This window comes from Homarus americanus, unplaced genomic scaffold, assembly GCF_018991925.1.
Source record: "Homarus americanus isolate GMGI-L3 unplaced genomic scaffold, GMGI_Hamer_2.0 scaffold59578, whole genome shotgun sequence".
Lineage (NCBI taxonomy): Eukaryota > Metazoa > Arthropoda > Malacostraca > Decapoda > Nephropidae > Homarus > Homarus americanus.
The window spans coordinates 2154320-2219333 of NW_024712913.1; the positions used below are offsets into that span (position 1 = coordinate 2154320).

At 41.9% G+C, this 65014-nt stretch overlaps 1 protein-coding gene across 1 annotated transcript; it reads left to right on the forward strand.

Moving 5' to 3' along the window:
- Positions 1–50315: 50315 nt before the first annotated feature.
- Positions 50316–60687, forward strand: LOC121864955 (knirps-related protein-like). Its single transcript, XM_042364177.1, has 3 exons — positions 50316–50525; positions 56684–56835; positions 59013–60687. The coding sequence occupies exons 1-3, from the start codon at positions 50448–50450 to the stop codon at positions 60004–60006; spliced, it is 1224 nt and encodes a 407-aa protein (XP_042220111.1). The 5' UTR covers positions 50316–50447; the 3' UTR covers positions 60007–60687.
- Positions 60688–65014: the final 4327 nt, after the last annotated feature.

The window sequence follows — 65014 nt, forward strand, 5'->3', positions numbered from 1 at the left end:
CAGTGCAGTTATATTACACAAGGAAACAAAATGGCCGACACTGCACTCGGCTTCCATCACTTCTTAAACTGAAGTCAGATATTCATTTACAACTAGGTCGAGTAGAGGTGCCCCAGGCGCGAACCACCGACCCTTAGGACGGGAGGTGAGCGGTGTATCTACTCAGCCACACACAAACTGGTTTATTTTGGTACCGGAGGTGAAAAAATGGTTTATGAGGTTTTAGTGTTTTGACTGTGTTGGTATACAACTGTTTAATCACGGACTCACTAAAATCTGATTCCTATCTTTCGTTTTAATTATCTTCTCGTATACATAATTGACAATAAGTTTCCTTATCAGTAAAACAAAAACGAAACTATCATGACCTCTGACCTCTGGCAGTCAACACAAATTTCATCTTGTATGGAACCTGTGTCTGGACCTTCAATAAACATCAAAATCAGGTCTAAACCACGACGACTACCCAATAACCACGACGACTACCCAATAACCACGATGACTACCTGTCCAGTAGCCTCGTCACCAACGCTTCACTCAGCTCGTTTTAACTATCATACTCTTCTGCGTCAGATGGTCAGTTGGTTTATGACCCCTCGATGACAACGTGCAATTACATCATCGTGATTTTTCTGTGACTTGCGATTACTTTAATGTGTAAATTGAACTTAAGAGTCAATATGCTTTTGTAATCCTTATTATTATTATTATTACTATTATTATTATTATTATTGTTGTAGTTATTATTATTTTTATTATTATTATTATTATTATTATTATTATTATTATTATTATTATTATTATTATATTTATTATTATTATTATTATTAATGTTATTGTTTTTGTTCTTCTTCTTATTATTATTAAACAGAACACTAAAATTACCATTCAAATCAGCAAATTATAACTTTCATTCCAATCACTGTAAAATATATCAGCCAATCTAATCAACAACACTAATAACCCACGTTCCAATCACAAAACTACAACTATTATCCCAATCAAAACACAACTTAAAAACAAAATCAATCAGAAACATAAAAAAAAAACAACAACCTTACAATACAATAATGAGATAAAACAAACACCGTAATTACGACACCAAAGGAAAAGATAGACACTGAGAAGAAAAAAAAAACACGATAGAGAGAAGAACAAAAAACACCAAAAATATTCTCAAACATCTCACAGGAAAAACACACGTAAGGTTAAGACCCTCAGAAGCTCATACAGTACACTACCACATTTCCTCTTTTAACTTATTTGCCGTAACGAGTGATGAGAAAATGTTACTTACTGGTGCTCAGAAGACGGAAGAGATATATAATCGAACAAAATGAGGTTGAAATTGCTCCCCATCTCACCTCTCTCTCTCCCTCCCTCCCTCCCTCCCTCTCCCTTCACTCTCTCCCCCTCTCTTGTACGTCGAAGGTAATTAGTCTCACTCTCTCGTTCACAATTAAGGATAAGTTTGAGAATGTGGAAGATCTTGAAAACGTGGGAAGATGTGCAGAGAGAAAGGAGGAGGAGGGAGAAGAGAAGAGGGGGAGAGGGCGTAGAAGGAGGAGGAGGAGGAGGAGTAGTAGTAGTAGAAGGAGAGAGAAACAGGAGGATGGTTCAATGACCAAAATACTGTCAAATTACCTTCTTGAGACATTACGGTAATTAGCTGTGATTTTTTTCTCTTCTCGTTCACATTTGAGGAGGATTTTTCAACTGTTATGTTTGTGAGAATCTTGGAGGAGGAGGAGGAGGAGGAGGAGGAGGAGGAGGAGGAGGAGGAGGAGGAGGAGGAGGAGGAGGTACCAATGGGACGATAATCTCCGTCGTGGCTAAACACTCAAGACGTGGGAACTGTACACACACACACACACACACACACACACTAATGAGTTGTGCGTCTCGTTACTTGCGCATGTTCTTCATAACTCTTCACCTGCCATTACTACCAAGCGCTAGCGAGGCCACACAGTGCAGGGCGCCGCTGGTCATGTCTCATCCAGCCTCTTTCTCATCTCACTACTGTACCGGGGCTGGCCTTCGTGTGTGGACAATGATTAATGTTGGAAGATTATTACTAGAAAAGGGAATTGATTTTATCTTACGTGTTTGGATAATGAAATCGACTTTAGTTACCATAGAATATTATTAATAGAAAAGGGAATTAATTTTGTCCGTCCTGTTTGTATAGTGAATTACATTTTAATTACCATAGTAGATAATCACTAAAAAAAAAGGAAATAACTTTGTATAATGAAATAAATTTTAGTGCAAAGTTAATAATCATAACTAGATTTATTTTGTTGTGATAATATGCATAAGTTACTGTTTTTTTAAGCAGTAGATAAAACAACATTAAACCATGATTACAATTAGGAAAAAAATATACAGGTTTATAATTACCATAATGTAATTGCTTTTAGGAACTACTCGTGGGATAATGATACCCGAAGGTGGTGCATCATTAGTGTGTTAATGGTGGTTAGAGAGTGCATGTGTCTATAATTACACTAACAGCTAATGAGGTGGTTTAAGACAATACATTTGTTATTCTTGTAAGAGTGTGTTGTTATTTACCTCACGTTTGTATGAATACGTCTCTTCCAGATCATTATAACGTTGTACTAATCTGGTAAACAGCAAACCGGTTATATTGTTTTTACTTAATTTATATTTACGTTGATATCATGAGATAATTTTATAGATTGATAACACGAAACAATAACAATAATCACAATAACAATAACAACAATAACAATAATAACAATAACAACAATAAAAATAATAACAATAACAACAATAACAACAATAACAACAATAACAACAATACCAAAAGTAATAATAATAATAAATAATAATAATAATAATAATAATAATATTAGATAATAAAGTATAAATAATAAATACGGTTACTAGATAAAAAAAAAAAAAATTACTGATGTCACTATTCACAAAAAAAGGTTAGGTTTGGTTAGGTTAGGTTAGGTATTTAAGCCTGGATATGATCACTTAAACCCCAAGTACGATAAATTAATCCTGAGTACAATAATGGAATCCAGAGTACAATTAATTAACCTGTTAAATACAACGTCACATTACTTAAGAAATTAGGTGACGTCAATCAAAGGGTTAAGGCATCGTACTCATACGGTTAACATCGTACTCATACGGTTAACATCGTACTCAGGAGTTAACATCGTACTCAGGGGGGTTAACATCGTACTCAGGGGGTTAACATTACTCAAAGAAGTTAAAAGATGAAATTACTACTAGTTTTTCATGCTAATCTGTATTGAAGGAATTACTCAGCATAATTACAGGTAGTCTATTATGTGCTACCTTGATGCTGTACTGTTTACTACCCTGAGGTACACACACACACAAGTGGATCTCGCTGATGATGGACCACCTCCCCCCACACATACACACGTAGGACGCGAGGGAGGGAGGGAGGGAGGGAGGTAGGTAGGTAAGGAGGGAGGGAGGAAAGGAGAGTGAGAGGGAGGGAGGGAAACAGGTTGGGTCATAATGAAGATGATCCACCGGCCACACTTTCACTATGGCCAGGCCTATAATCCTGTGCCGTCCGCGCTGCTGCCTGTATTGTTGTGTGACGGTGAAGGAGTATCCCCCTTCCCTCTCCTCTCTTCCCTCCACCCCCCTTCCCCTGACGGACGCTTTCACGATGTGTGTGTGTGTGTGTGTGTGTGTTTGTGTGTGTGTGGCTGTACGTGTGGATGTACCAATGTTGGAACATGAATTACGAGCATCACACACACACACACACACACACACACACAAATAATAATAATAATAAATACATAAAATAAAATATAAAACCTACTAACCGAAACCGTAAAGTGTGTGATAGGATCAAAATTACCAGTTATCGAATTTATCAGATGACTAGATTATTGTACACTAAGACGCTCGGATGTGAAGATAATCCCTTTAAAATATTTATTAGACAACAAGGTCACAAGTATCAAGTCTTATCGGATAATAATAACTTCGTATGTCAAGTTTAAGTCTTCAAGTTCCTGCCCGACCTTTATGGCTCAGGTTGTAAGCGCTCATCCCATATCAACAACATGGATGGGATTTTTTGCCTCCAGATGGTTCCATATCACGACCAGTTGTAAAAAGTTTCACCTTGCCTCAGCGCCGCCCAGTAATCTACCACACATCAACATTCTCAGTAACAACTAAAAAAAAAAAGAACCTTATTTGTCCTTCATACCAAGCAGACAACATCAGGAAAAACACAAAGAAGATATATTTCCTATTTCAATGTTTCTCCATACCACTGAGAGCATCACCGAGACTTTCTCACATAACCCAACACACTCAGTTTATATCCATCATGTAACAATGGCTATAGGACTCGTCACGTGACAATCGTAGTGGCCAAAGGTTAAGTCATTAAGGAACACGTTTCTTGACATAAATTTAATCTCTAAGTGGCATCAATGACTTAAAGATTTGTCAGAGAAAAACTTCTACCAAGACTGGCACATCTGACGCCTCATTACAGACACGTCTAAGCAATTTCTCCACAATAACATAATACTCAGAAACTCAACTAAGTGTCGTCCACCTGCAACAGCGAGACGCGAGGTCATTCCAATCCTCTTAAATTGCACCATTAAGATATCCAAACCCTGGTATTGTCGTCTGATCCCCCTCTCTGATTCCTCTGTACCAGTTTCTTGTACGAAGCAACTCGTCCATACCCTCCATTATGCCTCTGTCACACCATAAGGTTGCCAGTTCATCGTTATTACATCACCTGAGTACCTTACTGTCTGGCCAGGTCCGACTCTTTCAACACCCGTCACTGTTATAAACCCAGAAGTAGAGAGTCATCCTCCCAGACACTAATGTATGCAAAGCCACTTAAGAGTCGAACGTTTATACGGGACGAAACAAAAGGAACAATAATTGAAGGTGACCAGCGAGCAGTGGAGAACAAGGCCATCTGTGAGGGGCGACAAGAGCTACACGGGTCGCTTACTACACGTGGGGAGTACACTTCCTGCAGGGCGTCACCTCATGTTTGTAAACACCGGCCGCTCACGAAGCTATTGTTTACCAACTCAGATCATGACGGGAAATACTCACTACATTGTTTACCTTTATTTCTACCCTGTTAGGAAGGAGAGAGAGAGAGAGAGAGAGAGAGAGAGAGAGAGAGAGAGAGAGAGAGAGAGACCAGTGATGATCATGTACAGAACTAGAGCAATAAGTAATTACTACTATACTTGTGACCACTTAATGTCTGGCCAGTATGTACAACAGACTTTTATGAAGTTATCAAGTAATTTAACGATGTATAACAATGTGTAACGTTGCCCTTGTAAGGTATCACTTGATTTCATGAACAATAAATTTTGACGGTAATTTCCTAAACTACGAGAAGTTTGGCTGGGTAAAAATCACAACGAGAATATTAAAACGTAATTTCAGTGCGGAAAAATGCAAGTTTTTGTTGAGGCAGTGAACCGTGAGCTAATATTACACGTCGTTACTCGAGATCATTTATCATTTTAAATCAAAAGTAATAAGTTCTTGTTTTAATGCCTCGTATAAAAAAAATACTTTTTTTTGTAACAGTAACTAACGAGGAGAGAGAAAAGATATCTACATGTTATCACTTTTTATCGAACCTAATTTTTGTTTTGTTTCACGTTATTTTTAGATTTTTGTTAAGGAAATTATTTAATACTCAAGTAAGAAGAAATATTATGACGTGGCTAATCACAGGAGTCGGAGAGACACAGGTACGCCACTTTCTCACAGTTATTACCTGGTCGTCAGTAACAACACTCATCAGAAAAAGTGATCGTCAGCTAAAAGTTTCTCAGCTAAAAGGTTCTCAGCTAAAAGGTCCTCAATTAAAAGTTCCTCAGCTAAAGCGTTTATAACAAAATTGATTAAAAATAGTACACTACGTCCTAAGAATTCCCGTCATTAAAGGTAAGTCAGTAAGTGTTCGTCAGTAAAAGTTCACGCTAGTAAAAGTGGTCGCCAGTAAAAGTGTTGGTTGATCAGCTTCACGACTGTAAACATCTCCACACCCTTGTCTCATCCCATTCTGGTGTCAACAATGGAAGGATCGTCTGCTGGGGTTGTCTCTACCCTCATCTGCTCACTGAATAAAAAAAAACCCACCGTTGTCATGTTCGAGTTGACCATCACGATCATTTGTGTTTCGTTTTTTTTCACAAGAGGACGAGGGATGACTGTCATGGAAGGGGAGGGGGAGAAGGGAGGGGGAGAAGGGAGGGGGAGAAGGGAGGGGGGAGTGGTAAACTAACCGTGTGTCTTCGCTTATCATTGTACTCAGAGGTGAAGCCATAATGTAAAGAAAAGGTAAAATTATCATCTACAAATATATTAAAATAAGAATGTTATCGTATCTTGAAAATCGGATATTCCATCTTATTTTAAAGCCATTCCCACCCATTCCCATTAATTCCCACTCATTCCCACAATCTTGCCTTAAAGATGATTTTATCGTATCTAAAAGGAACTCCTAATGGAATTTCTCAAAGAATCACACATTAATCCAGAGCTTTTATATTAGTAGCGACTCGGTATAACTTCCACGTCTACACCAGCTGTTGTTGTATCTGTACCCCAGCGTGAGAAAATCGAGCAGCTGGAGAACTTGCATCTTCAGGTAAACTATATAAAATTACGTATCCTTGAGAATTCTGACCCAGGTGTTGATTTTTTAAAAGTGTCTTAAATTTTTAGGCGAAATTTTTCCACCAAAGTTTTTAATGGTCTGTTTCACATGAGGTAAGAATATTTCGTTGGGGATTTTTCAGAGATGAATTGTGTGTACTGTATTATGAAGCTTGGTGGGAACGGGAGGGAAGAGGGTGTTGAGGCAGTGTGTGTGTGGGGGGGAAGGGGGGGAAGGGAGAGAGGTAAGGAGGGGGTGGAGTGTTCTGTTAGGATGATGGGGTTTATAAGGGAAGGGGAGGGAAGGGAAGGGAAGGGGAGGGAAGGGTTAGTTATCAAGGTAAGCAAATAATAACGATTACACACAAACACACATACACACACATGGAGAGCCGTGAAGAACCAACAGATAATGATCACATTTACAAATTTCCACTAACTACCAGACACGAGTGAGAGTCAGGAATAAAAACAACTCATAAAACAGAGGTTAATGAAGCTCTTCCTCATTCCTGACAATCTAGATCACTCTGGTTGGCCCTCGACCTGGCAGTGTTGGAGGACGAGTAAAAAAGGTAACTACTCGACCCAAGTCATTTAGTTGTGGGGTTCCATTGGAGTGTGAGGGGGTGGAGGGGGAGGTGGTGGTTGTGGAAGATGGTAGTGGAAGGTTTTGGTGGTGGAAGATGATGATGATGGTGGTGGTGGGGGTTGGATGATGGTGACTGGCGGAATGATGGTGGTGGTGGAAGTAACTAGAGGGTTGGTGATGGTGATGGTAGTGATTGGTAAAGTGACGGGACTGGTGCTGGTGATGTTAGTGATGGTAAGGAGTTTCAGCTGTCTTAGTGGTGATGGTGGTGGTGAGTGGTGATGGTGGATGGGTGGTTGTGAGTGGTGATGGTGGAGGGGGGGTGGTGGTGATGATGGAAGGATAAATGGATACGTAACTTTGGAATCAGGGAAGTGAAGGAGGTTGAGTAGTGACGGTCATATTGCTTACTACCCAGTGTGTTATATTCTCAGTACCCCTAGCAGACAGTTTAGGCCTTAGGGACCTACTCGAGACTAAATCATAGTTCATCTCGTAGCTGGCGTTCAGAGTAATAGTTTAAATTCGCTTTTATATAATAATTTCATCCACAACTCAATCACAGCTCAGGTTCAGTGGCAATATGAAATAGAGTTCAGTTTCTGTCTCATAGATGGCGTTCACAGAGAATCAAAGTTCAGGTTCCGTCTCACAGATGGCGCTGATACGTCTGGGGAGTAAGAAGTTCTTCAGGTCTCTGGCTATGGTAGTCTGTGGCAGGAGTTAGCAACCATTAGCAGCCGGGATCTGGAGTTATTGTACATCACGCCTTAACGAGCAATACGATAATTCAACTTCGCCTTACTAACACCGGATTGTATTTCAGGGCGGCTTGGTCATTATCCCCGACACAACCAACACTTTCAGATTTAGGGGCGGGGTGGATGGCGTTACACGGTAGTGGGAGGGGGAGAGGGAATTAAGGGGAAGTGGATAAGGGTGTAAGAGCGTATGGATGGTTGATAAAGGGAGGGTGTGGATAGTTAGGGGATGGTTTATGGGAGGAAAGAAGTCAAGGTGTTTTTTTTTTCAGTTTTTATCGAGGGAAGAGAATATATTTTTAGCTCTTTGATATTAGGATTGACAACACTCCTGAAGCACAACGCAGTCGTGGCACAGAACAGCAACCGCTCCTGAAGCACAACACCAGTCAGTAACAGAGCAGCAACAACACTCCTGAGCACAACACCAGTCAGTAGCACCAGAACAGCAGCAGCTTACTCCCTGGAAGCACAACACCAGTCAGTAACAAGAACAGCAACAACACTCCTGAGCATAGCACCAGTCAGTAACAAGAACAGCAACAACACTCCCTGAACCTGGCGCAGTCAGTAACAAGAACAGCAACACTCCTGAACCACAGCACCAGTCAGTAACAGAACAGCAACACTCCTGAGCACAGCACCAGTCAGTAACAAGAATGACAACACACCCTGAGCACAACACCAGTCAGTAACAAGAACAACAGCAACTCCTAGACACCAGCACACCAGTCAGTAACAGAACAGCAACACACCCTGAAGCACAACACCAGTCCAAGTAACAAGAACAGCAGCAACACTCCCTGAGCACAGCACCAGTCAATAACAGAACAACAACACGCCCTGAAGCACCAACACCAGTCAGTAACAGAACAGCAGCAACACTCCCTGAACCACAGCACCAGTCAGTAACAAGAACAGCAACAACCTCCCTGAACCCACAGCACCAGTCAGTAGCAAGAACAACACACCCTGAGCACAACACCAGTCAGTAACAAGACAGCAGCAACACTCCTGACACAGCACCAGTCAGTAACAAGAACAACAACACACCCTGAGCACAGCACCAGTCAGTAACAAGAACAGCAGCAACACTCCCTGAAGCACAGCACCAGTCAGTAACAAGAACAGCAGCAACACTCCCTGAAGCACAGCACCAGTCAGTAACAAGAACAGCAGCAACACTCCCTGAAGCACAGCACCAGCCAGTAACAAGAACAGCAGCAACACTCCCTGAAGCACAGCACCAGCCAGTAACAAGAACAGCAGGGACATGACCATCGTATCTTAACTAGTACAAGCAGCAGCAGCAGCATTGACAACAGCTTCACTTGTAGTAGAAACAGAACAAGTATAACACACACACACACACACACACACACACACACACACACACACACACACACACACACACACACACACCAATATTGCTAACTACAACAAAAGGCACCACCACAAACGTCACCACTAACATCATCATCATCATCACCACTACCACCAGTAACATCGCCGTCACCAACATCACCACTCACAACATCACCTCACTAAAATAACCACCACCACCACCGCATCAACATCACACACGCAACACTGAAAGGATCCCACGCCTTGCACTGTGTTAGTTCAATGAGAATTTCTTGTAGTATGGGATGTGTAGCCTTTCCCAGGACTTGCGGTGGTGGAGTACTCAGGTAGGGCAGGGCGATCAGTGTATGTGTGTGTGTGTGTGTGTGTGTGTGTGTGTGTGTGTGTGTGTGTGTGTGTGTGCGTAGTTCACAGTGCAACATAATAATAATTTGATATTGATATTGCAACAGTTTATTTGGTCAGAAAAACACAGATACAGAGTCGATAATAATAACAATATTAACATGGCTGAGCAAGTTGAGAGCCTGAGGTCTCTTGAAGGCACCTGATATATATACTGTACAGTTATCTCAAGAAAGTATTATGTAACATTTAATATCATCTGGAATAGTACACATAACATGGTGGTAATAAGAACATATCAGAATGTTACCAAGGTTATCACTTTGTTACTTATTTATTTTATTTATTTACATTTATATTATAAGTATATACATATTTTACAATTGTGTTGATATACATAAATATGATAAGGGAGGTAATTACTGTCTATTCGCATGATAATCTGTGATATAATGGTTTTGGTGGTATAATATAAACAGGAATATAAAGTATAGGTATTACAAAAATAATAACAACCACCATTCATACTACAACCACTATCACCACAATTATCATCACAACCACTATCCCATCATCACCATAACCACCATCATCACAACCACTATATCTCCAAGCACCACAACCCCTCCCCCCCTTTCTCTATACCCACCAACATCATCCCCTTCCCCTTATTATCTTTCATCTACCTCCCCCCTCCTTCCACCCCCCTTCCCACCTCCCTCCCTCCTCCTACAAAATTTGATAAATAAGTCTTCTTGACCCACGAAAATCGACTCTTCTACCTCCATGCCCAAGGGTGTTAATTGCCCACCTCCCTACGTGCTAATTACCCCCTATACCTCATACAGTTACTGAAGTCATTAGGAGGGTAGAGGCGTGTAGTCGTGCCTGTATGATCTACCATAGTTAATCGGCCCACGTCGAAATGAGTGGGTAGGGTGTTTATTATACGGGTAGGTGATGGTGGAGGGAATAAAGGAGGGAGGGGGGGGTTGGAGGGGGTGTTGGGGGGGATGGAGGGAGGGGTGGGGGTGATCTGTCTATAAAAAGGGTAAGAAGGGGAGAAGTTTAGAGACGGGGGAGATGGGTATGGAAGGGAAAGGGAGATGGGTATGGAAGGGAAAGGGAAACCAAGACGAATTGAAGAACCAAAGCAAAAAATAATAATAACTGACATATTAAACCAAATACAGTACAAAAACAAACGAAAATAAAGCAAAATAAACGAAAAAATCAATAAAAAAAATTCCGCATAAACGAGACTATTTATTAATCTACAAACATAATTCCTTTAGCTTTCCCTTAACATCGATTATTTTCGTCTTAAATAAAGTAATTGTTATTTGTTTATCTTCTAGTTAGGGTAAACCATCCTCTCTTACAGCTCTGACGTCACATCATTCAATACATCAAACTCAGTAGTTCCCTCAGTTATAGTTCATTAAGTTATAGTTCCTTAAGTTATAGTTCCTTAAGTTATAGTTCCTTAAGTTATAGTTCCTTAAGTTATAGTTCCTTAAGTTAAAGTTCCTTAAGTTATAGTTCCCTTAAGTTATAGTTCCTTCAGTTATAGTTCCTTAAGTTATAGTTCCCTCAGTTATAGTTCCTTAAGTTATAGTTCCTTAAGTTATAGTTCCTTAAGTCATAGTTCCTTCAGTTATAGTTCCCTCAGTTATAGTTGCTTAATTTATATTTCCTTAAGTTATAGTTCCTTAAGTAATAGTTCCTTAAGTTATAGTTCCCTAATAAGAAAATTGAAGATGAAGAAAGAAAATAAATACTAAGAAATAAAAGTCAAGTAAGAAATTAAACGCCATCTTAGAACTCTTAACACACCACTCAAACTACCATACTAAATCCAGAGAACTACCATGCTATCACCATCAATGTGCTACCATAACACTACCATATCCACAGGCATCAGGAAGACACACTGAACGTATCTATATAATTACTAGTATCACATCGGAGTTTAAGTCATATTTCATCACAGTGAGTTACCTGACACACCACTACAATACTGAACCCTTACTGTGGGTCTGTGTGTGTGGTATGGCACTGACACTCCCTATCTAAGTTGCCATATATACATACATTAGTTAAATTATCTCTCGTCTCTCTTGTGTTACTTTCGGCCTTGGTGTGTCGTAACTCTGGAAGTGGCGACACACCATGACTGAGGCAGCAGCATTATCAGGCAGGAGGGGGAGGGGAGGAGGGGGGGGAGGGAAGGGGAGTAGAGCTATGATTTGGTATATAAAAATATCACACCTGGTGAACTGTTGAGGGCGGCTGGGGAGTTAGAGGTGTAAGATAGAGTGTATTACAAGGGGTGGTGGGGTGGGGGCAGGGAGGCAGGAATTTAGGAATGCGTAACAGTTCAGAGAAGGGAGGGATGTGGACAGGAAATGGAGAGAGATAGAGAGATGGAGGGAAGGAGGGAGCGAGGAAGGGAGGGGGGGATGGAGGGAAGGAGGGAGAGACAGGAAAGAAGGGAAAGAGAGAGAGAGAGAGGGACGGGTAAAATCAGTACAGTATCTCGAACAAGGAGTTTATACACACAATGGTTACAAAATCAATGTGGGACAGTTATGTAAGAGAATGACAATAGGTCGTAAAGTAATACAGTGAAACGGTGTAAATAATATCTTAAGTATACATGTTGATAGTGCTGAGACGTGGATGGTAGTTACGAGTAATTAATCTGAAGGTTGTGTGAGAAATGAAATCAGGTCACTTATGGTAGTTAGTGGTGATGGTATGTAATTAAGACTGAATAACAGATCATTACGTATGTTGAGGTGTAGGTGGGAGGAGGAATACTGTAGACACATATGGAATAAATTCAGATTAACATAACTTGATAATGATAAACAGATGTACAAATAGTGTTCAAAATTACAGAGGTGGATTATTTTTTTTGTTCAAAGTTACAGATTTTTTTTTTAAGATTGGGTTTTAGTTTTGACGTATTTTAGTTCTCAATTAATCTATTTAATTTTGTATAATTTGGGTGATTGTTATTGGTGATTTTTACTTGTGATTTGTTCATTAATGTTAAGTGTGGTGGAGGTTAACAACATGAGGTGTGGTAGAGGTAACAACATGAGGTGTGGTGGAGGTTAACAACATGAGATGTGGTGGGAGGTAACACAAATATGAGTGTGGTGAGGTTAACACAGGTGTGTGGAGGTAACAACATGAGGTGTGGTGGAGGTAACAACATGAGGTGTGGTAGAGGTAACAACATGAGGTGTGGTGGAGGTTAACAACATGAGGTGTGGTGGAGGTTAACAACATGAGGTGTGGTGGAGGTTAACAACACGAGGTGTGGTGGAGGTTAACAACACGAGGTGTGGTGGAGGTTAACAACACGAGGTGTGGTGGAGGTTAACAACACGAGGTGTGGTGGAGTATCACTCTGTTAGCCAGGGTGTAACCGGACGCCTCACAGCTGCCATACCCGCCCTCCTGCCCTGCCATACCTGCCTTCCTGCCCTAAACATCAATCATCAAGGCATTTACGGAGCCTTTGATGTCGACTTTCAACAGGAAATTCTGATGGTGAACTTGTTGCTATGACTACTGTAAGTTTAGCACAATATTGCCAACAGGAAACAACAAGGTGTCAATTGATAGTTCATCGGGTTAAGATTAGCTATTGTTAAAGGTTTAAGGAACATCTCTTACGTTATCGCCAGCATGATACTTTCAACGTGACGACATCTTTTATGGGTCAAACCTACTGTAGAGTTAAGTTAGGTTAGGTTAGGGTTTAAGAGCTGTTCCTAACACTGCCATATGAGGCTCCACACAGTATAAACATTTCGCTCGATTGTATGAGTTACAGTGCCAAGGAAGACACTGCCATAACCCAAAGACCTTCCGCTGTGTATCTGAATACAGTCGAGGTGAACACAAGGTTTTTGACCTGAGGGTTGCCTGGCACCACTGAACCTAACACAGGCAGATTAAAACTCGCGAGAGAAAACGTCCGTCTGGCGTTTCTTTCGGTCTTTAAGCATCTTTCATGAAGCTGTTATTGTGTGAGAGGTTCAGTTTATTCCCTGACCATTACGACCACGAGAGTGAGGCACGAAGATTTTTACCTCTGTAATTTGCTTCTATACCCCACCATAGCACAGAGGGTCGTAGGCACAAGATACGACCAGGTAGAAATAATGAGGCACGACCAGCAAATTACCCCAAACAACATAGGTTCGGATAATTCATGCCAATGTTTGTTTATTACGCGTCTGTCTAAACAGTTTGTCTAAACAGTTTTATAGAAGCTTTCGCCCCCTTCACATATTATGTGAAGCTGCCGTCCATAGGTAACACCACCACCTGAGCTCCACATCGGTACACAAGACTCAATGGTCTGAGGTCGGTTATACAACAAAACAACACGGAGATTTTCTTATCAATGTTGTTCTACTGTCACAAAGGCTTGCCTCATTTCCTGACTCAGTGACGCTCCCGCTAAGAAAGGTCTGGTTCACACACTGCAATAATGACTACAAGTGGGTCATGTTTTTAGCATTTATTGTTGCAGGTTACTAAAAGTTGCTTAACTACTGGATAAGTTTGCATTTAATGAGATCTATTCCAGCTATTAATATATCCAGGTCACATTATTCACTTTTATTGTTGAATACATGATTATTTAAGTGTTTAACTGTAATACTGCGACCTTTACCCTTCGTCCTGACACGACAAAATTCTCGTGGGTGAAAGTAAACCTCTGAACAAAATGAAAATGATATTAGTAAAAGAGACAATGTAACTGCAGACAGTGTCCCACTTACCATACAATGGGACGGTGCAGCCACTTAAGACACCACTAACCTCTCCCACTAACTTGCTTTGCTGATTTTGTTGACAATTATAACTGTTTATCGTAACTGTACGTAGGATAACAAATTGTTTGAGGTAAGTTTAAGCCAGATATCAAGTTCCTTAAAGTAACATCAAGTAGGATATCAGTAGTATTATTAAACCTCAACTTCATTTACGTAACTTTCCATAATACAAATTCCACTGATCATTTTATAACAGTATTATGGAAAACAAAGGAGCCGAGATTTTATGAGAAAGTCCTTTTAACATCACCACACTCAACATCCGTTAATAACACGGCACATAAACCACTACACCTTGCTTGATGGGACCGACAGAAAACAGCCACACGAACAACAATATGTCAAGCCACAAGATACAACAGCTCCCACGCCGTAATCAGGAAACCCTTGTAATCACTTAACATTATTTCAGCCATAATTTTCACTCCCGATTACTCAGCATCTCGGGTAATAATCGAGACGAAATAGGTAGTCGAATATATATATATATGGTAAGAGTCTTTAGTATATATGCTGTAGTTAAGATAGTAAAATCAGGTGATGGAGACAAGCGGTGTACTTTGGTGGAGGTGTTGGTGGTGCGTGCTGGGCGTCTCCACCTTGGTGTTGTGGGTTGCGTAGACCACTTCCTGTGATAAGTTATGTCATGCTCCTCACCTCTGACAGAAGGGAGGAAAATTATCATTACCCCGCAGTCATATCTTGGTCTGGTTCTCTCTAGCGTTTCATGTCACTTCACCTTTCATGAAGAGGAGGACAGATAAGGGGGGGTTCACTGTCTCTTGTAGTGTCCCTGTGTCTGTAATATCTATCCACTATCACGAAGTCAAAAGTCCGATTACCGGCCAAAGTGGAGGATTCGGATCTGTACACTAATCCTTGTTCACGCAGCAACAAACAAGTACACTTTCAGGTGCTTTTGACGATAAAGGAACAACAACCTATTTATAAAATGTTCCACAATTCTAAAAAAAAGACTCGTCATGCGTCAGTGAAAATGTAAAAAAAAAAAAACGAAAAAAAAAGACGTATTAGATTTTAACGTTATTCCAACAGCCTTTCACCTTTCTTACTCGCTTCTTTTAACGTAACTTTTCCTGATAATTTACGGATAAAAACAATCCCTTAACAACAAAAAGGTAATATTTGGAAACACAACATCAACTCTCCCAATCAACCTGACCATCAACCAAAAAAATAACATTGCGTCTATCATAAGAATTCATTTCACCTGCCACCTACCCTTCCTCTCTCCCTCCTATCCCGTCCAGAAGAGCTGATAGGTGAGCAGGAGGGTAGAGTCGTCCCACAAGGAGGCTGCTGTGACCCACCTCTGTTATTAGAGATGATGAAACACATGGAAGCATTAGCCAACGCGTCCTAGTGCTCACATACCTGACAGGGTCTCATTACCGCTGCTCGAATATCAATTGTAGTGATGGAGTGTGACAAAAGTTCTGCCTGTAAACCTACAATATACTGGAGGCGGTGGTGGAGTAGGTAGTAAGGGGGAAGATGGAGGAGAGGGTAAGGGGGAGAGATGAAGTAAGGGGTAAGGGAGGGAGGGAGATGGAGGAGAGTGGAGGGAGTAAGAGGAAAGTGAGAGAGATGCAATGGGTGAATGTGGGAAAGGAAGGGAGAGAGATTATATCCAAGGAAAAGGGAAGGGAAGGAGATGTAGAATTGAAAGTGGTAGGAAAGAAAGAAAGAAGAAGACAGATGATGAAAAAATTGAGTACCTGAGAGAGAGAGAGCAAGAATTACCCCTCGATATTTTGTTCCTTCACCAAATGGGACTCACTCATACAATCAACTTTATAAAGAATAATAACTGAACCTCTTAAACCCACGCTGGAGTGTATCTCAATAGCGTTCTTCATTCTCCTTCAGTATCTCTCAAGTGCGTTTGTCCAGCTCCTGTAGTGTGTTGTCTGCTGGAGGAGTTCTCAGGTATACTTCTTCAGGCAGGTGTTGTTGTCCTTCTCTCTCTTCATTAGTTTATAATCGTTGATGAAGATGGTTACTGAGGCTACCCGAATGGTTTATACTGTTTGTTAAGTTGCTGTTTTAGATTTCTTTTTTTTTCGATTTCTTTTCTTGTTTTCGTTTCTTCATTTTCTCAGCTTTGAAGACGCTTTGGAATGTATTTAATTTGGAATAATTTGCAAAGCTTTTAAAATATATTTACTCTGCTTATTTCTTTAATTATACTATAGATACTTAAAGGTTTATTTTTTGTTGTCTATAATTATGGAATTATAGTTTTTAGGTGATATCCAGGTATAATTTCATGACAGTCACTCACATTATTCCTGGCACAAGAATGTCTCTGAGAGGGGAAAAAAAAAATAATAATAACCAGTCAATCATCACAAGATTCAGAAAAAAATAAAGCAGATGATGCTCTGCCCCCAGCGTAGTATCATGACCAGCATCTAGTACCCACCAGCCCTGAACACCACGACTGCCTGATCGCCAAAGAGTTCTTATGGTGGATGTTGTAACGGGAGACGCCAAGAATGTACCGAACTGGTTAAGTGAGAACACAGATTTAACATCCAAAAGTATTATAGAATTTATCGTAAAATCTAATACGTGGATTTGTTATTTTAGTGACTGATAAAATTAGTATACATAGTACATATAATGGTTGCCCCTCGTGTAACGAGGATGGCCGGCCCAAGGGCCACCTAGGCGTGAGTTTGTTTAAGGTGTACAAGCTGTCGCCAACACAACAACCACACCCTGAGTTAACGAGTTGCATGACCCAGTGTCAAAGAATAGTCCGAGAAGACCGGACAACTTGCCAACTGCACTGGCTAACCATTACCCTGGTATACGCTCCGCAAATCGATTAACATCCAGGTTCTCTTACTAAGGTAGCAGATCAATTTTCCTCCCCTTCAACGCCTCCTTCACCAGTTCTATGAATCTTAAGGACGAATGTAGCACAAATGACTCCACTGACAGCCATTGTTGCCTGTCTTACCTCACCTGTCCTGTCAATAAACCGAATCAAACGTGGCTACAGGTTCAATGAACATGATGAGTTATGTAGGTACTGTATGGGTTATGTAGGTACTGTATGAGTTATGTAGGTACTGTATGAGTTATGTAGGTACTGTATGAGTTATGTAGGTACTGTATGAGTTATGTAGGTACTGTATGAGTTATGTAGGTACTGTATGAGTTATGTAGGTACTGTATGAGTTATGTAGGTACTGTATGAGTTATGTAGGTACTGTATGAGTTATGTAGGTACTGTATGAGTTATGTAATAGGTACTGTATGAGTTATGTAGGTACTGTATGGGTTATGTAGGTACTGCATGAGTTATGTAGGTACTGTATGAGTTATGTAGGTACTGCATGAGTTATGTAGGTACTGCATGAGTTATGTAGGTACTGTATGGGTTATGTAGGTACTGTATGGGTTATGTAGGTACTGTATGAGTTATGTAGGTACTGTATGAGTTATGTGGGTACTGTATGAGTTATATAGGTACTGTATGAGTTATGTAGGTACTGTATGAGTTATGTAGGTACAGTTATGTAGGTACTTATGTTATGTAGGTACTGTATGAGTTATGTAGGTACTGTATGTATGTGGTACTGTATGAGTTATGTAGTACTAGTTATGTAATAGGTACTGTATGAGTTATGTAGGTACTGTATGGGTTATGTAGGTGCATGAGTTATGTAGGTACTGAGTTATGTAGGTACTATGTATGAGGTACTGTATGTATGAGTTATGTAGGTACTGGATGGGTTATGTAGGTACTGTATGAGTTATGTAGGTACTGTATGAGTTTTGTAGGTACTGTATGATTATGTAGGTACTGTATGAGTTATGTGGGTGCTGTATGAGTTATGTAGGTACTGTATGAGTTATGTAGATACTGTATGAGTTATGTAGGTACTGTATGGGTTATGTGGGTACTGTATGGGTTATGTAGGTACTGTATGAGTTATGTAGGTACTGTATGAGTTATGTAGGTACTGTATGAGTTATGTAGGTACTGTATGAGTTATGTAGGTACTGTATGAGTTATGTAGGTACTGTATGAGTTATGTAGGTACTGTATGGGTTATGTAGGTACTGTATGAGTTATGTAGGTACTGTATGAGTTATGTAGGTACTGTATGAGTTATGTAGGTACTGTATGAGTTATGTAGGTACTGTATGAGTTATGTAGGCACTGTTTGAGTTGAGTTTCTTGAAATTTATAAATGAACTACGTGTCCCATTTAGATATTTTCACCTCTCGACCCATTCAATACAGCATGAAATATACTTGTGTTTACATTGGTACTCCACCTTGACACACAGTATACTTCATGAGTTGAGTTTTGTTCTTTTCTGACTTAAATCAATACACAAGACTCTTTCTTCTGAGACCTCTTAATTTTTTTGTTTTGTCTTGGTACGAAACTTTTATACTGTGGTAATCTATATTGAGTTTTAGTTCGTAGGATATTGATGGTATTGGTTAGGTTAGGTTGAGTGTGAGTGAGGCTTTACAACCACTCCTTTGACACTGCTTCCTGATGGATCGACTGGCTCTCCAAACATTGTATTAATGATCCAGGCTCTCTCTCTCTCTCTCTCTCTCTCTCCATATTCTCATCTCTCCCCCCTAACCACGGAACACTCCCCCTAACCACGGAACACCCCCCCCACCTCCCATCTAAAACACCATTTCACTGAGCTTAATATTTTCCAGGAATTTCCAACATAGGAAAAATGATTGATTGTTGAAGTGTGATGGCAAAGAGAGAGAGTTGTAGTTGAGGCACATGGTGGGTGATGGTGGGTGATGGTAGGTGACGGTAGGTGATGGTAGGTGCCTTGTGATGGTGGGTGGTGATGGTGGTGGGTAAAGGTGGTGGATTATAAGGGCAGGTTATGGTAATGGTCGACTCTGATACTCCGTGGTGGTGATGATGGTAATAGCAAATTGCCGTAATTATGGTGGTAGTGGTGATAATATCGGTGGTAGTAATTAATGCAGATACGACGATAGTTACTCGCTAAAAGGTACAACATTCTGAGAAAAAAAAAAACTGTTCACGGAAGACTGATTTCTCTTAGACGTATAATTTCAGATGCACTTTCAGAAGACACACACACACACACACACACACACACACACACACACACACACACACACACACACTTAGACGTAGAAGAATTATAAACTAAATTAAATACAGAATTATAGAGAACAATGTCGTATGTTATGATAATGGAAGGTAAGGTAAAAAGGTCTAGTTACAAAGCACTAGGACACATCGTGAGACATAATCAACTATATTAAACTCTGGGCAACAATAGACAAAGTGAAACCTGCTATTGTCGGATGTGGGGACAAGAAGTAACGGTGTCGGCAACAGTTTGTGTGGCAACGGAGTCCCCCCAAAGATGAAAGTGACAACAGAAGTTTAGGTAATAAGAATGAGATGATTGATAACAGGACTAACAGTAGAAACGGGTGAAACAACGGATGGAAAGTAGTTAGCAGACAAAAGGAGAGACTGAGACGCCAGATATAACAGGAATATGTATCAAAGTAACAGAAAATAACAGAGGACAACGGTTATAGGAGACACGACCCCGCTGGTACCAACAGAATATAAACAGAGTAAAGGTAATAACGATGACAAGGGGAAACTGTAAGAGGAAATAACAGGAAAAGGAAATGTGACGTGAAAATACATCCAGATGGATCCATTACCGCCACTCGCAGCCAAGAAATACACCTCCTACATATATACTCACAAAGACACGCTTGTATATTGGTATGTTTCCGGACACACACACACACACACACACACACACACACACACACATACACACACACACACACACACACACACACACACACACACATACACACACACACACACACACACACACACACACACACACACATACATATCTATCACACACACACACACACACATACACACACACGATAAAACTTTCCATGTACAGTATTTATTTCTTACGGACTCTTGGCCTTCACCCCGATAGATGCTAGCGATGGCTGATAGGGCGGGGCCGACACACCAATACTGTCTTCACGCTCATCACACACACACTTCACGCTCATCACGCTCATCACACACCCCACCGCCACCACCCACCCCTAGCCAACTCGCGGTGTGGGAGCCGAGATGCATAGAGACCTGAGAATACAACCCCTCAACCAGCAGCTGCACACCCTGGCCAGCAGTCTGGCAAAAGATAGAACGATCAGAGCAAGAACTCCTTCAAAGACTCCCACCAGATAACGACAACAACCATACATGGTTCCCAAAAAGTTACCAAATCTCAAAAGGTCCATTACCATCCCCGATCAACACGGCCAGGCAATAGACAACCTCCCTAGACCAGCATCCGCCAGTAGGGTCGGCGGAATATGAAATAAGGCCACCAAAACACCCATATATGGGATAGGGAAGGATGTCTAGTGCCTGTGTCGACAGACAATAACTAACCCATGACACAACCCTAACACACTATTAGCTTAGCTAGGCGGTCAGCCCGCCCTCTCTTACCTCCTCCTAAATGTCTTCAATTTCCGAACTATAACTTCCTTCCCCCACCTCTAATCTTCTTTCACCCCTCCTTTCTTTACAAAAAATAAATAAAAAAAACCGAAAGAGAGCGCTGGCTTGTGGTGGTCGCTTGTGTGTTTGTGTGAACTGTAGGTCACTTAGATCCGGGGTGGGTAGATGGGTATGGCTTTATGCTGTGCTGTGGTCTTCGGGAATTATGTAATTCTCAGGTTTTTGTTGATTAATGCGTGATTATAATTGTACTTTACAATACAGTAGTTAATGTAAATATGTCCTTGGTTGCAGTTCACAGTCGATACGTTTGTTTTTAATAAGTTTAGGAGCTTTATTTTATGCCGAGTGAAATTTTGGTGGATATAAGTCTGCCATTTTGATTGGTTTAAGGATGGTTGGTAGATCACTTGTAGCTTGTGACCAGATACTCTATTTTGGCTGAGAAAATCAGGGCGGAATTTTCAGTGGTTATCATAAGTGTGTGAGGTGGTTTTGCTGTGGTTTAGGGATAAGCTGTTTCGGTACTGAAATTAGTGTGTTTTTAGGGTTTTGTACTTAAATTAGCATTTTTTTAAGATTTTGTACTTAAATTACCCGATTTGGGGGGGATTTGTACTTAACTTACTCGATTTTGGGGGAGATTTCTAGTTAAATTAACGGATTTTTAAGATTTTGTACTTAAATTACTCGATTTTAGGGGGTTGTACTTAAATTACCCGATTTTGGGGGAGATTTCTAGTTAAATTAACGGATTTTTAAGATTTTGTACTTAAATTACCCGATTTCTTTTTAGGAATTTGTACTTAAATTATCCGGTTATTTCTTATTGATTTATACTTAAAATAGTATTTATAATTTTGTATAAATTAATGATACAACTATATTAGATAATTATATTGTATTTACTGAACTAAAAAAAACAACTTCTATCCCATACCTTGACCCCGTTATGTACGACTTATGTGTGTCTTTCATTCCCTGAGAGTGGACTGATCAGGCTGCACTGTGATTGGTCGTGGGTTAAATATTATTACATCATGACGTGTGTGTGTGTGTGTGTGTGTTATTAGATGGTACACAGTTTATTCATGAATCACCAAGTTTACTGAATAAAAAACAATATCAGAGTATATTTAGTGAGTCCCCCCCCCCCTACCCCCCTTCCTTAGTGGTTTATCCTTCATGCAAACCGCTAAACACGACCACAACATGTATTTAACGAGACAAAAAAGTTCATTATCAGTGTTGCGTCTCTCGTTTACCGTACATGATGAACCAGTGAACATAATCAACACTGTACAAACAAGACATCGTGTTCAATTACTGCGTTCTGGCTTTAATGTTCAGACTTCCATGACACACCAGTTGAACTTTAAAAGTGTTCATTATTAGCATTCGATTTTCTTTTCATATGATACACGAACCATTGAACTGTGTGTAATGTTATTGAATTGATTCCCTTCATCTTACTCTACATCTATATAGCATTAAAACACGCTCTTCTTCCAGGTATATTTCACCTCACCTCACCTCACCTAACATGAATTCACAAACAGTTCATTCACTACAAGACTATGAAAAAGATAAACCACGTAAAACAACTTCAAAATGCGTCTATTGAACAAAAAAAAAATGAACGAGTGAGGGTAAGATGGGTGAGCATTGACTAGGCAGGCAGGCAGGGAGATGGTTGCAAGCACACACGGCGGCGTCACCATCTGTGGGAGGAGAGGTCAGGTGGTCTAGGGTCAGGGCAGCCACACGACCCCCTCCCCCCTCCGGCAGATGGACTCAGATACAGGAGAGGTGGTGGTGCCTATCTCTCCATCCAAGGCTAGGGAAGTCTGATTGCTTGACTCATTACTGGTGTGTGTGTGTGTGTGTGTGTGTGTGTGTGTGTGTGTGTAGAAATTACGGCTCTTATACGGGATTGAGTTTTTCATTTTATTTTATTTTAATCCATAGTGTAAACCAGATCTCAGGGCATAGTGGAAACCAGATCTCAGGGCAGTGTAAACCAGACCTCAGAGCATAGTGGAAACCAGATCTCAGGGCAGTGTAAACCAGACCTCAGAGCATAGTGTAAACCAGATCTCAGGGCAGTGTAAACCAGACCTCAGAACATAGTGTAAACCAGATCTCAGGGCATAGTGAAAACCATATCTCAGGGTATATAGTGTAAACCAGATCTCAGGGCACAGTGTAAACCAGACCTCAGAGCATAGTGTAAACCAGATCTCAGGGCAGTGTAAGCCAGATCTCAGGGCATAGTGGAAACCAGGCGTAAATATCATCTCTTCATCCAAGGATACACATTTTTTTTTGTACCAGGAATATAGATCTCACTAATCTCAAGTCTATTGGAGAGAGATAATAGAGGGAGGTCCGTCAGAGATCTCTATTATTTCTATTATTAACGAGAGTTGTAAGTAATAGTGGACGACCAAGGGAAATATCCGTGTGTGTGTCCGTCTGTCTGTCTGTCTCTTTTTTGTCCGTCTAAACAGTTTGTAGTTGTTTCGTCTTTTATATCTGACTTATGCTTGAGGTTGTTAGTAATTGTTGGTTCTCTGTATCACAAATGAGACATCGTTCTCTTTAAAATACGAGAGAGAGAGAGATAACACAGCCAGGGACCCGTGATGAAATAATGACGCCTCACTCACTACCTTAAACCAGCCTAAACCAACAGAGGAGTGATCCTATGTCGCTGGGTTGAGAAACACCAGCCTCTCCACACACATCTTAAGCCATGGAGATGAACCTCTTGTGGTGCTCGCATCTGTGTCAACACATGTGATGGGTACCACTCAGGTGTTGATTCAAGATGCTGTTTCACACCTGGGTTTTTGTTCTCTCTCTCTCTCTCTCTCCCTTTCATCTTCCTCCTCCTCCTTCAGGTTCATCGTGTGAGGTGTAAAGAAGGTGAATTAACACAAGTATAGATGTGATATTATTCAAGTATTACTGAAAAAGCTCCATCACACGCGGGGTTTTTTTCTTTGTCCTTCAATCTGTCTCATCTCTCGTTCCTTCTCCTTTTCTTCTTCATCGTCACCTTCCTCCTCCTCCGTGTAAGGTATAAGGGTATGAATTAGCGTGTTTGAGTCGACCTTCCCTCAAGGAAAAAGGAAAGGAAGCGACCTTCCCTCAAGGAAAAAGGAAAGGAAGCGAAGAGAAGTTCATTGGTGGGTGGGGGAGGGGGGGGGTTGTTACACAGCTTAGGCTTCACTGTTGCGAAAAAAAAACCCGTGGCATTTTGGAGGTTTGGTTTAGTGTCGTCTTCACTTGAGGTATCAGAGTTTGGTGTTAGAATAGGAGTATGGTGTCGGAATCGGAGTTTGGTGTCGGAATCGGAGTTGGTGTCGGAATCGGAGTTTGGTGTCGGAGTTTAGTGTTGGAGTTGGTGTCGGAATCGGAGTTTGGTGTCGGAATCGGAGTTTGGTGTCGGAATCGGAGTTTGGAATCGGAGTTTGGTGTCGGAATCGGAGTTGGTGTCGGAATCGGAGTTTGGTGTCGGAGTTTAGTGTTGGAGTTGGTGTCGGAATCGGAGTTAAACGTCAGTGTATCAGTATGTCGGAGTGTTTATTGGTGCGTTTTACATCGACATCTACGGTTTCCTCTCTATTAACTTAAGTATTTACCAACATTTCTAACACTCTTAATAGATAGACACTTATATATTTAAGAAAATCTAAAAGACCCAATACCTTTACCTGTCTGATAACTGATATTAAGTCAATAGTATCCCCAAAAGGTTAATTACTTGAGCTGGTTCTCTTACGATTTCACAAGCTGTCAATAAATCACACTTGTTCGAATGTTAGTCATGTTATTGCGGTAAATTTCTAATACATAAGATGGAGCAATGAGACATATGAACCTCTGTTGTGTGTACGTTGGGTCACACTGGTTTATTCGGGGTCACACTGGTTTGTTCAAGGTCACACTGGTTTATTCGGGGTCACACTGATCTGTTCAAGGTCACACTGGTTTATTCGGGGTCACACTGGTCTGTTCAAGGTCACACTGGTTTGTTCGGGGTCACACTGGTCTGTTCGAGGTCACACTGGTTTATTCGGGGTCACACTGGTCTGTTCAAGGTCACACTGGTTTGTTCGGGGTCACACTGGTTTGTTCGGGGTCACACTGGTTTGTTCGGGGTCACACTGTGATATTTTTATCCGGATTGAGATAAGAGAAGAAACAAGATTCATTAACCTTTTCATTTTTCATCATTAACAATCTAAGTTGTATTTCATGACTGGATAGAAGTTAAGACACGAGCCAACAGCAATTTATTTCACGAGTTTTGACCAGGTCTTAGTCTGGCTGAGGAGAGGAACATCAAGTATTTAACCACGAAAATATTACTCGATTGTCACATAGTTTACAGGATGATTTGTAGAGAAATTATATCAAGAATCGACTCAAACAAGAAGCTGTACTCGTTAGGGATTAAAAAAATAATAATTATGAATCACCTTTAAATTTTTTCACCAAGAGGCTTCACAAAACAGAGTCTTTAAGACAACCTTTATAATTCATTTTAAATCCTCTATTAAAATGCTTCATATATTAAAGGCTTCAAGAAATCATTTGCAATTTACCTTCTTAAATCCACCAAAAGGCTTCACTAATCAGAAGCTTAAAAAAACTTAAGGATTCAACTTCTAAACTCTGCCAAGAGGCTTCATACAGGAGTCACCCAGTATCCCCTCAACGAGTGGCTCAACAAAATCTTATATTAGAATTCTTAACACGACTTTCTACAATTAATTCCCGTCACCATCCAACACTATCCCCTCGTATTGACTAATCACCAGCAGTACTTGCTCAGTAAGTATTTTTGGTGCTGATGACCGGTGCAACGCCATCATGATTGTGGTACACCATCAACATGATTGTGGTGCAGCGTCATCATGACTTGTACAGCACCATTTTCACCCTAGTACAACACAGTACCATCATAACTGTGGTGCATCGCCCTCATGACTGGTGTAGCACTATTATGGCCCTGGTATGGCAACAACATGGCTCTATCATAACACCATCATGACTTTGTAGGTGTGCGTCCAGCTGGTCACGGGCCACAGGTAGGGTGAAATGATAAGTGGGTGATATTTGTCTCAAGAGTGAGTCGTCAAGATCTATCAGTGGCGGCACCTCACCTTGACCCGGCCACCTCTACCAGTCCAGCCTCCCTCTCCATTTTTTTTTCTTTTTGTAGATTGATGGTTCCTCCCGTCCGTGGACCGTGAAGCATGCAAACCCCTCCTCCCCCCCTCCCTCCCCCCCTCACGTCACAGCACTTGAGGCTATCACCTGTTCAACCTGGACACGTCTCCTCCCGTTTACCTGCAGTGATTGCGTCATTTCCTATACTATAGTCGGTAATCACGTCCTGTGTGCAGGTGAGGGTGTCAGCTGCGCCACCGTGTGTACTGCTACTGTTATGACGAACTTCCCTTTACGGTATAACAATAGAATAAAAACAAAAACAAAAAAAACACGGAAATTCAAGCAGTCTCACACAAACAGAGTCGAAAGAAGCAAGCTATCATTACGAGTGTTTCTAAAGGCTCTTACTCAAATAAGGGAGGTGGTGGTTGGTGAAACACGAGCAGAAATAACTACCATTCAGAACTACTAATAACATTCCTCTTGACAAAATTACCTCATTCTTAATTTTCCTCCAATGAAAAGCATCACTTAAGAGACAATACCAAAGTTAAGACTATCACCAACACCACTGAATTAGCACCTTTACACCAGCGTCACTACCATCAACACCACTACGAATCAACACAACCCACCATTCCTCCCCTTCCTTCTTCCCACATCACTCTTCTCCCTCCTCCCCTTCCTTCCTCCCCCTTCCGTCCAAAACGTTCCACACCATCATCCATCCCTCTTCTTCTTTCACCTTTCCCTTCCTCTTACTTCCTCCTCCTTCGCCTCCTCCTACTGCTACTACTTCAGGTCCCGTCTCTCTACTTCTCTCCGCCTCCCTCTCTGCAGGTGGGTGTCTGTTCACCTGCCACAGGTAACGAGATTGGCACCACCTCAATTTCTCACCGGCATTGTTTTGATCGTACACCAGGTGAGACCTACCTGAGGAACGGTGCCACCTACTGGGGGTGGGAGGGTGAGAGATAAGGGGGGAGGGGTGAGAGATGGGGGCTGGAGGATAAGTGAGGGGAGAAGGTGGGGAAAGGGGTCAGGTTAGAGTGGCTGGCACGAGAACCAGAGGCTGAAGTGTGATGTCTTCATTTTGCCCGCCGTGTTTCTCTCAGGTGAGGGAGGAGGCGGAGGGGAAGGAGGGAGGAGGGGGCAGGGGGGAGAGGGAGCGGGGGGGAGGAGGGGCAGAAGGGGAGGGGGAGGGAGGAGGTGAGGGGGGATGGAGGGGAAGGGGAAAGGGAATGACCGCAGGGGGTGGAAGGGAAGGGGGGAGAGGGGTGACGGGAGATGGAGGCGAGGGGTAAGAGGAAGAAGAGGAGGATGAAGAGGGTGAAGACTAAAAGTGGGGAAGGAGCAAAGAGTAAGAGGGAGGGAAGGAGGGAACGTAGAGTAAGGAGAAGAAGAGGCCAAGAATAAAAACAGAGAGAGAGAAAGAAGAAGAAAGATTGTAATACCTAGAGATAACCGGGAGATGGAGAGATGATGTGGAGAACAAAAAAGTAACAAAAAATATTATAAGAAATAAAAATTATAAAAATAATGGCCAATCGTATTAATATTCTTTCATACACAGATGCAAAAGGACAGATGTCATTCGTTTCCGAGATCTCTAAGACGAAGCGAACATCTTTATATCAATACTCCATTTATTTTACAGAAGCACAGGAGTTCTTCAAGACAGATGGTGTGTGTGTGTGTGTGTGTGTGTGTGTGTGTGTGTGTGTGTGTATGTGTGTACTAATATGAGGGACCGCGTCAAGGTGTTGCTATAGGTTGACTGTTTACCGAAGGATTTTTTGGGGGTGGGTGGGTGGGTGGGGGGGGCATGGAACACCCTCCTACAGTGGGAAACGGAATGAAGTGCGAACATCCATGGATAATTGGAACATATAATCCATCCCTGTTAAGATATCACTCCCAAGTACTGTACGTGCGGACCAGAGTCGTGGTTCTCGCCCTGCTCGTGTTAAAGATTCTATTGTAGGAAAAGTGGAGGCAATGAGAGAGAGAGAGAGAGAGAGAGAGAGAGAGAGGGGCGCTACTTCTGTTACCTACCTCTCACATTATTATCTTCCGTCAGCTCCTTCGTCAGTAGTATATAAGAGTCTGTTCATCACCACAGCTACCCTACTCACCTCAGGTACTTCTCTGACCGCCCTGACTTTCCAATCAATGTTGCTTATCTATAAAGTTTGACTATGTTTACAAATCGTCTACACCAGCCCAAGCGTTTGTCTTTTCCATCATTACCCATTCCAAACCTATTCGTAGTCCCTTTCCTTCCTCCCAAACTTGCCTTTCTCCTCTACCCACCTTCCTTTTCCATTCCTCTCTCTCTCTTAATTCCGCCTTACAAATGTTTTAGTTCACCTCCCTACTCTTCTCTCCCTCTCTTCTTATTCCACCTTGCTTCTCTCCCTCGCTCTCTTCCTCGTTCTCTTCCTCTCTCCCTCCTTCCCTCTTTACCTACCTCCCTCCCTCCCTCTTCACCTCCCTGCCTCCCTCTTTGCCGCCTTCCCTCCCTCTTCACCTCCCTCTCTCTCTCCCTCCCTCCCTCCCTCCCCCCCCCCTTTACCTCCCTCCCCCCTCCCTCTTCACCTCTCTCTCTCCCTCTGTTTCTTCCTCCCTCCCTCCCTCCTCTTCACCTCCTCTCTCCCTCTCTCCCTCCCCCTCCCTCCCTCTTTACCTCCTCTCTCCTTCACCTGTAGGAGGTATCACCAGTTAACACCTCATTGCGAAACCTTCTTCAACTCTCTTCATTTTTCTGCCCGTCATCCATCCTCCCTATAAGGTTGTTATTTCAGGTCAGCGGCGGATGCGGCGTGCGGATGAACGGATGCAAGATGCGCTCCTACCGACGGATGCCACCTGTCTTTCACCTCCCTCCCTACCTCTCCCTCTCTCCCTCCCTTCTCAACCTCCTTTTCACCACCACTACCTCCTTATCTTCTTAAATCATCACTTCACGTCCCTCATCACCATTCATCACCCTCCGTGTCTATGGTGATGAAGGAGAGGTGTGTAGCTTGGCCCAACATCACCGTGAGGAATGTCGTTGTTTACGCCGCTACTTTCGAGCGGTGTTTGTGCTACATGTCAGCGATCTTTCCAACACTTTTCACGGATATTTATTTTTTCTTTGCTATTTAAAAGATATTTATTTTACAACCATATAAATATTTTGTTGTTTGTTATTTTATAGATAAATTATTTTCTCGTTTCTGTGGATATATTTAGGAGGATATTATTTAACGATCTTTCAGCAACATACGTGAATTAATTATCTTTATATTACGACTAATTATAAAAGCCATATCTAATGTATCTAACTTATCTCTGTTATCTCAGTTATATTTTCCCTATTTTTTGGAATTTGCTTATTTTGAGCTTTCCTATTTTGTTCTCTATATATTTTTCTTATTCATTTAACTTTACTTAACCCATTTAAGATCCATTCTGCTGCTTCTCCATCTACCATTTATCCGAGCCTATGACTATACCCGTAGGCCTATGTCTTATACTTCTATGATTCATATCTTTCTGTTATGGTATAATCTTTTCTTCTTCTTTGTGTTATTTTTCTTCTTTCAAGTTATCTTCATTTCCAGTCATCTTTCTTCTATCAAGTTAATTTCTTCTTCTTTCGTTATTTCTTTCCTTCTTTCGAGTCATCATGCTATCACTTCCCTTCACTACCTCTCAAGGACCTCTTATACCCCTGGCCTCTACCTCCCCCCGTTACTCTTCGTCAGTAACACGATCTTGACATATTTATACAGCACCCTCAGTTTACCTGCTGTAGGCCGCACCTCTACTCAGCCCCCCCCTCCCTCACCTCACCTAGCTCCCCCCTCTCCCTCACCTCACCTAAGCTCTCCTCCCCACTCTCTTACGGTGAAATCCCCTCAGTGTATGGTGAAGGTGTGAGGATGCATCTGCTTGGTTCATTGAGGCTATAGTGTAAATATAGTGGCCATGATGACGTGAACAAAATAAATTTACACTATGTCCACTACCATTATGGGACGTATAGTTTTATAGTAATTACTGGAAAATATAATAATGAATAGCTATGTAAATTATCCTAAGACCCCTAAGTGTTTTTTTTACCTTAATTGTATCACCTATAACTGATCCTTAAATAAAAACGTATCTAATTTAAGTCTCAGTGTAATTTTAAGACTTTCTAAACGTCAATTTCAGGGATTTATCGTAAGACAACTCGTTTAAGTTCTTTTGTTATATCCTCACTTACGAGAAATACTCATCGTAGGAGCCATTTGAGACTTGGATGAACTCTGGCTCAGTATTTAGTAATTAATAAGGTGATGGTATTGTGTGGTTGCCTCCTGATGACGATGTAGGTGGCAGTGATTGTAGGTATATTATGACTGATGGGATTGAAAGCTACTCCGGTACATCAGGTCAGGTGCCATCTATCATTAGCCAGTAGGAACACCTGAAGTATGGCTACAGGTAAGGGGTGGGGGGTGGGTGGGTGTGGGTTACCGGGGACATGGGACCAACATTACAATAATTCCCTCACTAAAAAGACTTGGAGATTAATTCCATCACAACTACAATTAACACTAAGGGTGAAAGTTAGATATATTCAATCCTCTTGAGGGTGAACCTAACCTAACCTAACCTAACCAGTGTAGTATGAGAGAACTTCGGATATAACAAAAAATATAAATTATTGTAATACTATCATAATCAGGTTCCATAAAAGTAACAACAACAACAACAACAAAAACATCAACAGGAGCAACAACATTATTAACAACAACAACAATAACAATGAAAACAACAACAACAATAATAATAATAATAATAATAATAATAATAATAATAATAATAATAATAATAATAATAATAATAATAATAATAACAATGGTCATTACACCCATTTATGACACACTGACACAAGAAGACACCCTAACACCAGCTGTCCCTTGAGCACTACCCTAACACCAGCTGTCCCTTGAGCACTACCCTAACACCAGCTGTCCCTTGAGCACTACCCTAACACCAGCTGTCCCTTGAGCACTACCCTAACACCAGCTGTCCCTTACACTACCCTAACACCAGCTGTCCCTTGAGCACTACCCTAATACCAGCTGTCCCTTGAGCACTACCCTAATACCAGATGTCCTTGAGCACTACCCCAGCACTACCCTAATACCAGATGTCCTTGAGCACTACCCTAATACCAGATGTCCCTTGAGCAGATACCCTAATACCAGCTTGGCCCTTGAGCACTACCCTAATACCAGATGTCCTACTACCCTAATACCAGCAGCCCTTGAGAACCTTCTTGAGCACTACCCTAATACCAGTCCCTTGAGTCCCTTGAGCACTACCCTACCTGTACCTGTACCAGATGTCCTTGAGCACTACCCTAATACCAGCTGTCCCTTGGCACTACCCTAACACCAGCTGTCCCTTGACTACCCTAACACCAGCTGTCCCTTGGCACTACCCTAACACCAGCTGTCCCTTGAGCACTACCCTAACACCAGCTGTCCCTTGAGCACTACCCTAACACCAGCTGTCCCTTGAGCACTACCCTAACACCAGCAGTCCCTTGAACACTACCCTAACACCAGCAGTCCCTTGAACACTACCCTAACACCAGCTGTCCCTTGAGCACTACCCTCCTCAAGTGGGCTCACAACTCAAAAAACATAATGGCAACAATTCACAACAACAACCTGGCAGTAGCGTGTAACAATCGGCAAGTTGTAGAAAGTAGTCTTACAACATCCAGACGTGTTACATTATTGACATGGAGTACCAGACAAAATCCTCGCTGCTTTTACCAACAGATCAAAAGATTTACAAGTTGATACTAAACTCCATCACTTTGGTAAATAATGTTTAATATTTATCTCTGTCAAATACCTTCTTGTTACTAAGGAAAAATAAGACTTGGTAGTTGTTTTGTGATAATTGATAACTCCCTTTAATAAAAAGATGCACATCACCGCAGTGTAATATTTTATGACACTGGTGATCTGAGATGTGGATTAATTCATATAATCTGCATAAAATTACAGATTACATAGATACTGTTTCTTCTCTTCATCATTTAATTAATTCTTGTTATGGAGCGGTATCGACCTAATGAGATTTATCATTATAGATGCAAAGTTCACGGGATCTTGACTCTTGTGTTAATTTTCCTATGTACAGTCAGCCTCCCTCCCCGTACATAACAACGGTATAGAAACATTCCAGTTTTTATTATGTGAATTTTGCGATTTTTCTCAGAACGAACCAAGAAAAAAAAATAAGTTCCAGTCAATAATAATCGGACATGAGCACTCATACACAACCCGGGTATATAACTGTCAGTGTGTGTAACCCCCGCGCCCAAATAAACTACACCTTGGAGTGTTGAGTTGTCAAACATTCAACTTATCTCTCTATCACACGGGATATTTGCCACATTTATTCTCTCATTTTTCCTGCCATGATAAAAATACCTCCGAGAAAATCTGTGTGAGATGTTTTTCAGAAGAGTTTACGGAGATGAGGGGGAGGGGGGGGGGAGAGAAGCGGGGCGGGGCGGGGGTAGGCGACCATTCATGGGGCAGCAATGGGTGGGTATCTCACGCACTGTTGACTTTGAAAGTGTTTGTACAAGAGGACGTTTGCCAGAGGTTCCCGGGCCCCGCACTCACCTGGTAGATGAGCACCACAAAATTTCGGCCGAAAGTTTAGGAGAAAAGAGGAAACGAGGGTTGACCTTTGACACTAATTCCTAATACATCTGTTTGCTCGTATCAAGTGACCCGTAGCAACAGTCTCTCAAGCCCTCTGGCACCCTGGGAGGTCAATAGTGCTGGAGATACACAAATTACACCATCAAAATACTCGTACGTAAACACTCAATTAATTTATATCCTAATTCAATAAAGATTTTTAATACACACACACACACACACGTCACACTGTAGAAAAAATACAACGACTACAAGTGAGTATTTTTCCTACCTAGAGGCGATAAATTCACACTTAATTAAGTCGATTACGTCATTAATTTAATTGAGTAATCTTTCAGGTGTAATTTAACCTTCATGATAAATTAGAAATATCTTGTAAACTGGTCTCATTTTTTTTTCTTGAGTAATATTTTTTGTTACATGAGGATGAAGACGTTGTCTGCCTCACACACTAAACCACACAGCTACATCGGTCATAGGTTGTCATAATTTTTTTTGTTTGTAATAAAGGAAATAGTATTAGTGGTATGTGGGTGATAGTAGTAGTAGTTGTGGTTGTGTGGTAGTTGTGCTTGTGGTAGTAGTTGTTGTAGTAGTGGTTGTGGTAGTAGTCGTAACAGTAGAAGTATCGTAGTAGAAGTTGTGGTTGTAATAGTAGTAGTAGTAGTAGTTACCGATAAGGGCAAATGGTTTCAGTCTCAATAAACAAGAATTTACAGATGCCATTGCTCTAAGGTATGGTTGGCCAGTAGAAGGTTTGCCCTCCCAATGCGTGTGTGGCTCTACCTATGACGTCGATCACGCCATGGTGTGCAAGAAAGGGGGCTTCATTTGCATGAGGCATGACGAAGTAAGGGATCTCACAGCAAATATGTTGAAGGAAATCAACCGTGATGTCATGGCAGAATAGACCCTTCTTCCATTGGACGTTGAGATCTTCTAACATAGGACTTCAAACACATCCAACGAAGCTCGTGTTGACATCAGTGCGCGAGGATTCTGGACGCGGGGACAGCGAGCCTTCTTCGACATCAGGATGTTCGATCCCATGGCCGCATGTCACCGTAACTTAGCTCTCGGTGCTGCACATAGGAGGAACGAGAACGACAAGATAAGGGCATACGGGGAGAGAATTCAGAACGTTGATCAAGGCAGCTTCACTCCTCTAGTGTTCACAACCTCTGGGGGGATGGGACCAAGTACAAGACGTTTCTACGCCAGACTCGCGGAGTTGATCTCCAAACAGAAGCAGCAGCCCAGAAGTTATGTTACAGCCTGGATGAGATGTCGACTGTCTTTCTCTTTCCTTCGGTCGGGTTTGCTCTGCCTCAGGGGAACGAGAGCATCGGCCCCAAATCAGACAACAGCTGCAGATATTGAGTATGACTCTACAGTCACTGAATGCCGCATAGACCTGCGGCTCAACTAATTCAACACAGCTAGGATAGCTACTTATGTATTAGGATACTTAATATTAAGGTAATAAAATGGTGGCGAAGGTGTGGCTATTGAGGGAGGCTGGAGGCCACGATTAAAAAACAAAAACAAAACAGCAGCAGTAGTAGTAGTAGTAGTAGTAATTATGCTACTCCTAACTCTACTACTGCTTCTATTACGCATATCAATAATAATAACGACAACGACTGCGATAATAATAATAATAATAATAATAATAATAATAATAATAATAATAATAATAATAATAATAATAATAAACAAATACATAAATAATCAGTGAAAACAATAATAACCTGAAACACATCTAACCATTATTCTCCTCATACCTATTACCCCTTATATTATAAAAGAAAGTAAATACAATTAATTCCTTTACATCCATTCAATATCTCCAGACACAAGCCTAATTAAGAGATGATAATAGGTGTAATATTAATGACTTTAAAATCACTTCATAAATCTTAACTACACTAAACTTCTCAAATAAGTGACTCAGGATAAGAGAGAGACATGAAGAATAAGCTAATCCAATAAGCCATCGAGGTATCAGACTGACGATACTAAAAGAAGGTTATTACATATGTATCGACGTATAGCCATAAAGACAGGAGGGGGGGTTATGATTCAATAAACGCTTTTACGAAGGCAATTGCGCGGGATATCAAAGAGGAGCGTAACTGATGATTCAACTCATGCGCAATATGGAAGCAGTCAGTGTGTGTGTGTGTGTGTGTGTGTGTAGGCTGATGGTTCAATAAGGTTGGATCTCCCCGTTCCCTCCTTCCTCCCCTCCCTCCTTACCCACTGCTAAGACACGCTCGGTTGTTAATGGCGGTGGATAGGTGTAATTTGATTAACTAATTACCTCGTTATACCTGTCATGAGATGCAAGACGCTGTGTGTGTGTGTGTGTGTGTGTGTGTGTGTTTGTTGTTGTTGTTGCTTAAGTGGGTGAGGAGATGTAAGAGGGAAAAGATAGAGGCAGATAGGAGTAGAACAAAAACTATTTCAAAAGAGAGAGAGAGAGAGAGAGAGAGAGAGAGAGAGAGAGAGAGAGAGAGAGAAGAGATTTACACACAGTAGGAGGCCAAGGGTCCCCACTGAGCCACTAAGTATCTACACTGACAATATTCCCAGGTTAAATAGCGATCTAGTAAGGCAGTAACACAGAGGTGGCCGTGAGGGTGTTTAGCCACTCAGCTGGTGATCCGCCGTGTTTAGCCTCCACACCAGGTCTTAGGCTCTTCCCCTTCACCAGATCTTAGGCTCTCCGTATTTAAGCAAGAGATGAGACAATACCATGAGATACTTGCCAAGGAAAATCAGCTTTCAATCTTTACAAAGTCTCTTCTTCAACCGTGTTTAAAGTGTTCGTAAAGTTTATCTACGAGTTATAACTTCAAGGCGTGTTTTCAATATATGATATGAACGTGATTTTTAAAAGTACCTTCGTATTTATAAAGTGTAAAAGCCATCTGATAGAGAGATAGCCAATGAGATCAAGAATATTTCAAGTACGTAACACTGGCGAGCAAAGGAAGATATCACAAAAATCTCTATCTGTTGCCTCCCGTTTTATCAACAATTCAGCTACGGCGAGAAACACAACACGAACACACCCGTTACTACACGTTCCCTCTGCCTTAATACACGTGTTCCTCTATGGTAATTCCTTTCCACTACAACACCCCGAGGCATCACCGTGTTTAGCGTTAGAAACTTCTGTTATTACATGTAAATACACATTAATGAAGCATTTTGTTATATTACCCCTGGTCTTGATAATGTATGGTAGACGGCCCACGCTGAGTGCTGATATTGTCTCCGTGTTCGAGGACAGAGAAAGATGTATGTATGTATGTATGTATGTATGTATGTATGTATGTATGTATGTAGTGTGTGTAGTGTATGTATGTATGTGTATTGAATCTTCATGTAGGTATCAAATTAAATTCCCTTGTACCTTAATGTCAACAGAACGAAATATGTTATTAACACCACTTTTATAATTTGTTTACCTCGATCAACCAGGTAGTTCCGATGTACCATGATAGTCACCTCACCTAACCTAACTAGTCGTGTAAAGTGAAATGCTAAACACACTTCTAACCATGACTCGCCACATCCTAAACATTCTCAGATTCTTAATGACCCTTTTTTGTTGTTGCTCTTTTAATTCTTCTTCTTCCTATTCTTTTATTCTTACGTATTATCAGTTCAAGCGAGGTGGTGTACTTCAAGGGGGGATGTTAGACAGCCTTGGTCTTCTGGCTGACGATGATAAGCTCTCAGTTACAGCCACTCCGTCAAATTTATAAGACAGCTGAGGTTGAGACTGTGACCTCAGGTTGTGAAGGGAGCCAAGTGATCACTGCAGTATGGTGACCCCTAAAACAGGTTATAAAGGAATTATCAAAGAACAAGTCACTCCGCTTACTGTATGGTCGTGCCACTGGGAACATCATGTGTGTGTGTTTTCTGAGAGAACCTTCACTTAAGAGAGAAAAAGATGTTTTCATGGAGAGGGGAGGTAAGGGATGGCCCATAGCACAATTGTGGTCACTCACGGTGAATATCTACAAGTCAGCTCATTGCGTTGCCCAAGTGGGTCTGACGTCGCATATCAGAGAGAGAGAGAGAGGGTATATCTTTGTCTGGATACAATATAAACCGGTTGAGTTTTTATGATAAGGTATAGAGGATGTGGTTATACAAGTACTACTGGTTTAAATGTCTTAATAGTCCCACCACCGCTATACCAAGACATCTCCTGTGTGTACTTATGTCAGAAAGATCCCGTTAGTAGTGTCTAAGGAACCTTCACCACCTCAAGGAACTTCCTCAAGTAACTTTCACATTCTCAAGAAACGTCAAGTCCTCAGATCTTTAATGACCTTCACTGCCCCGAAGATCTCAATGGGTGTTGATCCTCTACCGTCTAAAGAATTTAGTTTATCCGCGCGTGAGAGTCTGTTTACCAGAAGCTTTAGTATCTTGTGTGGTAGGTCTTGGCGTGTGTGTGTTGAGACCAGGGGAACCTTCGCAAACTCAAAAGACCAAAATCTCTCAATGTAGGCTTGTTTGCTGTCCGTGCGGCTCTCAACCATCACACCACCAAGCCACCACAACCAGGCCAAGGCTATCTGTTTTATACCGATTCTAATCTTATACATCCGTCTTTATGAATCCAAACCCGTATCAAAATCCTTAAAAGAAATCTATTGGTATATTGATGTATGACGACCATTTTAGGTGTCAGTCTTTCACGATTTCTGTGCTTGAACGATGAAAGGTGATTGGGAGGTCAAGATTGATGACTTAATTCGTATATATCCAATAATTTTTAATGATCTTATGAAATTCAATTTTATGCTATACTGTATAAATATCTTCTCTGTGTTCCTTTTGTTGTCCGTGATTGATTTCTTTTGTTTCTCTCGATCGTGATTTGTTTTTTTTTCCTCAGGACTATTATTAATATTTGTTGACGATTTTCTTCCCTTCCTGGTTCACACGTTATGACTGTGTGTGTGTGTGTGTGTGTGTGTATGTGACCCAACACGATCTTATACCATGTTGATAAGAATGTTTGTGTTCCCACCATCCTATAAGGTGTTGAGGCAGATATTGACTCTGTGAGGAAGTACATTAACTTTAGTCTTGTAATTATCTTCCTATTTATACATTCTTCTGTTTCTTCCTTTCTGCTTCTTTATCATCTTTACCTCTTCCTCCTATACACTGTTTCATCTTTTCCTTTTTCTTATCTTTATCTTGGTTTCATATCTTATATTTTTTTACCCTTCCTTTTTTAATGTGATTTTCCCCTTCATTTTCTTGATTTCCTCCTCCTCACCTATTTTGAATTTGGTTTTCTCTTCTTCCTGCTCTTCTCTTTCTCTTCCTTCTCCACTTCTAATCTTAATCACTTCTCTCTCATAGTACACTTCTTTTCTTCCGTCCCTTCCTTCCTTCCTTTACCGTCCCTTCCCTTCCTTCCTTTACCGTCATCCCTCCTCCCTACCCTCTCTCTCTCCCTCCCTCCCCTTCCTTCCACCCCCCCCTCACAAACAGTAAACAACACGTTATTTCCTCTGTCGTTTCTCTTCTCCCAAAATCAGGTGTTTGATCGATGACTTGTTCCTACTGCCTTGACCCCTCTCTCTCTCTCTTTCCTCTCCTCATCAAATTGTTGGTGGTGGCGGAAAAGGGAAAATGTTGGTTGAGTGGAAAGTTGTTTTTCAGACCGTAAAGAGATTTTTTTTTTTTTGGAGGACGATAACGAGACATCTTTTTATTTTATTTTTGTAATAATTTTATTTCATTTATTTCATTTCTTTATCTTTGTTAATCTTCTTGTTTTATTTATTTAATTTCCTTTCTGTATCCTTTTTCTTTTTCAATAACACGTAATGAGAAGTTGTGAATAAAATTAGGACATTGTTGTTGAAGAGTTGTTAGTGAAAAAATTAGAGTCTGTTAATTAAGAACTTTTTAAATATATAAATAGTTTAATTTCAACCTCATTAATTACAAAACTATTAACTAATAAATTCACCGAAACAAATTATCACGAAAAATTATCTAGACAATTAAAGGAAGAATTATTATTAAAATTTTGTTGACTTGGCCCATATACTACCCAGTCAACTTATTAAAATTATCACTAAAAACATCCAGATAAAATTACTTACGATAGAACCCCCAAAAAATCGTAAGTTAAGTTCTTGATAATTCTCTTGGGGATAATTGTGATCTGGGGAAGGTGAAGATAACTTTTACAGGGCATTAAGAGTAAAGGAATAACACTGCAGAGGTCTTTAAGCCAAGTGTTGATGTGAAGATGGTGCAAAGATGGTGCAACTTGAGAGCCTTTTTTTTTTCTCTCTTTCGAGGGCCTCACGTGATGGCCCTGGATACCGTTACGACATCCCTACGTCGACGTGGAGGGCGTCCCTGTGTGTTATTGTAAGACAGGCCCTCTTCTCTACTCCTGCCACCTCTATATATGTGTGTGTGTGTGTGTGTGTGTGTGTGTTTATCTGTGAAATGTGTGACTTTCTCTTCATTTTTGCGACATCGCTTCACGGACAATATGGCGGCGTGTGTGTGTGTGTGTGTGTGTGTGTGTGTGTGTGTGTGTTAATATTGCGTCAGTTTTCTAAAAGGCCAATAGGTCTTACGTTTTATTAATTCCCTCGTTCGGTTTTGGGGGAACAGGACATACATGGGTGTATTACAACATGTTTTTGTTAGCAGGAGTTCAAGCTTATTATTGTGGCATCTAGTTATGGTCAAGAGTGTAGGTGGGTGTGATTTTTATCTCTGTGTAAGCAAATTCTGTCAGGATTTCGCGACACGAGATTATGAACGAAAGGGTGGGTGAGTAGGTGGGTGGTGGTGTGGGTGGGGGGGGGCACTTCTCTGGGTAGGTATAAACCATCACTAAAACTGGCATAGATTTAAACCAATGAAATACACAGAGGTTTACTTTTTTTTTTTTTTTCAATATCTAAAATTTTCTAAGGTAAACTCCATGCAATGAACCAAACATGATAAAAAACATGACACGTGTGGCCAGTGTTTAATCTCCACGCAGAAGGAGACGCCGAAGAAAAAGGAGGAGAAATAGGATGTTTATTGTGGCGAAATTTACACATCGGGCAAAACCATGACACCAAGACGAATGACTCCAAGACGAAGAAGACCAGACAGTCAGCTCAGCCAGTCAGCTCAGCCAATCAGACGGAAGACTTACTCTGAGTACCACTTCCGAGTCCAATAACCAAGAAGACCGCAGGAATTTACAACAACGTGAACACACACTTTGGAAATTAAAAGAAAGAGAGAGAAACTTTATTACCTTAAAAGTTTGTGGAATGAACGACCTCTACATGTCAAGTTGGTCATTTCACTCCTGCTATATTGCTAGAGAAGCGATGTAGCATCTTGCAATATTGTGAGCCTCTGTAACCTATCCTTAGATTTACGATAGTTATTGTACGTTACTCATAGTCACTGCATGTTTTTTCGTTAATGTAAGTTGTTATAAGACACCCCTGCCCACACCAACCACCACAACACTACCACAATCACCACAACACTACCACAATCACCACAACACACTACTGCAATACTGTTCTCAATAATACACCACCACTATGCTGTATATCGGAAATGAGGAGGAATTGTACTACACACACACACACACACACACACACACACACACACACACACACACACACACACACACACACACACACACACACACACACACACACACACACACACACACACACACACACCCACACACCTACACAACAGGAGGACAAAGCGAGTGTGACAGCTTCACCCCGGGACGCGGATTCAACAAGTTCCACTCCGACACACGAACCAGAGTCCTCGCCGCCTTAAATGGATTCGGACTGTCACTCGCGCGTGTATATAAGAATACAACCGTAAAATTCTCCCCTCAGTGTGTTCTAATGGATCTGATTTCGTGCTCTGGGTGGCAAGACAAACTGCTGGCTGGAATCTTAACACTGTGAGAATAGAGACCAGAAGGATACTATATATAGATGTTGATATACTTGTTACTGAGTTAACTGTATTACGTCTTTTTAAAGTGGTGGAAGGAAATATATGTAATGTCTTTAGTGCGTTTGTTTATAGCTTCCATTTTAGTCGATATTCGATTTCTGAATTATCTTATTGTTATTGTTATTATTAAGATTATTATTATATTTTCATTTGTAATTATTTTAAATTATTTTGTGAGGTTAAGGTGTCAGGTTAAGCAGTAAGGTTAAGCTGTTGGATTAAATTGTGAGGTTAAGCTGTGAGTTTAACTTGTGAGGTTGAGTTGTGACGTTAAACTATGGGGTTCAACTCTGAGGCTAATTTTGTAGTTAAGCTGCGCTTGAGGTTAAGCTATGAGGTTAAGCTATGAGGTTGGTGTGGATTCCCCCCTCTCATCCCACCTACACCCTCTTACCTCTCCTACACCCTATCATCCCTCCCTCACCCCTCTCACCTCTCCTACACCCTCTCACCCTCACCCCTCTTACACCCTCATCCCTCACTCACCCTCCCACTAATGAAATCAACAAGAGGCCGCCTTTAGACCTTGCCTTCGTACAGCAAAAACAACAGTGGATAAGACCTCGCGGCGCTACATTCACGTGGAACTGATAAGTGCACCAAAGTGATTAGGAGAGTTACAAGGCCAACTCTGATCGATTTATGTAGTTATCTGCGTAATTTTGGGGCCTGCCTCGGAAAGCTTTTAGTTCTTCACCAGTGTCGCCATGCTTCTTGTGTCTTGACTCACTGTGAGGACGCTTCCTAAAGTTGGCATGGAATCAAGTTGAGAATACATACCGGGTGAGATTACCTTCTTGAATTATCTGGACACATTTGTGAAGTAGTTTTTTATCTCAGATTGTAATGCGAGTTCGAGGTAAGAAACGTAAGGATATGAAGAAGGTTGAGGGTTAATGAAGAGAAGCTTTAACTAGACTTGATAACACATCCACTACCAAAAGGGAAGGGTGACTGGGTGAAGGAAGAATGAAAGATATGTTTGTTTACACTACCACAACTATTCACCACCACTACAACTACCACCACCACTACAACTACCACCACCACTACAACTACCACCACCACTACAACTACCACCACCACTACAACTACCACCACCACTACAACTACCACCACCACTACAACTACCACCACCACAACTACCACCACCACTACTACTACTACTACTAGTGCGAAAATAAACCGAAAAAAACACATACACAGAATATTCTCAATCCAAACATAAGAACACGATACCAAACCACAAAAACGAGTTCTATTTCCAGTTACAAATGCACAGTATTAGAAAAGGCTCTCAGTGTCGCGGGTCACCCCATATGAAACTGGATCAAGCCAGGTCAAGCAACGTGCTGACTGGCTGATCCACTTATGGTCATTCTCCAAGTAAATGAAAGCCATTAGTGGAGTAAAAGCAATCACACACACACTCCTCCAAGATAACAATAAGACCTTCCAGAGAAAAAGAAAACTTCACAATACGAGGTCAGTCTCTGGCGCCAATCATTTATTTTTTTCTTTAGTTAAAACCATTATGCTGGATTCTTGGACTTATGATTCCTCTCTCTCTCTGGTTTTTGCTTTCCCTAAGTGTCTAGTTTGACGTGGTAATTATCGACTATCAATTCGTCAGTTCAAACCCTTTCATCTTATCTTCTTTATCATACTTCAAATTTACCTCAGACTTCACTAAAATAAAATCATCTTTAACCTCTATTTATTTATTCACAGTCAACGCGATACAGATCCTATCAATATAGTTCAAACTCACGTCTAAAATTATTCCTCTTCACCATAAACTTTTTCCTCAAATTCTGCCCTCTTCTGGTCACTTATATTCCTATCAATTTAACTTACTCTTGTATTCAGCTTCACTCAACTGTATTAACTTCAGTTCCTGTCTGGTACCTCCAACATGAAGTGAGACAACAACGTGTCCACTCACCTCATTTTCCATTTGCTTCATCTTCTCCTCAAACTATACTTAATTTCTCTCGCTTCAATTTTCGTCCATTTCTCTCGCTTCAATTTTCGTCCAACTTCTCTTGCTTCAATTCCCATCCACTTCTCTCATCTTCTCTTCAAAATCACCCCTAACATCTCTCGCTTCAGTTTTCGTGAATTTCCTTGAACTTTTGCCTCAAACTCGACTCACTCCCACTCACTCGCGCCTCCAAGAACTGGGCCAAGCTCCATCTCACGTTAACATGGTAACAAGAGCTGCTAATCAATTTATGAAGTTCAATTTATGAAGTTCGTGATTGCTCTCTTATCGCGTTTATGAGTACAGACTGAGTCAGCATTATATTCATTGTAAGACTCTAGAAGTAAGAGGTGACGGGGGTGGGGGAATGGGGAGGAGAGGGGGAAGGGAAGGAGGAGGAGAGGGGGGTAAGGAGGAGGAAGGAGGAAAGGAAGGAAGGTGGGGGGGAAGGAAGGAAGGAAATGGGGAAGAAGGAAGGGAGAGAGAAAAGGGGAAGGACATGAAGGAAGGGAAGGGAAATGAGGAGGAGAAGTGAAGGAAAAGGAGGAGGAAAAGGGAAAGGAAAGAAGGGGAGAGTGAAAATGGGAGTAGGGAGAAAAAGAGAGGAAGAAGAGAGGTAGTTAAAGAACAGGGAGATAGAAATATATGAGAGAGAGAGAGAGAGAGTAGGAAGAAGTAGGTGGCGAAGGAGACAAGAAAAGGGAGGAGAAACAGGGAGGAGGAGGAGTTGTATTACGAGATGGAGGGGTGGGAGAGAGGAGGGGAGGGAGGGAGAGGGAGGTGAGGGAGGGAGGGGAGAGGGAGAGAGGGAGGGGAGGAAGGGAGAGGGAGGGGAGGGAGAGACGGAGGGTGAGGGAGGGAGAGAGGGAGGGTGAGGGAGAGGGGAGGAGGTGAGGGAGGGAGAGAGGGGAGGGTGAGGGAGGAGAGGGGAGATGGAGATTGAGGGAAAGAAAATAAAATGATGAAGGGTGAGGGAGGGAGGAGAGAGGGACAGAGGGAGGGTGAGGGAGAGACGGAGGGTGAGGGACAGAGGGAGGGAGGGAGGGAGGGGAGGGGGAGAGAGGGAGGGGAGGAGGGAGAGGGAGGGAGAGAGGGTGGGTGAGGGAGAGACGGAGGGTGAGGGAGGAGAGAGGGAGGAGAGAGGGAGGTGGGGAGAGAGGGAGAGAGGAGAGGGAGGGTGGGGGAGAGGAGGGAGGAGGGAGGGAGGTGAGGGAGGGAGAGAGGGAGGGTGAGGGAGGGAGAGAGGGAGGGAGGGAGGGAGAGGAGATGGAGATTGAGGGAAAGAAAATAAAATGATGAAGGGTGAGGGAGAGGGAGGGAGGGAGGGAGGGAGGGAGGAGGGAGAGGAGAGAGAGGGAGGGTGGGGAGAGAGGGAGGGTGAGGGGGAGGGAGAGGGAGGTGAGGGAGGAGAGGAGATGGAGATTGAGGGAAAGAAAATAAAATGATGAAGGGTGAGGGGGAGGAGGGAGGGAGGGAGGGAGGGAGGGGGAGGAGGGGGGAGGGAGGGAGGGGGAGGAGGGGGAGGGAGGGAGGGAGGGAGGGAGAGAGGGAGGGTGAGGGAGGGAGGGAGAGAGGGAGGGTGAGGAGGGAGGAGAGAGGAGGAGGGAGGGAGAGGAAGGTTGAGGGAGGGAGAGAGGGAGGGAGGGGAGGGAGAGAGGGAGAGGGAGGGAGGGAGGTGAGGGAGGGAGAGAGGGAGGGTGAGGGAGAGAGAGAGGGAGGGTGAGGGAGGGAGAGAGGGAGGGTGAGGGAGATGGAGATTGAGGAGAGAAGGGAGGGTGAGGGAGATGGAGATTGAGGGAAGGAAAATATAATGATGAAATGCAACAAATTTATAACGAATCGTCAGATAATTTTCCGGTAGTACTGTCTGTTTGCATGTGTGTGTGTGTGTGTGTGTGTGTGTGTATGTGTGTGTGTATAAGCGTGAGCGTTTGTTTTTACACATACGTATGTTAATGAACCTCCTTCCTGCCATTGCTTCCATTGTTGTTCAAGTTTACAACATTATAATAACCCGAGGCTTATAATCCCGGCTCCGTCTCTCTTACCGTTCCTGCACATATTTCCTCACTGTTATCATCATTTTTCTTCTTTGTTTCCTCCTCCTCTGTCTAGTTACCATCTTCACCCGAGTTATTACATCCACCTCCTGTTCGCTAACCCACCCACCCACCAACCCACCCTCTTCCCCCACCCCACTCGCCTTTAACACCGACAGGATACGTTAGCGAAAAATAAATCTGCGGCCGAATTAGTGAATAGGGCGAGAGTGAGGTGACTTATGACCAGGTCTGAACATTGTCTCAACTCTAATTACTCTCCAGGAACTACCTTGTCAGATATTTCCCGTATTTACCGAGGCATTAAATATCTATCTATCTATCTATCTGGACATCTTTCTGGTTCATCTTTATCGTTTTGTCTGTACTGTAAGTTTGTCTTCAGTGCCGTGTCATTGAGATCCCGTTTGTACTCATCAAGTTCATTTATTTCTCTGTCGGTTCACTCGTGTCGTTTCACCATTTAGGAGGCGGATGTTCTTACGTTGGCCAAAATGATACGTTATTTATTATAATGTGAGGTTAGTATCGAGGCTTCGGGGGGATGAAAAACGACCTATTCATGACAAGAAGACTCCATAATTATATCGTCGACTATGTTCAAAAGTTCATTAAAGAATCATTTTAGGAGTTCAAAGGTGATGGGATTCTGTTTCTGGAAGTCTAACAGTGTGTGTGTGTGTGTGTGTGTGTGTGTGTGTGTGTGTGGGTGAGGGTAAAGCAGTTTTGGTATACACGGTCAAGGGTTCGTTCAAGTGATTCAAAGTTGGGTGAACACTAATTTTTGAAGCCATAGACACAATGTAAACACACACACAAACAACACACGCAAGCACACACGCACACTCAAAAACACAAAATCGTGTCACATTAAAAATCCTAAAATACAGATGGGAAAAATTATGTTTCATTTTCCTTTATGACTTTTAGAAACAGTTTGTTGACATTAATGGATCATGTTGTTAAAGAATGGTCTCTCATTTTCACTCATCACTACTCATCACATCATAAAACAGAAGTAATCACCCATAAACCCTTAAATATTACATATCTTTCTCGTTCGGGGTGACTGACATCTGTACTTACTATGCGAAGTAATATGTATGTACGTATATTTGCCTGTCTATTTAATTATTCTTCCAAACTATAGTCAACATACAAGAGTTATAGAAACGCACACACCCACACACCCACACCCACACACCCACACGCCCACACGCCCACAATGTACAGTACTACAGTGTAAAGGTCTTTCCTCAGGGAGTAACTCAGTAACAAACAAGCTTATGAGACAGTGGACATTATTAACACTTAATTTGTCGATCTATTCTGCTAAATTTTCTATTTTTTTTCCCTTCAACATTTCCAGAGATATTTCCGGAGATGTTTTCCCATCGATTTTTCCCTCGTATATTTTTCCCACCGATTGTTTTCCTCGTATATTTTCCCAGATTTTTTCCAGTAATGTTTCCAAAATGTTTATCCATATTTTCTCACGTTCATTTTCCTAGATTTTTTTTTTTAAGTATTTCCCACATGAAGTGTTCCTGACGGTTCCCCCAGAGCAAATGGTACGAGGAAAAATACCTTGTAACCTCGGCAGTAACCACACTCACTTATACTGGGTTTATTTCTCGTCAATTTGATATTTTAGTTTATAAGTGGAAGGCGGGTTTCCCCCTCCTCTTTGTACACTTACTCCTAAACGCGTCCACTATCTGGTGCGCTTACTGATGATTGGATTACCCTCTTGGTGGTCTAGTATCCTGTCTGGGAGGAGGGTTTTGAGCTGATTGCTAAGAGTTATAGTATAAACGGCTGTCCACCCACACATTGCTGTATCATTGCAACATTGCAGAAAATTGCTAAAAAACCACCTTAAAAATTATTTATATATATTATAATGATCATCTGTTTATACTTCTATTCTTCAACAGTTTTTTATGGAAAGACATAAATGTAGCGTAAATATAAGATATAATTTAACGAAGGCGAAGCATCTGACAGATTCTCCAACTCGAGGAAACGCAACAATGGCGTGAACACTCGGAGCACTGCGGGTGTTTCAACAATATACTGGTCCACTATCACCCCTACTCCCCACCTTGATACCACTCCCTCACATATCCAACACCTCCCCATTTAAGGAATAATCAATCAAGACGTACCATTACCGCTGAAGGTTGACTGAGAAGCTCCCCTATCGAGGTATTGACAAGGTGACAGGAATCAACACAGGAGACTCAGAGGTTGACAGATATGAGAGACTCGGGAGATCTGTGGTGCTCGACTTGAGGCCACAGGGCGACTTGTGGTTTATCGTAAAGGCTCAATAGCGTGATGAGAATGCTGGGAGGTTACCAGAGGGTGTAGAAAGATAAATAAGGATTACGAGACAAATACACCAACACCCTGATGTGCAAGACGTAGGATTAACGGGAGATCTTAAACACTTGCGAAACACCTGTGAAAAGGCCAGAAATTGACGGGAGGGATGCGCGTTCTCCATACTAGACAAGAGGCTTGAGGGATCTTGGCAGCAAGTCAAGAGTTGACAGGGCACCGATCACCTGACGCGGCTGCCCAACACTCACCTGTCAACCACTGCACTGAGACGTGACTCTGCAGCGGTCGGACAAGCACTCACCCGCTGTACGTCAACTCCATGCTGTGTTGACGTGTGTACGTAAAGATGTTGACGTGTGTGCGGAAAAAATGTTGACATGTGTGCGGGGATAATGTTTACCATGCGCGTGTGTGTTGGCGCACGCTAGCATGTGTGAATGAGTTTGTAAGTGAACGTCTGTTTGTGTTTGTGTATGTGTGTGTGTGTGTGTGTGTGTGTGTGTGTGTGTGTGTGTGTGTGTGTGTGTGTTTCTACCGTCTCCTGTCACTTTCTACACCTGTCTTGTACCCTCTACCATATCCCTCACTCTCTGGACGCGTCTGTATTCCTCGTTCCACCTCACACAGACAGACAGACAGACAGACAGACAGTATACTAACAGAGGAGTGATCTTGTTAACTCTTATCAGGTTTTATTTACATGTTAACTTACGTTCTTCTTATAATGTAGAATGTGAAGCCATGAGAAAATGTAGAAACACACACACACACACACACACACACACACACACACACACACACACACACACACACACACACACACACACACCAGCGGCAGGCAGGAAGTCCATTGTGTAAGTTTAATGCATAAAATCTAGGTTAATGCGCGAGGCTGGAGAACCGCCAAGTTTAGTTTAGTTTCGTTTTGTTTTGTTTACATATATTTACACTAGTTTAGGATGGAATTAGATATATATATAACCACTTTTCCGTCAGGCCAGTGCTTGGCTCGTGTACTGTACTGTGTTTACCGTGTATGGTAGGCGGTACACCATAACAAACCCTCAAAATAAATACCCCTTACACTGATTTAATTTCAGAATAACTTGAAATATCTACAAGTTACAAAGACAGTGAGTTCTTGTGATTACCATAAATTATGATAATAGAAAGTATACGTCATGTTAAACTCAAGGGAAAAAAAAAATTATGTTTCAATTCAATAAAAAGAGAAGGCGTCTTATTCATATCAAACAGCTGTCTAATTACCCTGGTTTTATAGCTCGTTTCATAGTTTACGATGCTTGTTAGAGATAGGGTTGAAGTGGCATTAAATAGAAGGAAATATTAGAATAAAGTTTGTTGTTGATTTAGGTTGTAAGAAAATGTCGTGATTATTTTAGTCAAGAATAAATTAAAATGTGGATATAGTGAGGTGGGAGAGTTGTGTTGGTGTATGGGGAGGATGGAGAAGGGGGTGAGGGAGGAGAGGGGTGAGGGAGGAGAGGGGTGAGAGGAGAGGAGAGGGGAGGGAGAGGGGGAGGGAGGAGAGGGGGGAGAGAGAGGGGTGAGGGAGAAGAAGGTGAGGAGGAGAAGGGGTGAGGAAGGAGGAGGGGGAAGGAGAAGAGTGGGGTGAGGGGAGGAGAGGGGGGAGGAAGGAGAAGGGTGAGGAAGGAGAAGGTGAGGGAGGAGAGGAGGGAGGAGAGGGAGGAGAAGGAGGTGAGGGAGGAGAAGGAGGTGAGGGAGGAGAAGGAGGAGGAGAGGGGTGAGGGAGAAGAGGGGTGAGGGAGGAGAAGGGGTGAGGGAGGAGAAGGGTGAGGGAGGAGAGGGGGTGAGGGAGGAGAAGGAGGGTGAGGGAGATGAGGTTGAAGGAGAAAAATAAGATGAGGGAGAAGTGGATGGGAAAGAAGGGAAGGATGAAAGAGAGAAGAAAAAGATGAGGGAGAAAGGGAGCATGAGGGAGAAGGGGAAGATGATAGAGAGAAGAGTATCAGGGAGAAGAAGAGGACGGAGAATTCATGTAACACGTTCCTTCAACTCCCTTCAATAATTACGAAGCTCAGCCCCAACCCGTAGAGCACAAAAACACCCTCACTTAGTGTATCCTCCATCAGAGTAAGTACCCGAGTGTAGTCAGTCTATACCTGACAGTTATCACACCTGCATGACGGCTTCCTCCCAGCCGTGAATATTGGTCGTAATGCTGAGGTCTCCTAGTGTTATGAATTACACACACGAGAGAGAGAGAGAGAGAGATATGACCACTAGCATCACAAGGTCTCTCCTACACACCACAGTTTGGAGATATTTTCTCCGTCTTCTCTCACACATCGTGGAGAGTGATTTGCATTTACTCTTTTTATCATACAAAAAATTCTTGAGATTCTGGCCGCTTGGTGGTCGAGTGAACACGAGGGGGACCGATGGTGATGACTGATAATAACTCACTGTTTTGTGAATGAATTCCTCGGACCACCAAGTCAGGCGACAGTATATATATATATATATATATATATATATATATTCTAATGTCGTTAGTACAACAATACGCTGCGTGTCCTGATACTTGCTGCCACTACATTATTTACCTGAGTAAGTGTAGAGCCCCCAGGGCGATCATGATCACCTGGTGTAATTAACTTAATCTCCCGCATTATATAATATTCAACAGGTAAATGTTATCGTGTATTTTTTTTCATCCAGTAATTTACAGACTTAATTTACGTGTCGCTGACTAATGTTCGTTTCTCTTGTTGCAGGAGTTGTGGAGCTCTTCAGGTGGCGTCATCAAGGACAGCTGGTGGTGGTCTACCGTCTGAGTGTAGTGGGTGTGGGCGTGGCCCCAAAAACACGGGCGGTGTGGGAGGTGGGCGTCACCGTAGCCAGGTGGTGCAGGCGCAATGAACCAGCTGTGTCGAGTGTGCGGGGAGCCTGCCGCAGGCTTCCACTTCGGCGCCTTCACTTGTGAGGGTTGTAAGGTGAGTCTTACCCCCCTTCCTCCTTCACCCTCACCTGTAAAGGCTGTAAGGATTCTGTCCATCTTGTTCACCACCATTTCCTTCCCTCTATACTGAGATAGGGACTAAGAGAGAGAGAGAGAGACCCACTCTTCCCCACTAGGTATAAATATTCACTTGGGTTGAGACACACACTGTACCGCAAAACTTTCATACTCAGTTAAATTATATTTTATGGGTCACCTTAAAGCTCACGTTTAGGTCACTAGTAATTTTAATGTCCTATAGACGCAGTATTAACGTCTCCTATACACACAGACGCACCAAATAACATCTTCCAACTTTATATCCCTGATAAGTCCCTTAATCTTATAATCTACCAGTACAGGCGACGTACTCATCCATCTATTATCTGAGCCTTTAACCACTGCGTTGGTCTTTACTCTTGGTTAATACGTCGAGGCAAATCCCACCAGTCCGAGACAAGAGGCGCTGAGGTGTAAGATCGAACACTTCTGGTCGAGTTTCTTCACGCTTGAAGTTTACCGATGACGCCATTACCACTTCTTATGACGTCATAACTTAACGTCACGTTCTTTGTGATATACGAGATGACATCATAGCTGCTGGTAACACTGTATTTCCAAAGATGAACTAATGTTGACGTCATAGCTTCCGATGACTTCAAATTCCTGGCATACGCTATTTGATAACGTCATAATACCTGTGGTGAATCGTTCATGACGTCATAATCCCTAAACGTGGCAGCAATTAAAACATAACCTTTGATGACGTGCAGGTGAGGGGGTAGTCCTTGCCCTACACGACACGGAAGGGGTGGTGGTGGTGGTGGTCCCTCAGAGCGGCGGTGACACACTCCTTGTACCGGGCACGACCTTCCCTCACACCCCCACACCACCCTCCCACACACCCTCACACCACCCTCCCACACACCCTCACACCACCCTCCCACACACCCTCACACCACCCTCCCACACACCCTCACACCACACACAATCATGGGCCTCAGCTCACCCCAATAAACGAGTCCTAATGAAAATCAATAATACAAAAAAAACTCTGAAGTATAACCATAAATAAAACGATAAATAAAAGGAAAATGAATAAAAGACAGAATGAGGAAGAGGCTAATCACCCCTCCCAATCACCCCCCTCCCCCCAATCACCCCCCTCCCCCCAAGAGATCAATCACTGTGCTATGTTTGAGGTGTTATAAATAAAATATAGAGGAGGCGGTAGAGTCCGGATGTATTAGCTAAGGTTGGCCCTCCCGGGGTTAAATGGCAGCGTGTGTGATTACTTTGATTTACTGACTCACTGGAGGAGGCGAGTGGTGCAGGGGTGGGGGTGGGGGTGGGGTGTGGGTGTGGGGTGGAGCAGAGGTTGGGTGGGGTGGTAAGACTACCACACACACATATACTCCCATTCATCTTCTCTAATAGATTAACTAAGGTACTCAAGAAGGACTGTATATATGTTAATCTTTTATTTCTATCCGTTACGCCGTTTTTCATCGATTAAGGCGATTTGGTCCTTGTGAGATTTGGGATAGGAAGTATGGTGGACCGGGTGTTTGTGTGTTTGTTTTTCATCCTTCAATATTCGAGTCATTTTCTCTCACTCATTCACTCCTTCTCTCATTCCACTTCATTCTATGTTTCTTTATTTTTTCCCTCACCACTGCACTATATTTTCTGTCCCTCCCTCCTTCTTTCCTTTCTTTCTTTCCCTCTCCATCCCTCCTTCTTTCCTTCCTTTGCCCCTCTTTCCCCCCCTCTTACCTCTTCTTCCCCTTCCATCCCTCGTTCCTTCCCCCCTCCCTCCCTCCTTCCCCCATCATTTAGTACCCCCACATGCCATAACCACCAAGACGCTCACTCATACATTCAAAGTATCCACCAATGATCGATCTCTGTCAGCAATCAGACGCCGTGATCAAGAAACCTTTAATGAAACGCTTTATTCACTTGTTTCATCTATGGTATGTAATGTTGTCAAGCTGATGATGAAGAAAAACTTTCATTGTTCACATAGTATAAGTGAGCAAAGTTTGTGACATCGTAATATGTTACTTTCAGCCTCTAGTTGTATTCTTGTTTAATACTATGATGTCCCACACAAAAAAAATATATATGAAAGTTTATGAAATTATTACTTTTTAGACGAGCATTATTTCATTGTAATATATTTTTTTACCTTTATCGGAATTTGGTTTATCTAATGGTTTAAAAAAATATCAAAACATTTGTAAATTGTGAGAAATGAAATCTGAAAAAAAAAAATCAGAGTTACGTGAATAAATGGTTTTGGTGATAGGATGAGCGATCTTGATGCTTGGGTGATGATGGTACCTGAAGTTACTCCTGAACACACCTGAGATGAAGCCTTTAATTAGTACTATATCACCTGCATACTCGAAGTTATAGTATGGTTTCCTTTCTGTCGTGTGTTATATCTGTCGACGACGTGTTAACATAATCCATTACAAATAATTCCACACTTTTCACAATAAACATTAACTTGTTTCTTGTTCCTCGCGTTACTTTTCGATGCTTGAATTCTTATTTTTTTGGCTGCGTAGAGAGTGCTTAACAACATTCGCCTTTCCTGACTTAACTGATATTATTATTTGCACGTGAGGGATGCTATTTTCAAGTACAGCTTAACACAACCAATGAACGAAATTTGTTCATTTTTGTTCAGTAGTAGTTATTTTTGTGAACTATTTTTATTTTTTCTCATTAATGGACGACAAGAAGTTTTAAAGTTCATCATTATGATTTATAAATTTCATGTCATTCTTCCTCGACGCCGCCAACACCAACTATCAGACAGACTATTAACCCACAGTTCGCTTCGTTTTCATGCGTCACACAATTTGGCGTTCCATTTCACATGACAATTTACTCCACGCCGTCAATTCCACCAAAACACAATGAACCTCTTATCACACAACTCTTGCTCGGCACTACAAACCCACATCTTACATCATCATTACCCATTTCAACCCATGACTGTCATCACTTTCATTCTGGTGCCCCTATTATCCTACCCCCTCTCCCCACCGCCCCATGATCATACCCACGTCCCCTATAGCGTGGTTCCCTCACCTGGTGCTCCCTCTTACCTGTCATTACCACTAAGTGTGATGAATGTAGCCGCCCCTCTTGGTAAGTTCTACCTTGTGAGAAGTGAGAAACAGGGATCGATGGACGGCTGCTCACTTTGTACCTTTGATTTAGACATTTCTTAAGGAATATACCCTCCACCTTCTTACTTAGTATCTTCATCTTAGTAAACTTAGTTATAATTAAACGTTGAATACTTGCATACTAGCATGTTTGTGAAGGCTTAGTGTGTCTGTGTCCAATTAATTTGTCATTAGTATGTATTCTTCAGCATATATGATACGGGAATTCGTATTTTCATCGTGTATTCGTTAGATCTGCTCTGTGTGTGTGTGTGTGTGTGTGTGTATGTGTGTTCCCAAGTGATCCTATATGTGTGAGTCATAGTTAATAAGTCTTGTGGTTACGTCAGTCATGTGTATAATACCTACATGCGTCAGTTTCACCAGGTGGGTATTCTCAAATGGTTTAGTGACGTAGTTCCTCCCCCGCATGCGGTAGTCACCCGTAGGTGTCGTAATAACACGGGAACTCCCTCAAGCCTTGACTATCAGAGGCCGCTGTAGTCATCCCTGCTATGCCCTTCCCCCAGGCAACAAAAGAAGTGTTTTGTCATTGTTTACTGGGCTCTCTCGCTTGTTTGTTGAGCAGTTTGCCGGGTTTATAGTGCAAGTCTTGTTAGCATTGGTCTCACACACACACACCTCCCTCCCTCCCTTCCTTCCCTAGTAAACTGTGGCGGCGAAAAGCGTCATTTTGTTCCGGGCTTTGGTGTAACTGCGTAGTTCATATATTATAGTTCTTTAGTCAACACCCGCAAAGAGATGTGAGTTACCACCTGTAATTTCTCTACCTATATTCCGCTCTCATCCACGACACCTTTATCGTTTATATTATCACCATATTACACCAAAATTTCCTCAGCCTTGATAACCCAAAATGAACGAAGATTAATATTATGAAATTAACGAAAATATTAAAAACAACAAACGAATGAAAAAGACTTGACCACTTTAATCGTAATTGGAGGACAGTGTGGCGTTCTTCAGGGAGGTTTTCTTCATGTTGCGAGGGACTTGAGACGTCACTGCGGACAGGTTGTGGTTTAATATTATTTTTGTCCGGTCGAGGAGTCTTGAGCGACCTTGTGGGGGTAACATTATGGGTTTTGTCGTGTAGTTTAAACAGTCAGTGGACCAGTTCACTATAACACGAGTTGGTTAGTAACTTGGCTTTGTGAAATTAACGCGACTTTACTGTAAGAACTGTTTTTATTATTATTATCATTATTATTATTATTATTATTATTATTATTATTATTATTATCCGATTTCTGAAATGCAAGAAAATATAATACAATACGAAAAATATAACTGATATATTTCCATGATATTTTTACCCATATAACTTGTTTAGTCAGCCAATCGAATATTCTAATTTAGTTAAGAGTTCAACAATATAAAAATACATGCACATAAAATACAGTATTATTATAAATTATGATTGTAATGTAGAGTAGTTAGGTATTTTAACTATCCAGACTTTTAAACACCATTCATCAAAGTCTTATTTCTTACACTAGACAACAACTTAAGAGTAAAAAGAAAATATATCACTCAGTATTCACCTCCAGAAGACGAATCTGATAAAGACGACCAACCTTGATAACTTCCTGTTGTGATCAGTATAAGAACAGTGTGTAAGTATAACAGGTGGTCAGGTGTAGTGAACGATACTGAGGTGATATAATTCCCCTTTCCCTGTGTACACACCAAAACACCCTCTTCCTGCCATCACAAAGTTATAATTATATCAAGAATCGTTGGGTTAGTTTTTGGTGTAAATTACCAAATCAATAAAAATAATTAAAATATGTATGTTTACTTAATATAAAATTTACATACAGGCATACAAAAAAATTAGTTGTTGCACTAAATAATTTCAAGTGACATCGAAAGCGTTTTTAGTGTAGTGTAGTGTAGTGTAGTGTAGTGTAGTGTAGTGTAGTGTAGTGTAGTGTAGTGTAGTGTTTGGAAGAATTAAGCTGGTCAGACCTTTAGTGTCTTCCTCTCCTTCTTCACTCTTCCTTCAGCCTTCCTTCACTCTTCCTTCACCCTTCTTCCTTCATCATTCTTCCTTCACTTCTCCTTCACCCTTCCTTCACCCTTCTTCATTCACTTCTCCTTTTCACCCTTCCTTCACTCTTTCACCCTTCCTTCACTCTTCCTTCACCCTTCCTTCATCATTCTTCCTTCACTTCTCCTTCACCCTTCCTTCACTCCTCCTTTCACCCATCCTTCAGCCTCCTTCACCCTTCTTCATTCACTTCTCCTTTCACCCTTCCTTCACTCTTTCACCCTTCCTTCCTTCTTCCTTCTCGTCTTAACCGTTAATATTCACCAACTTTTTTGTTGTGTAGTGTTTTCATCTCAACCCTCGAGTTCTTTCTTTCTTCGTCTATTTATATTTAATAAATCTGAAGAAACGGAAAATTATTGCAACAAACTTAAAAAAATATAACTCTCTTTCTAGCAATCATTATATCTACAATGTTCCCCAGTAATATTCTCCTCAGTAGCTATTCTCCCCTATAACTAACTATCCTCCCCAGTAACTATCCTCCCCAGTAACTATCCTCCCCAGTAACTATCCTCCCCATTAACTATCCTCCCCGGTAACTATCCCCCCAGTAACAATCCTCCCCCAGTAACTATCCTCCCCCCACTATCCTCCCCGGTAACTATCCTCCCCAGTAACTATCCTCCCCAGTAACAATCCTCCCCCAGTAACTATCCTCCCCTATCCTCCCCCGGTAACTATCCTCCCCAGTAACTATCCTCCCCAGTAACTATCCTCCCCGGTAACATCCTCCCCAGTAACTATCCTCCCAGTAACTATCCTCCCGGTAACTATCCTCCCCAGTAACTATCCTCCCCAGTAACTATCCTCCCCGGTAACTATCCTCCCCCGGTAACTATCCTCCCCCGGTAACTATTCTCCCCCAGTAACTCTTCTCCCCTTCTCCCCCAGTCGTTCTTCGGGCGGACGTACAACAACGTGTCATCGCTGGGAGACTGTAAGAACGGCGGCCGCTGCGTCATCAACAAGAAGAACCGAACTTCCTGTAAAGCTTGTCGCCTCCGGAAGTGTCTGGTGGTGGGCATGTCCAAGTCCGGCTCCAGGTGGGTCTTGTAGTGTTAAATCTGTCCCTCTTGTGGTCCTGTTGTTGTAGTGTTAAATCTGTCCCTCTTGTGGTCGTGTTGTTGTAGTGTTAAATCTGTCCCTCTTGTGGTCGTGTTGTTGTAGTGTTAAATCTGTCCCTCTTGTGGTCGTGTTGTTGTAGTGTTAAATCTGTCCCTCTTGTGGTCCTGTTGTTGTAGTGTTAAATCTGTCCCTCTTGTGGTCCTGTTGTTGTTGTGTTAAATCTGTCCCTCTTGTGGTCCTGTTGTTGTAGTGTTAAATCTGTCCCTCTTGTGGTCCTGTTGTTGTAGTGTTAAATCTGTCCCTCTTGTGGTCCTGTTGTTGTAGTGTTAAATCTGTCCCTCTTGTGGTCCTGTTGTTGTAGTGTAGTGTTGCAAATGTTTGTGTTTTGGGTAATTTGGTTTAGTCCCCCGTTGATAGAGTGAAGTTTCCTCATTATGTTGCCATGTTTCTCATTAAATTGTGTGTCTCTCTCTCTTTCGTCGTCTTTCTCACTTCCAATCCCCCAGTCACTTTTCTCATTACTGAACTGATAGCTGACTGCTTCCGTTGTGTCCTGTGTAGTCATGTGCTGTGACAATGGCGGAAGGTTATGAGGGTAGAGACGTGACAATATGCCTCTTAAGTATTTTCTTATATGATGACTAAGACGAGTAATAAATGTACAAAGTTCTGGAGTTCCTGGTAGATGGTTTTGCTCTAACTTTCAAGACTCTCGACTCATGGAAGAGGAATATTTCTGTTGTAGACGAGAAGTTGTCATCCAGTTGTAACATTCTAATATTCTACCTACGTGGATTTTTTTAGTTAATGGGTTGGATCTGTTCTAATTATTAAATATCATTACATGGGTGTCTTGAATACCTACTTAGTGAATAATTTTCTAGATCCAATGGAACTGTTTGTATGCTTCTAGAGGTACCAGATACCCGCCTGGCATACTTTTGCTTAATTTAGAAACTTAAGACACAGGTTAACGCCAGGTAACAGATGACCTCTGAACTTTACCATAACCTGGTCATCGTAAGCCTTTTGTCCCCAAGTCCAGCTCCAGGAGATTTTACTGCTGTTTTACCGCTTGTGGTCTTGTGTTGTGGTGGCGTGGTCTCACTTTCAACGCGTCCTTCCATACTCCTGACTGTCTGTTACGGGTGTCAGCAAGTGTGTGGTGTTGAGCAGTCTCAAGGTCAACTATAGGTGGGCATTTTGTTCCTAGACGTAATGTAAATGTCATTTTATTGTAGGTTTACAGTGGTCACATTTAGGTCACACTGCGTTCTTAGTCACGTTCATGTGATTCCCACGTAACTAAACCAACACAGGAAAAAGATGACACAACGAGGATTTTACCTATAAGATATAGTCATGGTGCTGTAACTACCTGTAATTCAGATCACCTTGCGGCTGTCCCGTAAAAACAGCGCCAGCACGAGCAATCAACAACGTCCTCTTCCATCCCACAAAAAAACTCGTTCAGGGAAGTTATGTCAGACGAACGATCGCTCGCCTTCTGTTGCCGGTGGCGCTCTCTTTTTTATACCAAGGGCATCATGTCAACATACTCTGGTGTCTTATGATAAGTACTGTAATCATCACTACCTGAGAGCACCCAGGCCAGCCGGGGTGGGTTTACCTCCCATTTAATATCACGTGTAAGACGGTAATGTGGACCCTCTGCCTGGTACACGAGGACTGTGAAGGTCAGTTTGTGTCAGGAGATGTCAAGAGAGACAATACCCAGACCTCTCCTTGACAGCTGTAAAACTTGACGGAGAGTTCTTGTCCAAGGGAGAAGAAGAACGTCAGTGTAGTTAGTGGGTGAGTGACAGGACCAAGGTTGAGAGTTACGGAAACTACCTTGATGGTCGTACTAAAGTAAGTGTGAAAGTCGGTGCAGTGTGAAAGTGTTTGTGGGTGCTTCTCTGCCGCAGTTAAGAAATAGTTATGAATTTTATAATCCACTTTTCTTCCCACGTCCCCACTTTACTTTGTGGTCACTGACATTATTTCCTTTAGTAATTAAGTTTAATTTACGTATTTTATTATCTTACATCAGTCATCCATTTATTTAGTAATTTCATATATTTATTTAGTTGTTAATCTTGTGTTCATGACCCGAGAATTTTATGACATGACGTTCTGGTTTATTTTTCCTCAGGTATGGTCGTCGCTCTAACTGGTTCAAGATCCACTGCCTCCTTCAGGAGAAAGCCGCCTCCCTCACCATCGCCATGGAGCGTAATAACAACACCCTGGCAGTGCAAGAGGCCAAGAGGGCTCTGCAAGGGCTGACCTCCTCGTCCTCGCCCACTCCGGAGGCTCCGACAAAATCCAGCGAGGCCGGTGAGGAGACTAACATCACCATTAAGGAGGAAGACAGCGGGCCAGAATCACCCGCCCTCAGCAGCCCGGAGTCTCAAGCCTCTGACAACTCCTTAGAGTCTCCTCTGGATCCCAGGAGACCGCCAGCTCCCTTCCATCTCTACCCGAAACTGGGGGTTCTCTCCCCCTTCTTCCTCCACACTAGCTCTGCCCTCACCTCTCCCTCCTCCACTTATCCTCACCTGCCATTTTATCCATACCTCTATCCTGTCCTCAACAGACCCGCCGAGAGGCCGCCCACATCCACGCCCATACCCTCCCACTCCCCACCCCATTCCTACATACCTTCTCCCGCCCACCTTCACCAGGAATCTCCCTCAGCCAACCATCCGTTAATTCTTCCCCATATTCGCGAGCCCTCCACCCACTCTCCCGCCACGAGCCACCCTAGACCTCCCACTCCACCTACCCACAACCTACCCACCCAGTCTCCTCGCACCGCCCACGCTGAACAGGAGGAAAAACCCAGCACCCACAGTACAGCTGAAGACCTCCGAAAGGCCCAGCAGGAGATGGAACGTTCTACATCCCCAGATGGCAGGGGGCCGTCGACCCCCCGCTGTGGTGACGAGGCTGAGGAGCAAGAGGAACCCATGGACTTGTCCGTCAGACGGGCGCCCACGCCCACGGCCCAGGCTGCCCCCAACAAGACCCCCAACACGTCATCGGAGACTCAAGTCACCTACAGCATGAGAGTGACGGCGGCGTCCCTCAGCCCAGGGTGTGGCCAGGACGCAGCAGCTCCTGTTGACCTCTCGTGCCGAGCCTAAGTAACGCCGGAAGTCTAGATAGATATAAACCCTTTAGAAATTCCTATATTTTTCACTTTTTTACATTATCTACAGTTACGTGGAACAGTTGTACAGATGATTTAAATATTCCATTTTATATAAAAAAGAAAACAGATTTGGTAGCATTTGTAAATGTTTGTATTCCTTAACAGTTTGAGGTGGTCGAGTATATGATAAATACTCCCATATAGAGAACAAGAGAAAAAAACACAGTTTATTCTCATGTGTGAATAAACGCAATCAAAGTGTGACGGAGACAAAGCGAAATAAAACAGAATTTATTTTCCTTAAAAAAATAAATATATCTGTCTTCAAAAAACAGATATTAACCGCAATGTTTTTAGAAAGAACATGACTTCACTAACCAAGAGACATTGTAACAGCGGCTGGTAACAGTGAACACCTGTCTGTGGACGTCACTTTCGGATCCCCACACCAATGAAATTCATCTAATAAAGTAACTTCCTGATCACTATTACATCAAAATACATCTGTAATTCTCTCTACATATTATTTTTTTTTACTTAGTATTGATTAAAGACAATGAAATATAGAAAAAAAATACATTAAATTCTAACCCTTTGAGGACGAGAGTTTATCCCCTCAAAATAAACAACTCACAATCCACACCTCACAATCCACACCTCACAATCCACACCTCACAATCCACACCTCACAATCCACACCTCACGATCCACACCCCACAATCCACACCTCACAATCCACACCTCACAATCCACACCTCACAATCATCACCTCACAATCCACACCTCACAATCATCACCTCACGATCCACAACTCACAATCCACACCTCACAATCCACACCTCACAATCCACACCTCACAATCATCACCTCACAATCCACACCTCACAATCATCACCTCACAATCCACACCCCACAATCTAAACCTCACAAGACATAATATAATAAGCTTATATGTATGTATGTATGTATGTATGTATGTATGTATGTATGTATGTATGTATGAATGAATGTATGTATGTATGTATGTAATTAGAGTCAGTAGTCTAAACACTTCACTCACAAGGGATTACTATACAACTTTACTCAAATTAATGAAATATTGTGTTTATCTACCTGTGTGTTTGTTTGTCTTACATTTTCCTTCCTTCCTTCCTTCCTTCCTTCCTTCCTTCTTCTCTCCCTCCTTCTTCATCCCTGCCTCTCCCCCCCTCCCTCCCTCTCTCCCTAACCACACGACCTTGAGATATAAACCCAACGAGTAAAGTAATTAACCAGACAATTTAGCATCATTATCTCTAATTGAAGGACGAGATTTTCCCTTCATGCTGAAATAACTAGGAGAGTCATTACTAGTTTTGTGGATCCTGACCAACGTTTCTCATATCCTGTGTGTGTTTTGTAAAGGGCCATCCCTCCCCCCTCAGGCTACTGGGGGAGAGAGGTAGGGAGAGGGGGAAGGGGTGAGAAGGAGGGAAGGAAGGAGGGAGAGACAGACAGACAGACAGAGGATGATAACTAACATGGCCAATACAAACATGTAAATACACATCTTATGGCAGAGTCCAACACGACCTACAGAAGGACTTGAGAATGAAACTCCTGGAAATAACGCTAGTGAATGATAATAGCCTCCTACAACCTCCGTCCTTCCCTCCTACGTCCCTATTTCCTTCCTCACTCCTTCACCCTGCTTCCTCACCCATCTCCCTCCCTCACCCTCACTCCCTCACTCCCTCACTCACTCCCTCACTCAAGAGTTACCTACACATCATTGGCCTTTATAGTGAACACCAGACAAGTGAAATGTATACCAACAAGCGGTCACACTTTTAGACAGGTTATATTAGATAAGAGTGAGTGAGTGAGTGAGTGCGTGTGTGTGTGTGTGAGTGAGGAGCATGCGTGTGCGTGTGTGTGTGTGTGTGTTTCATGACGTCAGAGGTGGGTTCTGACGTCTTGAGGAAAATAGTTTCATAATTATCTTCTTTATGTATTTTTTTTTTATCAATCTGTTTTTTTTGTTTCTATGCATAATTATCTATCTATATTTAACCTCTCTCTCTCTCTCTCTCTCTCCTCTTCGACGTCATACACACACACACATCGTAACCTTATCATCCATGACTTAGATTCTCCAAAGAACAAGAGTTTCAATCCAATTAAACCGCCAAATATTTAGATACGTCTTAGAGTCTTCATCTACTTGTGTATGAAGCTACACACACACCTATAAACATTAATCACCTCACAGTATATAAACCAAACCTTGATATAACGAAATCGTGACATCATACGGTTACCTCTGCTATAGTGTGTCTTACTCCACTATATAAGGAATATTACTATTTACAACGTGATAATTTTTGTCCTATATATTCGTCATGGTTCGCCTCTACAGTATAACCAGATAAAAGCAACGTCTAGGTAGTAAATATATCCTGGCTGACGTTCAATCATGTATATAATATTCACAGGTGTTGTAAAAAATATGAAAAACGATGGTAATTTGGATAACTATTTCCAATTACTGATTATATTTTTATAACTGTTGTATTTCTTCTACATATCATGAACCTTTTGTGAACCCCGTGTGCTTAATGTGAACCCCGTGTGCTTAATGTGAACCTCGTGTGCTTAATGTGAACCCCGTGTGCTTAATGTGAACCCCGTGTGCTTAATGTGAACCCCGTGTGCTTAATGTGAACCCCGTGTGCTTAATGTGAACCCCGTGTGCTTAATGTGAACCTCGTGTGCTTAATGTGAACCCCGTGTGCTTAATGTGAACCTCGTGTGCTTAATGTGAACCTCGTGTGCTTAATGTGAACCTCGTGTGCTTAATGTGAACCTCGTGTGCTTAATGTGAACCTCGTGTGCTTAATGTGAACCTCGTGTGCTTAATGTGAACCTCGTGTGCTTAATGTCGTGTGCTTAATGTGAACCTCGTGTGCTTAATGTGAACCTCGTGTGCTTAATGTGAACCTCGTGTGCTTAATGTGAACCTCGTGTGCTTAATGTGAACCTCATGTGCTTAATGTGAACCTCATGTGCTTAATGTGAACCTCGTGTGCTTAATGTGAACCTCGTGTGCTTACTTCAAAGTCATCTGTTCAATAGATAGGAACTGTTATTAATGATACAATATTGTTCATAGTGCAACATAGATACTTAAGGATATATATATATATATATATATATATATATATATATATATATATATATATATATATATATATATATATATATATATATATATATATATATATATATATATATATAATCATACATAATAAAAATAAATAAATAATGATATACATATATACATACATACACACATGAATGCTTGTAGCTGCAACAGTCCACCACAACCAACACCACAACCACGGTATATTGACGTGATCTTGTCAGCGTTTAGAAGTGAACCACACTACTGTCAAGAGCCACATGAATATCAAGAGCCACACGACTGTCAGGAGCCACACGACTGTCAGGAGCCACCTCCACGCTTACTAGCGTTCCTTACTCTTCAACTTACTACTTGTATAAAAAATTTTTATATATGTATATGTTATCAAGATATTATATCGATTTTAATTTTATAAGTTAATATAATTATGTGGATAAACAGAGGTCTATATTCTATGCATTTTTATTCTGTATTATATTATTTCTTGTACAATATACTGTCGCTAGATCTTGGGGTCATAACAAAGGCTTGTCACTCATCTCAATAATTCGCTTGTGTGTGTGTTATCTCCCGTGGAAAATTATATATATATGCTTATACTTTTTTTAACTATAGATATAGAATATTGTGCCATACAAAATAGTTTTTTATATAAATAAATATATATTGAGCATATGAATAAAAAAAGACGTTTGGAATTAATTGGTGATTTATCTAACCCACATATCTGAAGTGTCATGTTGCGTGTGAATGTTTTGTGTGTGTGTGATGTGTGGCGGTAGCTTCAACGTCGCAAATCCCTCAGTTATGATATTCCCTGGAGGCAGGAACCATGAAATAACTAACTTCTACACAGTGAACACATAAATCTGACAGTCGGGTAACAACAATGCATCATTACGAGTCGTGAAATTAGCACATTTATACATTGGAGCGGAGTTTAACCTTTTAACATCAATGGAACTAAGTGTTTTATCTTTCAGCACCAAGGTTGACGGTTCGCCATCCACTGTAGTTTTAAGGTGACAAGTGGTGGCTTTACTCTACGTGTGTCTAACAGGTGGTTGATTATTAATTAACTCGTATGGTAGGGCAGGTAGGGTGCCGGCCTTAATAAATCAGTGTCTTTGTATATATATATATATATATATATATATATATATATATATATATATATATATCGCTCCTCCATATTAACACACCCTTTCACACGTTCACTCACTCTTACGTTCACTCACTCACACGTTCGTTCTCTAACTCTCACGTTCACTCACTCGTACGTTTACTCACTCACACGTTCACTCACTACGTTCACTACGTTCTCTACTCACTCACTCACGTTTACTTCACGTTCACTCTCACACGTTCACTTACTCACTCACTCCTCACTCACTCACACCGTTCACTCACTGTTTACTCACACAGTCACTCACTCACTCACTCCTCACACCGTTCACTCACTGTTTACTCACACAGTCACTTACTCACTCACTCACTCACTCACTCACACCGTTCACTCACTGTTTACTCACACAGTCACTCACTCACTCACTCACTCACTCACTCACACCGTTCACTCACTGTTTACTCACACAGTCACTTTGAATAATAATAAAAGTCAACCTTCTATTCCATTAACGCTGACATCACTCACTGAGGTATTAAATATGATAAATTTTATACCAGAAAATTTGAATTTTTTTTAATAATCGTAAACTTGAACGCGACAGTAAGATGTAATCCTACTTGTGATATTGTTTCTTCTTTACGGTCTATTTATGAAAGAGTCGAGTAGTTTATTATAGAAAGACTGATA

Coding starts and splice junctions, on each gene's coding strand:
- LOC121864955 (XM_042364177.1), top strand. CDS start 50,448: ATGAACCAGCTGTGTCGAGTGTGCGGGGAGCCTGCCGCAGGCTTCCAC. Junction 50,526..56,683: donor TCACTTGTGAGGGTTGTAAG/GTGAGTCTTACC, acceptor CTTCTCCCCCAG/TCGTTCTTCGGGCGGACGTA. Junction 56,836..59,012: donor ATGTCCAAGTCCGGCTCCAG/GTGGGTCTTGTA, acceptor ATTTTTCCTCAG/GTATGGTCGTCGCTCTAACT.